The sequence below is a fragment of the Mastigoproctus giganteus genome, chromosome 6 (genome assembly GCF_048544385.1).
Source record: "Mastigoproctus giganteus isolate SK-2022 chromosome 6, ASM4854438v1, whole genome shotgun sequence".
In the NCBI taxonomy this organism is placed as follows: domain Eukaryota; kingdom Metazoa; phylum Arthropoda; class Arachnida; order Uropygi; family Thelyphonidae; genus Mastigoproctus; species Mastigoproctus giganteus.
In genome coordinates this window covers 20,316,066-20,377,013 of record NC_143580.1, presented here as the reverse complement: position 1 = coordinate 20,377,013, position 60,948 = coordinate 20,316,066, and the positions used below count along the sequence as shown (strand labels likewise).

General features: G+C 36.1%; 1 protein-coding gene and 1 non-coding gene across 2 annotated transcripts; both read left to right on the top strand.

The window, feature by feature from the left end:
- Positions 1 to 9,969: 9,969 nt before the first annotated feature.
- On the top strand, positions 9,970 to 10,088 carry LOC150084049 (5S ribosomal RNA). The gene has a single exon (XR_016547130.1). It is a non-coding gene; the product is annotated as a 5S ribosomal RNA (ribosomal RNA).
- Positions 10,089 to 10,457: 369 nt separating this feature from the next.
- Positions 10,458 to 37,512, top strand: LOC150084048 (L-xylulose reductase-like). Its single transcript, XM_090375005.1, has 7 exons — positions 10,458 to 10,564; positions 16,410 to 16,507; positions 22,958 to 23,112; positions 28,127 to 28,169; positions 31,062 to 31,223; positions 33,536 to 33,653; positions 37,373 to 37,512. Exons 1-7 carry the CDS (start codon positions 10,504 to 10,506, stop codon positions 37,474 to 37,476), a joined length of 741 nt encoding a protein of 246 aa, XP_090231131.1. The 5' UTR covers positions 10,458 to 10,503; the 3' UTR covers positions 37,477 to 37,512.
- Positions 37,513 to 60,948: the final 23,436 nt, after the last annotated feature.

The window sequence follows — 60,948 nt, the reverse complement described above, 5'->3', positions numbered from 1 at the left end:
TGGCAGAGTCGTTAATGATTGGTGCCAAGCAGCACTCCTTCAGGATGACTTGAACAGACTTCAAAGATGGTCAGAGAAGTGATAGCTAGGTTTTAATGCAAAAGCCTGTGATTACTATATCAGTAGCCAAAGAAATATACAGGGGGTAGTGTTATGTGCAGTGTCCTTGTAACCATTTAAAAAAAACTTTTTTCTTTTTTTCATGGTTACAGATTTGTCTTGGAAGTGCTGCAAACAGTTTCATATTTGTTTCCGTTTATTCTGCAGCAGGAGCATCCTGACCTGACCGACCCTCAGAAAAATATCTATTGCACATTAATTACTAGTTCACCACTTATGTTATTATTTTTACCTTTCACTTTAAATTTGCTACGTCAATTTTTATGTAACATAAATGTTTCTTGTTGGATGGTTGCTACTATTGAAAAAGAAGTTAGGTATTCTGGTTTTTTTTTTTTTTTTTTTTTTTTTTATGTTTAATTATTATTATTATTATTATAAAATGGTCTCAACTTATTGTTTATGTAAAATAGTTTCTTGTCCCAACTATTATTTATTTGTTTGTATACTTATTTGACAAATCATTTTACATGCATTGACAAGTTTTATAAACTTGCAAGTTTATAAAACTTGTCTGGCTCCATTTACATGACTTGTTTTCAGTCACTGCAAACCTTGTTTGTTTGACTTGTCTCTCCCCACTTATTACTGAATTATTATTGACCATACCGTTCGTAATCCAAGAGGGAAGCAGAATAAGTTCAAGATATAAGAGAAGGATTTGAAAAATTGACAAAACGTGTGCATGTGTGTTGAGCACCAAAGAAACTAAGGCTATGAGGCATCAGTAATTGTTTATAACTGCATGTATTCTTTGTTCTCAGTTTGCTGTACATAAAAAGTTTCCAGGAGGAGAAAAACCTGTAACCCTCACCTGAAACCAACTAATTTAGCATGTTGTGAAAAAGCCCATAAAAATTCCTTGCACCATTGATGGGATTCAAACTCAGATCTTTTCCATCCAGTGTGAGAAGACAGTGATTAAATCCACCATACTACCCACGAGAGCTGTAAATCATGAATTTATAAATATAGTATAGTGTTTAATATTCTTTCTAAAATGAAAGATTGATTTGGATGTGTATATCCAAACATGGTTTCTGTATACAGTATATCAGAATCAAAAGTGGATAATTAGCTGCTAAATCCATGCACTTCGTGTAATTTCTGTATTCTACTCCTTGGCAATTGTGGTACAACAAAATAAACTCAATTTATATTTCAAATCATGTTGTGAACTTTATTAGTTTAACATAGCACGTGCAAAAAAAAAAAAAAAAATCAAAAATCAAACTCTAATTGTAAGTTGTGATGACTGGATTGTCAAAATAATTATGCACTGAGAAGGTAAAATATTTTAGAATTACAATGTTATCCATATAATCCAATGTAAACAGCATTGTTACATTTGGATTGATATGGATAACATTGTAATAAAAAAGTCTACTCAGATCTGTTGTTTAAATACCCTTGTCATTAAGAATTGGAAATTGAAACTGTTTGATAACTTGAGTTTCGTAAGAGTTAAGTTTATCTGTTGCCATTCCATTCTTGTATTTCAAGTGATTTCCAGTTTTTCATTTAAAAGCTAATTATCAAATTAATTTACTGAAATACACAAAAAAGGATACTTTTATTAATGGTGTAAATGTTGATACCTTTCTATATTTGTATATATTATAAATGTGATTCATTTTCTGGCCACGTAGTGATTTTATTTATTTATTGCAATTTATTTAATCATTCTGTGACTGTTCTGTGGTTATAAGAGGAGGGAAAAAAATCAGTTCATCCGAAAATTTTTAAATTGCTAAACAGTGCAATGAAACTTTTAACATTGTACAGATATTCTCTGAAGTTATTTTTATGTGTGTGTACAAAATTTTGTTTATTCTTTTTGATATGTATTTTTATATGAACGTTTTTGAAATAAACTTCTTTTATTCCCATGCTTCTGTATTTTTTAGTATATTTGAGATCACAGTATGACGTGGATTTTATGGAACTAAAGTAGTAATATTTAGAAAAAAAAATTGAAAGCTCCGTATAGTACCCTGCCTACATCAAATAACCTGCTTTGCATCAATAAACAACACTGAACAGTTGCATTCTTGTGTCTTCAGTTATTGATTAAACTGTCCCAAACTGATCGAAATAAGTGGCATCCATTGTATTATCACAAGCTCAAATATTTGAGTATTATGCTTGGCATTGTGCCAACTGTTTTCTCAATAGGAACTGTGCTCCAGTGCCGGATTAAGGCACAAGCTAGCATTTCTTTAAGGCACGAGTGCTATTCTTTAAGGGGCACCAAATTTTACAAATCGTTAAAACTATATACAATAGAACCCGAATAAGAAATTCCTGCATAAGTTTTCCTGTACTAGGTTTGGTTTCTTAAATGCCAATTTCGCCTCTATATATTGTAATGTATTATTTTCCCAGGCAAAAAGTTTTCCCACATACTAAAGAGTTCGTTATAAAGAATACACAATATATTATTATAATGATGTTTTCCCACTTAATACTTTTTTAAATATAGAAATTCTTTATTTTTATATTAAACAATATAAACATTTTGGTAATCAAACAAGCATCGTTTGTTTCTAGTAAATCACCGAAGTAGGTGAAATGGCATCATTTTTGATATCTCATATTGTGAATGCCTTCACAACGAGTTACCCTGATATTGCACTCCTTCAAATAAGCAATGCTTCGCCAATGCTTGGTGAATACCACCAGGGGTGGTGGTATTCACCAAGAATCCACTGGCTAAATGTTGCCTATTTGAGAATCCAGTGTTGAAGCATTGCTTATTTTGGGTAGTTCAATACCAGGGCAACTTGTTGTAGGCATGCACAACATGGGTGCTGGCAGCATGGTGTAAGTTGGTGCAAGTGCACCATCTTTGAATTTCAAAGTAATACACAATTTCATTAATTTATTGAAACATTAAAACAATAAAAATTCTTTCTTTTAAAAGCATTTTCTCCCACTGATCACGAAACATTGGCTCAGCTGTACACATAAATCAGCCAAACTTGACTTAATTAAAATATTACATGTACGTGTATTCGAATATTTGGTGAACAAAAAATTGCAAAATATCCTGCCGGTGCCCATGATTCACAATACGAGATATCACAAAAATGATGCCCTGTTCGATTGCCAGTAACTTGTTTGATTAGTGAATTTTCCGTAGTCTTGAGGCTTTCATTCCTAAAACCTTTTTAGTAATAAACATTTTGATATGATGTAAGTGACATATTCAATTATTTTCATTGATATCCATAATTGGATAGCATCGACCACGTGAAGCACAGTGAAGTATTTGCCGTTAAGTTCTCATTTTTCTGAACAGTTCTGAATTACTTAGTGGATTGTTGCTCTGTCTTATTGTAACTGTAACTTTTTAAGGTATGTTGAAACTGCAAAGGAGCTTCCAACTTAGTAATTATTATTATCAGTTTACTTCCTTCTTTGTTGAGGGGCCTCCGTAGCCAGGTGGGCAGGAGCAGCAGTGTGTAGCACACGCTTCTTGATCAGACCGGGGTTCGAGCCCGTGACCACCAAATATGGAGGATGCAGAAAGGTCAGGAAATGACCACCGCATATCCCCGGAGCAATATGGCCTTAGTTGCTAATGCTCCTAAAAACCAAATAATAACAACAACAACTTCTTTGTTGAGGGGAGACACCCGGAACAGCCATTGGCTAGAAGGGTGTGAATTCTAAGGTGTGAGTATTTAGTAATGAGTTTAATGAACAGAATGTTAAGCAATTAGAAATCCTCATTTAAAAATGTTTCCCATAGGCAACAGAGCAAAATATTTATAAATTCTGAAATAGTACTTAAAAATGATCTTTTACTTATGTATGTGTATCTTTTCACTTTTATTTGTGTAGTTAATATTTCATACCCTTGGGTATGAAATATTAACTTTCGTAAGAAAGTTAATATTAACTTTTCTCATGTAAGAAGTTCTAAACTAGAGTCCCTCGGAAAACTTCTTATCCAGGTCCTACTGTATATACAGGGTGTTTCAAAAGTGGTCAATAATTTAAAGGTGAACTGTACAGACTACAATATACAATTTTAAAAAACCTAGTAAACACGGGTCCTTATGAGTAGATCATTTTCGAGATATTGCACTTTTCTAGTTGGGATCCACCACTGACGAGGTGAACTGTACAGAGTTGGGATCCACCACTGACTTGTTTGTTTAGGTTAGGTTATGCTCATTCTCTCCCTTTCCCCTCTCTCAATGCTCTGAGATGTAGCAGGCATACTAGTACTTGTCAAAGGATAGTCAACATGAAAGATTACAGCAATGAAGAGTATGCAGACATGTCCTTCATGTATGGTAAAGCCAACGGCATTGCACTCGAGGCTGCACGTTTGTACCAAGAAGCATTTCCCCGCTGAAGGCAGCCCAACAGGCACACATTCATCGTGACATCAACACCTTAGAGAACATGGGAGCTTCACACATGGAGTACGAGCAGGTAGGCCCAGAAGCACAACACCTGATGATGAGGAAAGGGTGTTAGAAAGAATAGAACAAAATCCAGAAATTTCGACAAGGAGGGTTGCTCTTCAAGAGTGTGTACTGAGTTATAGCAGTGCGTGGCAAATTTTACATCGCCAATTACTGTACCCTACCATATCCAGCATGTACAAGGTCTCAGCAATACAGACTGTCCTCCCAAAGTGAACTTCTGTTAGTGGATGCAACAACAGTGTGTCCTGAACTCCTAATTTTTAAACAACATTTTGTTCACTGGCGAAGCTGGGTTTACTCATGATGTTATTTTTAATTTTCATAACTGTCACCTTTGGTCCAGCCGACCGGGCTAGCCGAGTGGGTAAAGTACCTGCCCGGCAACCCAAAGGTCGCGGGTTCGATTCCCGCCTCGGGCTTGGATAAAAGTACTGCAAAAACCTTGGGAGGTGCAATATGGCCACAGAAGCTGATGCGCCAACAACTACCAAATCAAAAAAAAAAAAAAAAAAAAAAACCTTTGGTCCAACGAAAATTCTAATGAAATTCATGAGTCACGACATCAGCAAGGTTTCTTGTTGAATGTCTGGGCAGACAGACTAACAGGAGAGGTGTACCTTCACTTCCTGCAGAATGTTCTTCCAGACCTCCTTGATGATGATAATGTTCCACTTCAACAACGCCAGAACATGTGGCTTATGCATGGTGCACTGACACATTTTGCTCGAGCTGTGACTGTATCTAACTAGAAGGTATAGTCAACGGTGGCTAGGTAGAGTTGGGCCTGTAATGTGGCCTCCCAGATCACCAGACTTAAATCCTATGGATTTTTGTATCTGGGATCATGCTTGGTGTACACTTCTAACATTATATAATATTGGCGTTTAGATACACCATAGACACTCTTAAAAAACTACAAAGTAGTTGTTGTGGGCATCATTTGCTCTTTCTCATATTGTGCTCTGCCTTCACGACGAGTTGCCATGATACTGCACTACCTCAAATAAGTAACGCTTCACTAATAGAGAAGACTATTGTTACTTATTCTGAGAATAAGTAACTATTGTTACTTATTCTGAGAACAAGTAACGCTTCACTAATAAGTAACGCTTCACTAATAGAGAAGACTATTGTTACTTATTCTGAAAATTGTTACTTATTCTCAAAGTAACAATTCTAGAATAAGTAACAATTCTCAGAATAAGTAACAATAGTCTTCTCTATTAGTGAAGCGTTACTTATTAGTGAAGCGTTACTTGTTCTCAGAATAAGTAACAATAGTTACTTATTCTCAGAATAAGTAACAATAGTCTTCTCTATTAGTGAAGCGTTACTTATTTGAGGTAGTGCAGTATCATGGCAACTCGTCGTGAAGGCAGAGCAAATGATGCCCACAACAACTACTTTGTAGTTTTTTAAGAGTGTCTATGGTGTATCTAAATGCCGATATTATATAGATATTAAACTCTTAAAGTATTATGCCAAGTGCATTTAATTATTTTAAACTTCTAACATTAATACAGTTCAGGAATTGCAGCGTCGGGTTGAAAGAGCCTTTCAGCAAATCAGAAATGATCCAGGAATGCCTGAAAGATTTGCAACTCAATGCAGAGAAGACTATAAAGCTGCGTATGGATGCAAGGACAGCATTTTGAACACCTTTTGTAACATCTGTAAAATCCTGTGGTGTTGAAACCAAAAATTAAAAATGTATTATCTTATGTTTAATAAAACTACCCTTAGCAAAGGATTCACAGCTTTTTGCTAAACTAGTGCTCCCATAGCCAGTGGCAGATCTTAACAGAAAATGTGCATTATCTCAAACAGTTCATTTGTAGCCTGATGTTCACTGGGACTTTTTTGCTTATTTTAGTTTGTACTCTTCACCTTTAAATTATTGACCATCATTTTTGAAATGCCCTGCACATCCTTAGATACATCCTTAGTAAAAAGGGGTGCCGAAAAATCTTTCTGCCTGGGGTGTTGAAATATCTTGGTCTTTAGAAAACAGGCCTTGGGCTTCAGGTTGCATAACACTCTGTATTCTTTGTTACAGACCGAAAAACTGATTTAAAATAACTTTAGTAAAATAATGAAAATAAAATATAAGAATTAGAGTTAAAACTGGTATAGGATAAAAATGTTAAAATACAGGTAAAAATGAATGAATATAAATGATGATAAAAAATAAAGTTATTTTAAATCAGTTTTTTGGTCATTAACAGAAAGAATACAAAGTGATACCTTGGTCTGCCCTGCTGTGGTCCGACCTTTGTCATAGGATAAATGTGAGGTTAATGTAATGTCACGGTATGTAATATTTGAAGAGATCCTATTGGTGTGTGAAGAACTTGCTTATGGCATGCAGCCTTAGATAAATGCAATGGTTGCAACATAGATTGAAATTTTTTTGTTTTTTATTGTGAGAATTGTGCAAACAGCAATTTATAATTATTTCAAAGCATTAGAGGTTGTGTATTATTGTTTGTCTTTGGGTATTTAAAGCATATTTCTGCAGAAATATATAAACAAGCTGTAGCTTGTTTATGAAGTTTTCCCCTTTTCAACAAAAGTTCATATGATACCACTCCAAAGTCTAAGTGGTAGAGTGAAGAATCCCCCCCCCCCCAAAAAAAAAAACATAGTGTTGGTTGCAGCATTAAAGCTGCTTCAACTGGCAATGCCAGATGAAGAAATTTCAGAGAAAATATTAATATCACTGTATCATTTAACTAAAATTAATTGAAAAAATACTTTCATCATATGTGTAAGGTTGTATAAGATGCTATTGAAATATTATTATGCATCGAGATGGCAACATTTCATAAATGCCTTGTACAACCTCACACAAAAGCATTTTTCCAATTAACTTTTAACTTTCCAATTAAGTTTCAAATTGCACATCTGCTTATCCATCCCCACTATATCATTTAACCTTGTAGTAGATATATGATGTGGTTCGTGAAGGAATCCATAGGAAGAATCTATAGGAAATAAAGGATTTGCCACTGCTAATACTATTTGGAAATCCCCTCCCCCCCAGACAGCTTCATCAGGTCTGGTCAGGATTTTGCACAATAGAAATACATAAAAAGAAAAAATTCAAAAATAAAACAACTTGTGCACTAATTTTTCCTGTCATATATCAGCTCTATTCAAATATGTCTAAGTATCTATAAATTAGTTTAAACTTAACAGAATATGGTTCACTATACACTATTTCTATTTACTATTGTAAACGTTTCTCTTCTATTTCAGGGGATGTGTATTTCTTCTTCCCCTTACCTTCTATCCAACTTTTCCTTCCAATCCCCAGACTTCTCATTCTTATCTCCATTTCTTTTCCCTAAACACCTTGGGGCTCCCAGGCTTGCCTGATAGCCCCAGTAAGAGTCATTGGTATTAAGTTGTCCCTTGTATGCCTCCTTGTGGCCAAGGTTGGGAGTCAGGGGACAGAGGAGCAGGTGTCCTCTGCCTCCTGGTTGTGAAGTTGCCAGGTGCTGGCACTCAACATAACACCACACATACTTATACACCTACATACACACACTTGCCGGCCTTGGTTTTTTGCCTTTTCAGATACTACAGTGGTATATTGGGGAAATCCTGGAAAAAAACAATTAAAACAAACACACACACCTTGACCTTGTCATATACCAGATTATACACTAGCTTTTGGGTTTTTCTAATAATCAATCCATGACTGAAAGCATTTTGCACATCTATTCCAACCATCCTTTTTCAATTAAAATTTTTCCCTTTATGTGTGTCATCCAAAAAAGGGCAGGGATGCTATTAGCATTTAGTTTAACCAATCCATTTAAAGCCTTAAATGTTTCAACCAGTTCTCTTTGAAAGTGTCTACTTTCCAGGTGCTGAAAATTGCAGAACTGAAGTCCTTGTAAAAATTACCCTTTCCCGTCCCTGACTAAAGTTGTTGCTTTTCTCTTTGCCTCTTCCAACAAATCTACACCCTTCCTAAAATAAATAATCCACACATTTATGGAGTACTCAAGGTGCAGCCTAACCTTTCTTATATAATGGAATGATCATCTTGTTCCAGCTGATAAAATTCCTGTATATCAATGACAACTCCATGGGTTGTGCCAGCAGCTTGTTTGCACTGTTCAGAGAATTTCATTACAGTGAACCCCCGCTTTATAATATTAATCTGTTCCTGAGACACCATCATATTGTGAAAATATTGTAATATGAATCCAATAACATATTTTTTTTTGGTAATTCATTCCAAGACCTTGGAAGTTGAAATTTTTGCTATATAACTAAGCTGTTTATCTCTCTAAAAGGCAGTTTTTATAATGGGAATTGTACATATTGATTAACAAAATTGATTAAAACTAATATATTAATTTATTATTAGCCATAAGGTGTAAGGAAGCCTGAGGCTTATGCTGCACCTGCCAAAAAAAAAAAAAAAAAAAAAAATTCTGAATTACCCTGAGCCAGAGAGAGAGAGAGAGACAAAACAAGATTCAGAAGTAGAAAGGAATCACCAAGAAAAAGAAGAATGATGATATCCATCTTAACACGATCACTGGTTAGTGGAATCAGCCACTTTAATTAAAAAAACAAACAAAAAAACAATTCAAATCATTAAAATGCACTACACTTTCATCATTATCAATTTTGAACACCTTTGTGATATTTTTCTAAAGCATATTTCTGGAGGTCACTACCATAAAACAATCTGCAGTTTTCGGTTTATTGCGCTTTTATGTTAGCACAATCTATTATAAACGGTAGTAAACTCTATCCTACTGCTTTTGGAATAATACCGATAGCTTCTGTGGGTTTTTACGTTATTACGGTGAAATGCATTTCCCTTAATCATATAAAAAACATAACTTTTCAGAATCTTCTCTTCATTTTTACTTTTTTAAGCTTCGTAAACTTGTAACTCGTATCTCACTTGCGCTATCGAGTTAGTTGCAATTTGTCCGAGGAGTGTTCTTTGTTATTGATTGCTTATCATATTTTTTTAGTTTAAATTTTATAACCTCTCCCCCACAAAAGTCAGTGAACAGAAATATCAATTAGTTAGTATGTACATATTACAGTATTAATTATTATTAGCCTTACAGTGCAAGGAAGCCTGAGGTTTATGCCGCACCATCCAAAAAAAAAAAAATTCTGGTTACCCAGAGAGATAAAGAGAGAGTCAGAGAAGTTGGAAGGAATCACCAAGGAGCTATGTATGAAAGCGTAAATTTCTTCCAATTTTCATATTTTTCTTAATTTTGTTAATTGGTAATGTAATAAAATCTAAATTTGTAATCTTTACTTTTATAGTCTATAGATAATATTTATATTTTTGTTTATTAGAATTGCCATTTAATACAATTGGAAAAAGTATACATAAGTAAATGCATTACAGCGATTTCAAACGGCCAACTATCATACTAGGCTGAATGCACCGGTTCTCGTCCGATCACCGAAGTTAAGCAGCGTTAGGCCCGGTTAGTACTTGGGAGGGTGACCACCTGGGAATACCGGGTGTAGTTGGCTTTTTTGCCATTTGTCAGTATATTAACAATAACACAAAACTGTTTATGACAATTTTTTTAATTATACACTACTTTAAGAATCCTAAAAATAAATGAAAAGAAATCCTAAAAATCGTGGAAGGCTAAAAAAAAAAAAAATTGGGCCGCGTGTACATCGTTGACTGCATTCGGCCCATCATTTCTTAAAGGTTGCCCACCCCTGGTGGGCAACCTTTATAAATAATTCAAGAAAATAGTGACTGACAATCAAGTCACATTTATAGATTTTGATAAAAGCACTTAAATTAATTTTGACAATTCTATTTGGACGATAGACGGAGCCACTTTTAATCATGTGAGACGAAATACAGTTTTGTGAGCACACGTGTGTCTTTTGGAGGTTATATGTCCCTCTTCGCGTAAAGTGGTTTAGAAACATGAGTAACGCTGATAACTTTTTTAAAGGAAAAACAGCTTTAGTTACTGGAGCTGGTCGAGGTATGTTATTATAATTTTCACTGAAAGCAGAAATTCTCTCCATGATCAATTATGAACGCAGATGAAGCGTACAAATTTTGATTTTATTTCAACTACTGCATAGAAACACCCCTGCAATCCCATAAAAAAAGTTTTGAAAAAAATTATAGATATTTTTCTTATTTTATTATTATTATTTTTTTTCTTTGCAGTAATAACTGATATCCTCTACATGTTTATATGTATTATTTGATTCCATTTCATCATCTTGATCTCAATTACAGGAATTTCTTCAATTTTCGCTTGTGCAACATTTCGATACATGGTGGACCATGTTACCTTATGCTTATTGCGGTTACAAATTATGCATATTTGTTTATTACCGTTATCTTATTGACAGTAATAAACAAAATTGTATTTGTAAACACAGTTGATGAATGCCAGCAAATCTCTGTAGAGTATTAGTAATTTGGTGAATGCTGCATTGACAGATCCTTAAAAAAGTACGTGCATGATCCTTTGCCCTCTTCCATGAAAAAGATTGGACATGTTATCGGAAAAGGTTGGTAAATGAAATGGTTATTATTATTATTTTTTATGGCTGGTGTGCTGTGTAAGTTGTACTTTTTTGCATCATTTTGCCAGTACTAAAATGAATCCTGATGAGCATAAAAAAACTTTCGAAATCAGGTTATGGTAATCCACATAGTCACACAACCTCAGCTAAACATTATTTGAAGGCCAACTTATATTTGTGAGGTTGTATGACTATGTGGATCACATAACCTCACAAAAATCAGTTGTCCTTCAAATAATGTTTAGCTGATTGGTATGTTAGAGCTTTCACAGTACACAATGTACTGTCATACCATTACCAAAAGGAACATGAGAGCACCACTGGATGCAAGTGTTTTCAGAGTAAAGGGATTCTTAGTATGTGATTCGTGTAAAGCAGACTAACTGTTGCCTCTAGTAAATTTCAGTTATTTGAATTTGCTATTATTACAAAGCATTTTGGTATTGTTTATCATATTTATTTTTGTTAATTTGTTCTTTTAGTTATTTTGTTAAATTTTGTTAAAATGCATAGTAAATTTAACATATGTATTCACTCTTTTTCTACTTCAGGAATCTCTTTACTTTTAAAATAAACTGTCTAGTGTGGTGACCTTCAATTCATTCTCTGGTGGTGGTGGTGGTGGCAGCCATACAGCATACCTTTGTATGGAATCTATCACAATTGTTGGCTTTCTAAATTGAAAACCTGCAGCAGTTATTGGAGAACAATGCAGTATTTTTGTGCTTTGTTTTTACCCCTTTTTAGTATCGATACATTTTTGAAATTAGAGTTAATTCAACAGTATATTGAATATTTAATATAACTGACGAATATATTTTTTCACCTTACAGTATTGTAAGAGTTGTAGCCAGGGGATAATTTATATGTGGAGGAAATTAGTTTTAATTACTGAAAAACAAATTTCAACTTATGATGAATATTTGGCAGTATTGATTGCTTCCAGTTCATCTTCATAGAGCACCTGTTGTACATGTTTGATGGATTTAGGTTTGGCAGTGACTTCTGACTATTCAGTTCTTAGGATATTAGTATTAGCTACATAGTGTAAGGGAGCTACAAGTGTAAATGGCAAAAAAAAATAAAATAACAGTAAAAATTAATAATAATAACAAAAGAATAAAATAATAATAAATCAAAATAATAAACATTTAAAGGAAGATATTAAAAAAAAAAAAAAAAGATAATGAAAAGTAAGAAAATAGTCTATAATCTAATTAATGGCTTTCCTCCTTGCGTAGCATTGGCATTAGTTGAGGCATATGATGCAAGAAAGCAAGCTTATACAACATCAGCCAAAAAAAAAAAAAAAAAAAAAAAAAAACCTTCCCATTTTATTCATCCGGTCACTCCAAATGTTTGTCTAGTTCAGCCTTAAATTTATTTAAGCTATCAACTTCCACAACAACAGATAGAAGTTTGATCCAGCAATCAACCGCCTGCTGGCTAACGGCAAATTTCCACACATCTATTCTACAACTGTCTTTCCTCAGTTTGAACCTCTGCCCCCTCAGGTTTGTAATCTGAGCAAGAGTAAGAATCCTATCAGCATTGAGCCTTCTGAATCCATTCAAGGCCTTATACACCTCAGACACTGCAATTTGTAGAACTTAAGCCTTTCTTCATAAGAGCATATCTTTGTTCCCCTCACCAGTCTTGTTGCCCTTCTCTGTACTTGTTCCAGCAGCTTTACATTCTTCCTGAAATGAGGCTTCCAGATCTGTCTGCAGTACTCAAGATGTGGTCCTTTCACTACCCTGAATGTAGTACCACACAGTCGGTACGTACACTGGGGTTATCACTACTCATATGCAGTACTTTGCATTGTCAATGTTAAACTTTAGTTGCTATTTCTCAACCCATCTTGTTGACTATTTCTCAACCCATAGTTGACCAAAAGAGCAATGTATTTGTTTTCTCTCCAAACAGTATAGGGAATAGTGTTTTCTTTCATAAACAGGAAATTAGATCTCAGAGGTTGCTCATAAGTCCTAGACTCTCGTATCTGTATCTAGGTAGTCAAGGAGGCCCCTTAATTGATTAAGCTACCCCTAGACATCAGGGTTATGCAAAGGTACTTGGGGGGCCCAGATGCAAATGGGGTTAAGGGGCCTCATTTATTTATGTTGAGACCCTGGTGCAGTGCATACAATGCACCCCCCTCATTTTCATGGCCCTGCTAGCCATAGCACTATTACCATAACTATTGCTCCTCTCCAATATTGACAAGATAGTATTGAATTCCTCATTGTAAATTTGTTCATTGTCCTGAGCTTTAAATTTACATATTGGCAACACCAGTTGTGGCTGGCTCCCTAAATGACTGGTAATATGCATGACAAAGACCTCGGGACTCTTTGCATAATATTCACTTTCATAGTCTCACACACTGTTATTTCCTCAGAATTATTCTTTTTTTAGGCTGATATGTGCAGGAGATAGTTGGCATGATATGTTGTTTACCATTTTGCCCTTACTATAAACTAACTGTCTGGGATTGTGGCAACTCATGGATGGCAGAATTGTTTCTATTATATCAGTAGCATCTTTCTGCCTTGGTGAGCAACTGTTTTGCTTCACATATTTCTGCAGCTCTCATGTAGATAGAGTACTTGCTCATGCAATAGCAGATGATATCAGGATTGGGAGGGTAGTTAATGATTGGTACCAAGCAGCACTCCTTTGAGATAACTTGGAAAGGATTTTGGAATAGTCGAAAAGGTGTCAAAACAAAATGCAAATTTTACACTTGGGAAATAAAAAAAAAACCCCAAAATAATTTGTGTATTAGGAGGAGTTGAATTAAACACAGCAGAGGAGGAGAAAGATTTGGGGTTTTTGATTCATACAGCTATGAAAATTTTCATGCACTGTAGACAGGGGACAAAAAAGGTTTGATATCAGTGATTTGTTGACCACTATAGAGATAGGGAGGGCTTTTTATCACTATATAAGGCAATAGTGAGACCTTATTTGGAATACTGTGATAAAGTATGGAGGCTACAACTATAAATAAATATTGAGCTTCTTGAAAAAGGTCCAAAGATGCTTGACATGTCTTATGAGACAATATGTGGGCTGCAGAGCTAGTTAATTAAGTACTTTAGATAGGAGGGGGAGCTGATTGATATTGATAAGTCTATGAAGTGATAGTAAAATGGATGAAGATGAAATTTTCATAGTTAGGACCATAAATTCAAATTATGGAGAAGAGTTTTAGATTATTGTAAGAAGTTTTCTTTTATCCAGTGAGTTGTTAATTTCTGGAATAAGTTGCGTCCATTGAAATTGAGGCCGACAGCTTGGGGAAATTGAAAGATCAGTACTTGTATGAGGAAGCAAACAGTTTTTTTTTTTTTTTTTTTTTTATTTTAATTATGATATATTTTTTTTTGTCTGGAGCAGCAAAGCTTGTGCCTTCCTTGTGCCATATGGCTCATACTAATACATAATCTTTTGAATAATAGTTGGCTTCTGACTATTCAGAAGCCAACTATTGATGGCTTATTCTAGCAAGTAAAATCATGAGATTAGCACATTTGCAAATTGATAAATTTGAGTTGTCATGGGTTGATAGTTATTACCTTTTTATGACCTTTACTAATTTACATGTTTTAGCACATTTAGATAATTGCATGTTTACTTTCAACTGCATATTTAGGATTTGCAAGTAAAATTATATAATTAAAATTTTTTAAGAGAGAGAAACTCTTTATTGCAACTAAATCAATACAATGTACATAGATGTAAGTGAAGTTGCAATTGTCCTGTCACGGCCAACGGCCAGGGGCTCACATCAGAATAGATAATTAGTTATGTGCACACTGTAAAATTAAAAATGTAAACTTTATTACACTTCCTCACATTATGCATTATTAACTGTATTTACAAGCTACATCATACAGAGTTCCATCATATTTACGATAAAAATATATAATATACAGGAATGGCACTTCTCTGTTAAACGAATTTTGTTGTGGTACAGAAGAGCTTGGCAGGTGGTGTGGAGGGTGCACGAACTTGTTCTTATTGGATTCTGGGATTGGAGCGAGTTGCTACCACTTCTTTCCTATAGGTTTTATTGCTGCAAAACCTATGCAAGTCAGCGTCGAGGTGCTGTACTTCTGGTAACAATTGGTTTGGGAGGAAGCGGTCTGAGATATGAAGCTTCCGATTCCTCAAGTGGAGCATTGAGGTTGACCGAAGTTCTGGCTTGGGTATCCACTAGTAACACGAATCCCAAATGCATGGTATTGAGATTTGAGGTCTGACCACCTGCGATCATTTTAACTGTAGCTATCAGTCATTGTATTTCAATGATATCAGGCAGTCATTGCATCCCCAGTGAAGTAGCTAAGGCTGTAGTTCTGTCCTGTGGTGGGAGACGAGTTTTCCAGTTAGCCCATTTAAGTAGCCAGAATTCTGCAGCAAGGATTGGTCTCTTCATTGCAGTAACTGCTGATGCCCACACTTCAGCAGCATAGAAGAGTGGAGAATAGATTACTGTTCTGATGAATTTCTTAATTATATGAGGCTCCTTAACATAAAGTAGTTGTTGTTTAGCTGCCCATCGGAGAGAGGCTGCTCTGGACATGAGCGTGAAACCAAAGTTTTGGGTCAAATACTATTCCCAAATCTGCATGGGTAGGAGTGGAAACTAATTTACTACTGTAATTAAAATCCTGACAGAATTTACTGTTACTTTTCATTTTGATATGTGAATGAATAACATAACACAGGAACATGAAATTGTATAAATGATAAAAAGCACTTACTGATAGTTATTTAATGAATTTATTTGAAAAGGTAGATGTGAAGAAAGTGGTCTGGTAGTAGATCTTTGAAAGTCTTGTCATTGTGGATACTGTCTCACATTTTTGTTAAGATACAACAGTACCATTTACATGAATTTTAGCATTTTCCAAATGCTACAAAAGAGCCCAGAAGGCTGGCAGGTTGGAAAAATAACAGTTGAAAACCTAAATGGAGGTAGTAAGTGCTAAGATGACATACTAAGAATGAAGCAGAGCCCCAGTAGATACTATAAAATGTATAGACATTTTATAGTATCAAAGCATTGCTGTCAGGCCATCCTTTCAATGGTGTCTACAGTTCATATATTTATAAATCCAATCACCACATAAGTAGTGAGTGCCCTTTATCAGTTATACAATACCTTAATGTTGTGTACTAGTGAATGTAGTCTGCCCTACATAACTGATATAAATAAAAAATTTTTAGTTCTTGACAGCTTATTTTTTAATCTGGGCATTTTTCTTTAATCCACAGGAATAGGTAGAGTTTTGGCTAAGAAGCTGGCTGAATGTGGAGCAAATGTTATAGCCATTAGCAGAACTGCAGAGCACCTTGAAACATTAAAACAAGAAGTATGAAATAATGTTAACAGATTAGTTCACTGTTGATTTATTAATAATGACTTTTTGTTGTGCCCCATCCTGAAAGTTGTAAATGTTTGTATAGCATAATAATAAACATTACTCTGCTAGGTAATTTTTACAGAATTCAAACAAGTATCATGCGGGTGCTTGCATGATACTTGTCTGAATCCATGTGACTATGAGAATATTATCACACAAAATATTGTAATATTCATATTCTCTATCTTCTAAATGTTCTCTGGCTCATATAGGCCAGAGTAAAAACAAAATTTGACCAATAATGAATATTTGGTTAGTGTCCTTTATATTAATGCTAAAATTTTGTCTTATTTTCCCGATTGGGAAGCTTGAAATATCTTAACAAGTGGCTTTCATTCTACATTACTTACAGGACATTTATAATTTTCCTGATATGTCCCTCAAAGTACAGCAGAATCTTTGTGTTTAGTAGACTGCTTCAATGATTATACATTCCTGGCAGTTATCAAAATGAAGAAGTAAAAAAAAAAAAAAACCCTAGGTTAGGTTTAGAGAGTTATGAAGAGCACAACTGGTCAAAAGGCTTCTGTGGCAGCAACTTTATATACAGCCGAACCTCTGAAATCCAGATCCATTTAAAGGCTTTTAGGAAAAATGGGCAAATCCAGCAGACTGTCTGAGAATTGGAAAATTTAGTTCCCTGGTTGATCATCCAGAAGATCATTAGAGTCAGTAGTAGACCATTTACATGGGCACAACTAGGCAGTTGCTTAGAGCATTGTTTCTCAACCGATGCTCTGTGAACACTCATCATTTGGAATTTTGCCGAGGAATAAATTTTTATACAAATTATTTACAAGTATTGTCTGCATAATATTGACTGAGCTTTGTTATTATGCTATTGTAATATTTATATATAGTAAGGTATAAAAAAAATACATATACATTAGCATTAGAGGCATATGATGCAAGAAAGCAAGCTTATGCATCATCAGCCAAAAAAAAAAAAAAAAAAAACCACTCGCATTTCACCCCTACGTTCATTTGAAATACCTGTCCAGCTGAGCCTTAAATTTATTTAGGCTATCAACTTCCACAACGAGGAATGAAAGTCTGTTCCACCAACCACCTGCTGGCTAAAGGCAAATTTCCACACATCTATCTTACACCTGTCTTTCCTCAATTTGAATTTATACCCTCTCAGGTGATTATTCTGAGCAAGAGGAAGAATCCCATCAGCATTGAGCATGCTCAAACTATTCAAGGCTTTATACACCTCGATCAGATCACCTCGCCGGTGCCTAGTCTCCAGACTGTAATTTGCAAAACTAAAGCCTTTCTTCGTAAGAGCAACCCTTTGTTCCATTCACTAATCTTGTTGCCCTTCTCTGTACTCGTTCCAGCAGCTCTACATCGTTCTTGAAATGAGGCCTCCAGACCTGTATATGGTACTCAAGGTGTGGCCTGACCATTGCCTTATACAAGGGAATAATCACCTCCTTATCCCTGCTAGAAAAATTCCTGTATATCATTGACAAGACACCATGAGCTACTCTTGCAGCCCGTCTGCACTGCTCAGGGAACTACATATCTGCCTGCACAATTACCCCCAGGTCCTTTTCATTCTCTATCACTGTCAGTGTAGTACCACAGAGGTAATACGTTGCTCTGGGATTACTGTTTCCCATATGTAGTACTTTACATTTGTCAATGTTAAACTTCATTTGCCTCCTCTCAGCCCATTTGCTCAACCTTTCCAGATACTGTTGCAGCAGCAGCATAGTATCAGTAGTGTCCTTAACAACCCTGCCAACCTTTGTATTGTCTGCAAACTTTGACATTAAGCTTGATATACCATCAGCAGTATCATCACACTGAACCCTGAGGGACTCTACTAATAACATTAGTCCACTATGAGCAGTGTCCATTGATTACCACTCTCTTCTTCTCCCCCTCAACCATCCCTTTATCCATAGCAGCAATTTGCCTCCAATGCCACACTGCTCCAATTTGTGCAGCAGCCTTCCATGTGCAACAGTATCAAAAGCCTTTCTAAGATCCAAATATATAATATGAAAGTCATTCCGTGCATCCAGTTCTTTTGTGACTGCATCATAGTATCCAATCAAATTGGTCAGGCAAGACTTTTCCTTAACAAAACCATGCTGTGTCCGAGCTATAACTGAAGTCTTGTCTAGATGATCCTGCAGTGCTTCTTTAACCAGTGCCTCCATTAATTTTCCTGGAACAGAAGTTAAACTCATAGGTCTATAATTACTTGTGTTAGCCTTTGATCCTCCTTTGTGAATTGGGGTTACATTTGCACATCTCCAGTCTATGGGTACCTCTCCTGAGTCCAAAGAAGCTCTCATAATTATGGCTAAGGGTTTGCTAGGGTTTGCCTCCTTTAATATAACTGGATAGATCCCATCCACCCCGCGTGCCTTTTTTATGTTTATCCTCAACAACTTCTCCACTTTCCTCTCAGTTATTACAAAATCGTCTAGCTCACTGCCAGAGTTTACTTCACTTCTGGTATTCCCCTTCTTGAATAACTCCTCATGTGTGAATGTAGAAGCAAAATACTGGTTTAGTTTGTTAGCCACCTGAGCAGGATCCTCAACTGTTGAACCATCGATATCCAGTGGACCACCCACAAAAGCCTTGATAGTGCGTGGGTAACCAACCCACAAATTCCAGTCAATATCTGGGAAATTAAAATCCCCCATTACAAGACTCCGATTTACTGGCCCACTCTATTTCCCTGTACAGTTTCTTATTATACTCATCAGAGTCATTAGGCCTATAGTGCACTCCTACTCTCAATTTTTATCTCCCAATGCTTATGTCACACCAAACCGACTTGACGCTTCACTTCCTTGGATTTTATGTGTTTCTTAACTAATAGCATAACCCCTCTTCCCTTCCTATCCTTTCTGTACACATTGTACTCTCCAAATTCCAGTTCTGCATTCCTTATAACTGTATGACACCATGTCTCTGATATCCCAACAATATCTGCCTTTGATGTTTTGAGCAGTACCTCAAATTCATCAAATTTATTTACCAAACTCCTAGCATTGGTGTTCACGCAAGTATATATACCTGTTCCTATTCTTAGCTACCCTAACACAACCCATGTGTTTACTTGTACCGCAATGACTCCCAGCAGTCTGAAATATCCTGCATCTTGTTTTCCAGACTGCTTCTCATTCCAATAGACGCAGTGCAAGAATCACCTTCACCTCTGCCAGTGGCTACTGTTAATCTATTAGTCCTTGTATCCCTCAAACTAGCATTTTCTGACCCACTTAACACTGCCTCGATAGCATCAGCAAATATTCTTGCACTCTTTCTATTTAATTGTATCCCATCCCTGTAGAAGCAGTCTCTCCTGTTAACAAGTACAGACCAGGCTGAAAAAAATTCTACCCCTTGAGCCTTGCATGGTCTTTCCAGGGCCGAATTGATCGACTAGGCTCTCATCATATACTCCCTCCTATCGTGTCTGGGCAGAATTGCAGACACTTTCGAATTCAACCCTAATTCACAGCTTTTTTCAACAGTGACCTGTACTTGTTAAGTAATTCTTCCGGTCTCCTACTCTTAATATCATTAGTGACAACGTGTACAACTAAATCACCTTTTGTGCCCTTAAAAGATGATATCCGCTCTACAATGTCATCAACCTTTGCCCCTGGCAAACATACCCTGGTCCTGTTCCACCTATCCTTTTTACAAAGCATGTTTCCCGTTTCCCTGACAATAGAGTCACCAACAACTACTAGTTCCTCTGAGAAAATATACATATTTGTTCTAGTGCTTGGTCTAAATTAGGAAATACTTTGTAGTGCTCCATGGTGAGAAACACTGGACTAGGGTACTAGGAAACCTCAGCATACATCTGCCATGGAGTTTGAGGAAGCAGGCACCAGTTGTATTTTTTTGTCTAGGGTGCAAGTTACTGGCAACCAGGGCTGCTTCTGGTCATAGTTGATTGTGCAGGATGGAAATTTCACCTCAGAGCCATAAGCTAATTAGTTAGTTAGTTATTTGGTTTTTAGGAGCATTAGCAACTAAGGCCATATTGCTCTGGGATATGCGGTGGTCATTCCCTGACCTTTCCGCATCCTCCGTATTTGGTGGTGATGGGCTCGAACCCCGTTCTAATCAAGAAGTGGGTGCTACGCACTGCTGCTCCTTCCCACCCGGCTACGGAGGTACCTGAGCCATAAGCACATGCTCCATTGACATGAGGTAATGATGAAGGTCATGGTCATTTTCTATTGCTCTTAATGAACGAGATTAGCTACTCATTGAAAATTAGCAGTGGATTACTGTGTTGGGCCATGTAATTTGTACATGAGGCATTAGGCTAACATAAATTGTTCACTGCAGCCTAATTTGCTCTTAAATATGCCACCTGAAAGAAAAGTAAGTAGCCAGGGGATTGTGGTCAGACAACCATAGGTCTGATAACAATCCCTATGTGTGGAATAGGTTGCATTGTTAAGTGGAATTTGGCAGTGAGACTTCAGGGAGGCAATTTTGGTGTCAGTTTTTTAGTTGTCATTCAAGCCACACCTGAGGTTAACAGATATATTCACGGTATACCTAAGAGTGATTGCTGTTGAATTCAATGGATTTTGAATTTGACAGCAATTACACTTGAAGATTGCGACACATTGCTTGGGAATATCTGATGTAGAGTATATTTTTTGAAATAAAATGTTATTTTTACTGAACTGTATAATATACTTTTCCAGGTATTTTTCTTTTAGTATAGGTTGTACTTGCATGATACTATGTACAATAAGTTGCAGTATGAAAATGTAGCATTTTCACTCTTTTTTTTTTTTTTTTTTTGTATAATTATGATTACCAGAAATTCCAAGATCTGGTTTGGTCCCTAGGTTTGCAGATTTGAGTGATTTTTAACTGCTGTATAATATTAGTGAGAAAGATATGAAAATGTATGATCAATTTTAGACATACTTAAAAAGGCCCTTAATGCCATGTGAGCTGAGCTAAAATTGTTAGTTTATTAGATATTGAGTTGTTTACACACACTCTCTCTCTCTCTCTCTCTCTCTCCCTCCCCCCCCCTTCCCCCCTTGGTTAAAACTGCAGATTAAGGCAAAATTATCCTTGTATTCAACTACTTGATAATTTTACTCTATTGTGACATGTTTCGATCCCAGCTTTGGGGATTAACAGATCTTTGTTAAGCAAACCAACAAGGCCTGTGCTGAATAGCACAGATATTAGCTTGCAATATTAGTTTTAGCTTGCAACTCAGAGTTAAGTAGATTCTTTTAGTATTTATAGAATTAATAATATTTATTTATTTTTATTTTGTATTTCATATCATTGATATATTTTTAGTGTATTTTATTCATTGTTTTATTTTAACAAAGTTTTTAATCTGCTTATCCATTGCAGCAGTTTTTGGATTTGAATTTCTGACTATAGAGGGCTTTTTAATGTAGTAGAAATAATTAAGATTATGTATCGTGTAATATTCTGCAGTTATCTGAAGGCTTTTTTTGCTTCATTTATATCCTGTCTGTCTTTTATTAATAAATGCAGTAAAATACCATCTAATCTTTGTAGATTAGAAGGATTTTGCTAGTTGGATGACCAGATGACACTCATCTTGAGGATGATAAACAATTGCAGTTTACCAAGACAAAAACCATGAATTATAAGATTCTTTTCTTAATAAAGGCAACTTACAATTTAAATTTTTATATAATTTTTATGTAAAATATTATTATAATAACAACAAAGTGACTTCTGTTTTATGATTTAAGTCTTCTTCATAACTTTATTATATTGAGATTTTTGCTGTTGTAAATTGATAGCAAGTAGTGTACAATTTTATCAATATAGAATGAAAAGAAGAGTTTAATTTTTTTTCCCTTTTTTGAATGATTATGAATTGTATAAATTGGATTACATAAACATTTGCATCAAGACCACCATGACTGAAGTATTGATATATCATGTCAGTAAATTGCGCACATTCTGTGGTTGGCTTACTGTTTAACAGGATGAAAAAGCAAAACCTAGGGGGGGAATACAACACTTGCCTGAGACCAACTAACTCAGCAGTACTGTGGAAAAAAAGTCAAAAGCTTTCTTTCTTCTACCCCACCGGGAAATATTTCTCAACTTCAGGTGATGATAGGAATCAAGCCTAAATATTTTCTACCTCGTGTGAAAAAACAGTGGTGCTATTTACTGTGCTACTTGTAAGGGTAAAATTTATAGAATGAGAGGAATTTTAAAATATTTTATCTGATTTTTTTTTTTTTTTTTTCTCTGTTTTGTCTAATGGAATTAGACAAAACATGGAATTAATATCTTAACAGATTTCCTTCTTTCACTGTACAGTTAAATTAAATTTGATATTTTTGCTAATGAACCAAGTAGTGTACAGTTGCATATCTGTTGTAGGTTGGAAATATTCGGACAATTGCTCATGACTTGGCAGATTGGGACTCAACTAAACAGTGCATTGAAGAATTGGAAAATGTTGATCTTTTAGTTAACAATGCAGGCGTAGGCAACCTGCAGTCTGTTGGTGATATTACATCAGAAGCTTTTGACCAGTAAGTATACAGAAGTATTAATTTATGAAAATTATGCAGGCTAACCCATAAATCCCAAAAGGAAAACAATAATTAATAAGGTAAATAATGATATAATACAAGTAACAGAAAGAGTGTAAAGATGTTTGAAGATAGCTGCTATACAAATCATTCTAGTTACCAGGATTAGCCCACAATCCACCCATCATAAATTTAATGAAAAAAAATACAAGAAAAAAAGATTCAACATTTAAAATTCTACACAAATACAATTTTCAGGAATTTTTAATGTGGGAACAACAGCTCCACTTTTGACAGTATAATTAGCATAGAATAAATGCAGTGATCATGAACATTGAATCCAAACATGAAAGTATGTAAACCAGTTATGTCCTGTTGGTATCTTATAGATCATCCATTTTTTGGGTCTGTCTGTGTTTTTAGTGAATATCATTTCCCTGTCTATAGGTAAATAACAGATAGGTGGTAATTTTTAAAACTAAAAGAAATACATTTAGATATGGTAGCTATAATGGCCTCCTATGTTGTGCTATCTCTTTATGTGTACACAGATATTGATTGCGTTTTGAGACATTAGAATGGTTAAACCTGGATACTGCATTAAAAAAAAGGGCACCAAGCTTTTACCATTCTTGCTGTTGACAAAATGCCTTAAATACAGTTCAAAAACATACAGGAAGATTTTTAGGCTCCCCATGGACTTAAAAGATGTCGAGCCCACTCTAAGATATTTATCTAAAAGCTGTTGAACATAGCACAGTACTATCCAGTAACATGGCATTGGTTAAATTTTTTATCTATTTACAGATGATGTCCTTGCTATAAGTAATAAAACCGCCATAGATAGTCTTCTGACTCAGTTCATATTAATTCTAACCTAGGTTAAAATACACTCTTGAAATGGAGACCAATAGTATTATAAATTTCTTAAATTTGGCCATTTTAAGATAAGGAACAACTTTGAGCATATTTAATTTCAGGAAACCTATACACTCTAGTTGATTCTTGTGTTATAGTTATAGTTCATGCTATCCACACATCATAAAAAAAAAGTTGGCTATAAAAGCACAATGTAGTAAAATATCACTGTTAACTGAGAATGCAAGTTGCTATATATTAGTAATGCATTTTGTACTAGAGCCTGTTTTCCCACCCCTTCCTAATAAATTAAGCCATAGAAAATACTAGAAATTCAATGCTTTTACCCTGCAGAACAAGTCAATTACAAGGTTACAGCAAATAAAATGAAAAACATATTTTGAAACAAAAACTTAAAAGTTGGTTTTTCCCACTGCAATTAATTGTCAGATAGGTAATCAAGAAGCTAAACATTAGTTTAATATCAGTTAGATAGTGGTCATTTCGAATGTGTGCATCTTATCATAAGCATAGCCTCCAAAATGAGGTAGAGTAGAGAGAGCTCACAATGCATACAAGGAATTTTTCTCACAAACCAAAATTCAATGCAGTAATTTTAAGAAAATTAAATAATGACTATAAACTGCGTATTGTGGAGGCCCTGGCTATCACTAAGTTTTAATTAGAAGATAGTCATACATTACATGCTAGATCATCTGTGCAATTCTTGGGTATCTGGTGCATAGATAAAATTGTACCTTTGTCCAAACAAGTAGGATCATCCCCATTCATGTGACTCTTTCTAATGTATAAAAATTCTCCCGTGGTGGAAATTGAAAATGAATGGCAACCCGAAAAGTAGTTCTCTTTTTTGCCACCATATGACAGTCTTAATTTTTATTTTGTAGGATTTTTAGTTGGCTTTAAATGATAAACTTGATTAAAATGCATTTCAGTATGAGTAAGGTTTTTAAATTAGTTTTCCTATGAGAATTTAACCAGACAGCAGTGAGCCATTGGCATATTATAGCCTTGCGTCGTAAAGCCCATAAACAAACAATGAGCCATTTTAAAAGAAGCTTTGCTGTTTCATATTATTATTTTTTGACTAGTAGCTTTTATTGGACTATAATTTTAATTAGCATTAAATTTTTAATTATAATTGTGTGGGATTTATTGAAATCCTATTAAGGAATGTTAAGATTTTTATTTAGGTTGATCATTTGTATTGGATTTAACTATAAACTTTTAATGATAATCCATATATTACTGAGTTTTATCCATATACAGTAGTGTGTCAAAAATCCGAATGTCAATAATTCGAAACGTCAATAATCTGAATGAGCCAGCATTTATTTTTTTTTATGCTGGTGCTATAAAATAATTATAGTAAGTTGCAGCGCTGGTTATTGTGATCACATTCGAGAATTGAATTTTGATTCTATTAATCGGCAATTCTAATAAGTGAAAATCAGAGAAATATTATCCACAGGCTCTAAAAATGAAGATATAAAGCACAAATTTACACTTTTATTACCTTATCAATTAACAAAATTAAATGATGTGTGAAAATCGACAAAAAATAACCCCAGAGTCTCACATCTGCTGAGTATGGGCTTGGCACACCGAGAGTCCTGAGCTGGATATCATCATTCTTCTCCTTCTTGGTGATTCCCTTCTACTCTCTCTCTCTCTCTCTCTCTCTCTCTCTCTCTCTCTTCAAGGCTTCCTTGCGCCATGTAGCTAATAATAATAACAAACTGAATGCTGTCCAACTCAATTACTCTTGCTGAAAAGAGTGAGAGATCTGGCAACAAAGAAATGAAATTCGAAAATGGGGCAGCAAAAAATAAGTAATTATTTTCTTTAAATGCCTATACATATGTGTTATTGTGGCTGAACGTTCCATTTGTTTCGTTACCTATGAATAAAAATACTTAAGTAAAACCTAGTGTTTTTATTTCTAAACTTACTAAACCTTCTTTTTTTTTTTTTTAGTCTCCAGACTAAAAAAAAAAGTATTTTTGATAAGTTCAAAAATCCGAACAAATTGGAAGTCTAAACTACTTTCTCTCTCTCCCCCAGTCAGTGTTGCCATTTTAGCGGTTTTCCCGCTAGATTTAGCGGAATTGCTTCAGGTTTAGCGGATAAAAGTATGAAATAGCGGATAGCGGATTTTTTAGCAGGAAGAGTATAAATGTTTAGCATTTTATGTATTTTGGCAATGTAACATTTATATTAAGAAATATTAAATTAATTGTTCAATTAATTATTTAATTAACAATAAAAATAATTCATAATTGAAATAGTAGGGATATCATATTTCATAGTTTTTTTTTTTATAAAGCGAAGAATCGGTTTTATATTATTCTGGATTTCCCTGAGAAGAACCCCAACAATTTTACGTAGTTACGCTCGCGGTCAAACGACCTGATCATTGGGTCATAGCTTTAAATTGTTGAATCAAATCTAAAAATGTGGAAAAAATTCTAATGACGCCTTTTTTTGAAACAGCGAAGGAATGGCATTGGATAATTTTTCTTCGTCGTATTTGTTTGGCTTCCAAGAAATGCGATCCGAATTACCGACATCTCTTTCAACGTTTCTAATAACCACAGAGCAATAAGTAATAAGAGTAATAAGTAATAATTATTTCTAATAACTACATTTCTAATAATATCTTAGTATAGTCAGTCCTCGTATAGCACGATAGTTGTATTCCTAGAAACCCTCGTGCAATGCAAAATCGTGCGTTTAGTAAATACACTAGCCGACAAAATCAATTCAAATATTTATACAGTGTACAGTGCCATAAACGATGGTGCAGATCCGAAAAAGATAGTTCATTCGTGTCAAACAAGGTGGTTATCCATTGAAGTTGCTATAACAAGAATTTTAGAACAGTATATTGAATTAAAAGCCCATTTTGAAATAACTCGTTTGACTGACAAATGTTATACTGCAGAACTTCTTTATTCAATGTTCAAAGATGAAAGTAATTTAGCATATCTTTTATTTTAAAACCTATCTTATCTGAAGTACAAAGAGTAAACAAATCTTTTGAATCAAATACTGCCGATCCTACATTATTACTACATGATTTAAACATGCTATTGTCGATGATTGCCAATAAAATGTTTTTACCAAATACACATATTGAAAGGATAGAAGAGGACGTTAATAATTATTTAGACCCTAAGCCATATTTAGGTTACCAATTTGAAAGAAAAATAAATGAATTAATAATGAATAAACTTATCACAACAACAACAGGCAACAGTATATAAACATTACTCTCGTTAAATGGGAAAACATCAACAATACAATGAAGTTTTGGTCAGAAGTTTCGAAATATCGAGATGCAAGCAGTAAAAATCCATTTAAAGAAATTATCGAATTTGCATTGGGTATTTTAATTTTGCCATTATCCAATGCAGATGTGGAAAGAATATTCAGCAACTTAAATCTAGTAAAAAACAAAACACGCAACAGAATGAGTGTTGGCACGGTTAATGCAATCTTATCAGTACGATACGGGCTCAAAAGAGTTGAAAAGTGTTGTAAAAATTATGTTTTACCTGAAGAAGTGCTTCGCAAAATAGGTACACAAGAAGCATATGATGAGGAGGTATTGAATTTCGAAATTAATTTAGATTTTTAGATATTGATTTTATATTAAAAACAGAAAAATAAATAACTATTTATATATACTATTTATTTGTTTGTTTTTATTCACTACAAAGTACAAACAAATGAAAATTTTAAAATTTTGGCGGGTCAAGTGCTAAAAATAGCGGATTTTGAGTATGCGGCTAGCGGGAAATATTATTAAGAGTTGGCAACACTGCCCCCAGTCCCAATTAAATTGGATTATCGACGCTTTACTGTACTACTCAGTTTTTGACTTGTACTCAGCCAACAGCCTCTTATAAAACTGTCTATAACAATGGACAGTTTTATACCAACTTATAGAACTTTTAACAGATCTATATGCAACAATGCTTTAATGTCTGATAGGCTGCCCTGTGCTTGTAATTTGCTATAATAGTTTTGATCAAGGTCACAAAAGCAATATTTAATGTGTGTTATTTAGATAATAGTATATAAATAAAAAAATGCTAGAATATAATTCAGATATGTCATTTCTGTTTTATAGGGTATTTGCAATAAATGTAAAAGCTGTCATCAATGTGTCTCAGGTTTGTTTCTTTAGAATATCTTTAAAAATCCATAGCTCAGTCCTTAATGAATAAAATAAATTGATTAAATTAATGTATTTATTAAATAAACAAATGTTTAAATATAGACAAAAATTTATATTTTTGTCTATATTTTGTATTGAACAAAGAGCAATTTCATTCTTCAAAGGGTGGCACAAGTTAACAACCACTGGTTGTCACCTTTTGAAGTCATTTGTTACTAAAGAAAATGTAAAAGTGAAATTTCTCTGAGACTTCAAGCTCAGTAATGCAAAAAATTGTCTCTGAAGAAGTAGTGTCAGGTCAGTGTAGACTGTTTAAGGATGGTCCACTTGATATCGATAGTTCGACTGTTGATGATCCTGCTCAGATAGCAAACAAACTGAATGAGTATTTTGCATCTACATTCACAAATGAGGAGTTATTAAGGTTTGAAAATGGCAGAAGGTTATCAAATTGTAGCAGGGTACTTAATGATTTTGTAATAATTGAAAGCAAAGTGGAGAAGAAATTGTTGAAGTTAAACATAAGAAAAGCACCTGGGGTGGATGGGATCTATCCAGTTTTATTAAAGGAGGTGGCAAAGCAACTAAGCAAACCCTTAGCCATAATTATGAGAGCATCCTTGGACTGAGGGAAGGTTCCCATGAACCGGAGATGTGCAAATGTATCCCCAATTCACAAAGGGGGATCGAAGGGTGACACGAGTAATTACAGACCAGTTAGTGTAACTTCTGTTCCGGGTAAAATAATGGAGTCACTGGTTAAAGATGCATTGCAGGATCATCTAGACAAGACTGCAGCAATAATTCAGACACAGCATGGGTTTGTTAAGGGAAAGTCTTGTCTGACAAATTTGATAGGATATTTTGATGTAGTTACAAAGGAACAGGATGCAAAAAATAATTTTGATATTATATATTTGGATTTCAGGAAAGCTTTTGACACTGTTGCACATGGAAGACTATTGTACAAATTGGAGCAGAATGGTATTAAGGGTAAGTTGCTACAATGGATAAAAGGATGGTTAAGTGGGAGAAGACAGAGGGTGGTAATTAATGAGTGCTGCTCTTCGTGGACTAATGTTATTAGTGGAGTCCCACAGGGTTCGGTGTTGGGTCCTCTGTTGTTTTGTATATTTATCAATGATATTGATGAAGGTAAATCAGGCTTAATGTCGAAGTTTGCAGATGATACAAAGGTTTGCAGGGTTGTTAATGACAGTAATGGCAGTGTGCTACTGCAATAGGATCTAGATAATTTGGGCAGATGGGCTAAGAAGTGGCAACTGAAGTTTAACCTTGACAAATACAAAGTACTGCATATGGGTAGAAGTAACCCCCAGAGAAATGTACCACCTGTGTGGTACTACACTTAAGGTGGTAGAAAATGAAAAAGACCTGGGAGTAATTGTGCATTCAGATATGAAGTTTTCTGAGCAATGCAGACAGGCTGCCAAGGCAGGTCATGGGGTTTTGTCAATGATATATAGGAATTTTGCTAGCAGGGAAAAGGAGATGATTGTCCCACTGTATAAGGCAATGGTCAGGCCACGCCTTGAGTACTGCGTACAGGTCTAGAGGCCTCATTTTAGGAAGGATGTAGATTTGCTTGAGCGTGCACAGAGAAGGGCAACAAGATTGGTGAGGGGGAATGAAGGGATCCTCTTACCAAGAGATGCTTAAGTGCTGCAAATTGCAGTGGCTGGAGACTAGGCGCCTGCATGGTGATCTGATTGAGGTGTATAAGGCCTTGAATGGGTTGAGCACGCTGAATTCTGATAGAATCCTTCCACTTGTTCAGATTACGAACCTAAGGGGGCATAAATTCAAATTAAGAAAAGACAGATGTAGAATAGATGTGCAGAAATTTGCCTTTAGCCAGCGGGTGGTTAATTGCTGGAACAAACTTCCATCTGTTGTTGTGGAAGTTGATAGGTTAAATAAATTTAAGGAGGAACTGGACAGGCATTTGGAATGAATGGTGTGATTTTTTTTTTTTTTTTTTTTTTTGGCTGATGCTGCATAAGCTCTTACACTTGCTTTCTTGCATCACATGCCACTACTACTACATTGGACTGGATGTGCATGGGCCTCAGATATCTGTAAATCACCAAAACGAACAGGGTAATGATCTTATTTGAGAAGACAGGTGAATAAAAATTTGCAAAATGGCAAAATATTACAAATCAGTGTTAGAAGTTCAAGGAAATTGTTTAAAGTTCAGTGAAGTGAGCACAAAGTGGATTCCACAAAACGTGCAATGGTGCCACAAAACATCGGCACTACCAAAGAAAGTGAAAATGGCTTATTCCCCAGACAAATAATAGCCCCCACTGCTGACCAAAAAAATAAAGCTCCTAGATCTCTAAGCACAGAAGTCATGGGGCCACAGTTTTGTTTTCTGCAAGATAACTCCTTTCCAAATACCACCACCACTATAATAGACAGATTCAAAAATTGAAGGGGAACTTTCTGCTGTATCCTCCATACAGGCTCAACTTAATTAGATTTGGAACTCTTCAGACAATTGAAGTAGTTTTTAATAGGAAAATGATTTGAGTGATGAGTTTATTGTAAGTGTGCAAAGCCAAATTAAAATACAACCACTAATATTTTTGAGTGTAGTATTAAGATGCTTTCAAATTGTTGGAATAAATGTATTGATACCAAGAATGATTAATATACAGAAAAACAGCATAAGTTGCCTTTGTATACCTTGAGTATATAAAGTTTTTAAAAACAAATTCTTGTTTATATTTGAACACCCCTAATATTTATAATATATTTATTTTGAATGTATACATTTATATAATATTAATTTTTTTTGAATAGTGATTCTACTAAATAAATAACCATCTACCTATTAAATAATCATTTACACTTTTTATAGATTGTTGCCAGAAAGATGAAAGCAAGAGGTGGGGGAGCAATAGTGAATATCTCTAGCCAAGCAGGATTAATAGGACTTCAGAACCATACAGTTTATTGTGCCAGCAAAGCAGCTTTGGACCAAATTACCAGAGTTATGGCTCTTGAACTTGGACCTCACAAAGTAAATTTTTGTCCTCACTACATTTTAAAATATGTCCATCAAATAAGGCACTTTTTAAATATTACTTTCATATTTCTATAATTTTAATCAGAAGCTATTTATATACACTGGTGTTCAAAGAAAGTGCATCATCTAGAAATTTCACATTTTTAACCCTTTTTCTTGATGGTATGTTACGTTAATGACTAGCAGTGCAAATAGAAATATAAAGTTTTATTTTAGCCAGTGAGTTATAAATTACTGGAATAAGTTGCCTACATGGGTGGTAGAGGCTGACAATTTCAGGAAATTCAAAGGACATTTGGATAGTACCTTTGGTTGAGGGAAGTGCATAGGATGATAGGTTTAATTTCTTTTTCTTTTATTAATTATTATTATTTTTTTATCATTGTTTTATTCGTTTTTTTTTTTTTTTTTTGGCTGGTGCAGCATAAGCCATAGGCTTTCTTGCACCATGTGACCATTACTAATACTAATAAACAAAAGATATTTATTAATAGTTAAGGCAAAGCTAAGGAATATTTCAAAATCAGGATTTGCAACCTTTATACAACAGTTTTGATAAACACAACAATTATGGCTGAAATGTTATCAGAAGCCCTCAGTTTGCTTCAGCTTATCACTTTAAATGGAAAACAAAAGAAAAGTTCATCAGGTGAAAATAATATTTAGTTGAACCGCTTCTTGCCCTGATGACAGCAGCGCACCATCGAGGCATTGACAAGATGAATATCTGAAGATACTCAACTGATAGTTTGTGGGTCCAAACATGAATTATGGCTTCCTGAAGTTCACAAAGGTCTTTGCTTTCTTTCTGGAAACTGCAGAAGAAGCCACACTATGCCAACAGTTCTCTAGGATTCAGGTCCAGACTGTTTCCTGGCCAGCTAAGAGTTGTAATGGACCGTTCTTCCAACCATTTTTTCACCTGTAACAAATGTAAACAGATTACTGTCGAACCTCTAATGCAGAAATGAAGCTAAAGTAACTACAGAAGTGCCTATGTCCGATGACGAACGGAGTTGTCCTGAAAGATGCAGTTACTTGGCAGGTTGAAATGGTCTCTAATGGTTGGCAGCAATTTTCCTTCCAATATAGCCAGGTGTCCACTGGCATTTACGGAACCTTTTATAAACTGCAGGTGACCTACTCCACGATACGAAATGCACCCTATATCATTTGGCTGGTAGGGAATTTCACTGTAGACACCATACAGCCTGGATGGTATTCTTCACCACATCTATGGCAAATCATTCGTCTCCCATCAGAGCCATGCAGGTTGAATTTCTTCTCACGTGAGAAAATAACTGACTTCCACTGCTCGGGAGTCCATTTGACATGCTCCTTACACCAAATTAATTGGGTCTTTTTCATTTTTTGTGTGAGGAGAGGCTTCTTCTTAGGACGAGTGGCTACAAGTCCATTTTTGAAGAGGCATCTTCTGACTGTTACTGCACTTGCTACCACTCCTGTATGTGAGGCGCCTCTGTAGCCAGGTGGGAAGGAGCAGCAGTGCATAGCACACGCTTCTTGATTAGACCTGGGTTCGAGCCCGTCACCACCAAATACGGAGGATGTGGAAAGGTCAGGGAATGACCACTGCATATATCCCCAGAGCAATATGGCCTTAGTTGCTAATGCTCCTAAAAATCAAATGATGAGTAATAAGTTCAGTCTAAGCAAGCAGCCAAGTAGCATATAGGAAAAAAAAACTTCTGGTTAAACACGTGTAAATGTGTGAGTATAATCGCTGCTATAACCAAGGATTTTACTTCACCATTCAGCATGAAGTGATTAATTGAGGCCACCTGGTAGGTGATGAGATACCAGTAAGAATTGAAACAGTCTGTCATAACAGTTTTTGATGAAAAATGGGTTTGCCTCTTTTGGTGATGTTATATAAATGAAACTAGTAATTTTAGGCTGACTCATGAATAATGATGTTTCTAAAATGAGTATAAGGTCTGTTGCTTCTGGTGGGGGGCACAGCATTCCCCAGATAGTGAAACAGGAAACTTCCATTTAAAATTGTAATTGGTAAATGAAAAACACACACAGAAATGCTGCTGCATACATATTAGCTAGAAACTGTTACTTACATGGAGAACCTGGTTTTAAACTTGATGCACCATCTAGTGCTGAGGTTATAAACTAAGAGACTACTTTTTAGTCCACCTTTATATTAAAATTTCTGTACAGTTTTTAAATTGGTTGAATATATATATATAGTATTGTTTGTGTGTGTATGTACACAGAATATTTTTGTTTGAATACAACTATTTCAACTTCTGCAATATTTCTAAATAATATAGATACGTGTAAATTCAGTAAACCCAACAGTTGTGATTACAGAGATGTTTGAAAAGTTTTGGAGTGATCCTGAAAAGCAAGCAGCAATGAAAAATAGAATCCCTCTCGGACAATTTTGTGGTAAGCTTGCATCTTTTTTTTTTAAATAATTCAAATTTAAAAAAAATTGTGGCTAAATCTATGCTTAGTTTATCTCAAATATTTATTGCATTAATCTGTAAATTATTTAGCTGTAAATTTTGTACAACAGGTTGTTGTTGTAGTAGGGTTTTAGGAGCATCAGTGACTAAGCCTATATTGCACTGTGTATATTGTCTGTAAATTTTGTGTTCTGAGATGGGTTTTTCGTCCAGCAAACAGAAAATCAAAGTTTCTGGGAGTAAAATCCATGCCATCCTAGCCTGAGACAGACTAACTCAGCTACGTTGTGTGTACACAACAGGTAGCCTCTTGTTATGATGTTTCTACCTCTGTAATTTCACTACATTTACGTTAATAATTTCTGATGTAGTTGCAAATTCTCTGTTATTTTGTCATTTTTGAGATGGTAACAGTATATACAGATTTATCCAAATCACTCTAAACCTACAGGTATGGCTACATGCATGACAGTGAAAGTGTCACAGAAAGGATCTCTTTAGAGATTAAAATAATTTGATGCGGGCAGACATCAAATTGTTTTAATGCTGATACAATTAAAGAATATCCTCATAGTGCGAGACCGTCAAGTGCTGCCAGAATTAAAAAGCAAGAAGAGAGTACAGTAGAGCGTCAGCTATCCGGAATAATTAATGTCAGACCTCTTCCGGATAGCCAAATTTTCCAGATAATTTTTCTGTTAAGATTAAATAAATTTAATCTTACCTTACGATTAAATTAAATAAGTTAATTAAATTAAAAAAAAAAATTATAAACCAATCGCAGAAAACAGAAACATCCACCCAGGCATTTTTATGATTTTTATACAAAACAGGAAAATTAGAAAGCATTTTTAAATGCTCTCGGTTTTTGACTTGCCGATAATGAGCACGGACAATCTGTGCTCCCAGTGTCATTTGCACACATAGTAATTGTAACTCGCTTTTTTCTCATCTTAAAACTTGGTGCAGGTATTTCTCTTTTAGTGGTTAGGCTTTTTCTCAGTAATGCTTTCCACAATAAGCCTGTCTCATCAACATTATAAATGTTTTCGTTCTCGTAATTTGCTATAACTGAAGCAAACTTACTTTTCAATGGACACCACTGCCGATTCGTCTGCAGAAAGTTTCTCACCTTGAATATCCAGTTGTTCATGTATACTGTGTCTCAATTTAAAGTTTTTCGGCCAACCTGTGCTTGCCTTAAAATCTTCATTACCTCTTAATTTTCAATTAAAATCCAATGCTTTTTCACACAACATTGGGCCAGACGCTTGTTAACCTAAACTTCGCTTTTGAAGAAAACAAAAAAAAAATAAAGTTCACTCTCTAAAGCTGCATTTTCTGGTTTCGACATCATCTTTTTCCTGCTAGATCCTCCTTCACTATCCATAATTGACACAAATTCTGTTATAGCCTTGGAATTTTTCTTGATGTCGTTAATTGTTGAAGTCTCCACATTAAACTCCTTGGAGAGATTTCTTAAATTTCCACCTTTTCTAACTATTAATAATTTTTGTTTTTTGTTGCAATGTTAAAAAGTATGCATTTTCTTTTTGTTCATGTTTACCGTAAAAAATTTGAGAAAAATAATAAATCGCAGTTTTCGGCCAATATTATTCTTACTGAATTGAGCTAAACTAATCTGAAATTCACTCATGGCTTTAGAGAAAACGCAGTAGTCTCTGTGATATTTTTCTAAAGCACATTTCTGAATTCCAGAGGTCACAACCATAAAACAATAAAGACAATTTGCAGTTTTCAGTTTATTGCACTTTGTTTGTACAATCTGTTATAAACAGGTAATAAATTCCATCTTTCGCTTATTATAATCAAAATTCAGTTTGCAAACGTGATCACTATAACCGGAGCTTACTGTACTACCATTAATAAAAAAGAAAAGAGACAGAAAATATCAGCCTTTCAAATTATTCCGGATAACCAACGTTCTATTGTATTGATAAAATACAGAGACAATTTAGCACGTGGATTCAGGATAAAAACCAAAGATAATAATTATATTATTCCTGGATTGGATAGCTTTCTCCATGTTTTACTGATTTATGTGCAAAGAGAAACTCAGACAGCAAAATTTATCTCATCCTAGAATGACAGATGATTGTGAGTGTTATGATAAAATTCTCTTTAGAAAACTTGAATTTGCAAGTGCCTCATTATGAATAAATTTAACGTATCTCTTATAGACTGGAAATTGTTGTCTGGTAGCAAACCAAGTGATTGAGATCAGTTTTTGAATCAATTGGATGACTTATTTATTCCAACATGTCAGAGAAAGTACAGGGCAGCAGATGCCATGCAAGCTTATTAGTGATCACAGCAACTTATGTCACACTAAACAGACTTAGTGTCACACTGACGGTTATGCATTAGATATAGTGTTTTTGAATGTGTACTTTATCAAAAGTATTATTCAACCCCCCCCCCCCCCCCCCCGCCCCAAACACACAATCTGTCATGTTTGTTCTGTACACGGTATATTCAACTTTCTGTATTCCCATCCTATCACAACACCATGTTTCTGATATTCCTATTACGTTAGCATTTGATTACTCAAACGATACTTCAAATTCATTAAATTTATTTATTGTGCTTGTATCATTAGTACAAAGCAAATGCTCTTAAACTGTAATAATCCATATAATTTCCAAAGGGATTTTTCCATTTTGACTTCCAGTTGGAACCAAAATTATTTTTAACTCTCTGGAAAACTTTATTATTTTCCCCATTATCAGTATCCCTAGCTAAATATTTCCCTATTGAAATGAGGGATTGGTATGTTTATTATTGGCAAAAAGGCTACTGCGGCCATATTTGTGCCTGCCAGATCATATATTTTTCTTTTCTATACTGGTGGGGTTAGGTTATACTGCCTTTAAAAGTAAGAAGAGTTTGCACCATCTCTCTCCAGTGATATGAATAAGCCTAATAGGTTCTTGTATTTGAGACGCAGAGCTGATGGTATGCATCTGGTAGGATTTGTTTCATTGTCAAATCACTATTGTATGTAGTGCATTGCGATGCATTTTCACATGTAAGTTTGTCTTGTGTAAGATATGTGTCCTATATGTAGTCTGGCTAATATAACTTCTTCATGTCTACTTCACTGAGAGCTGGAATGCCACAAAGACAGGTGTTTTTTTTTTTTTTTTTTTTTGCTCTGAGTTAATTTATTTAATCGTTCATTCCATATATTTTGCAATTTTAATCAGCACATGTGATTTTACAGTCTTGATGGGGTACTTTCATGATTATCACTTGATTTCATAGGATGTTTTTCAGCATGATATGCTTTTTCATTGCAGTGAAATGATAAAATCTTTACCCAAAGAATGCTCCACTTAAGAGAACTATGTGAAAATTCTAGACTGTTGATTTTTGTGTTTGGTTCTAATACAGACTAACAAAATCAGAGAGGAATATTCATGACTGCTTACATTGTAAGCTGCAATAGATGACTGCTAATTAGTTAAACCTTTGGATAACCACTAAAGGAAATATGTCAGGTTTGAGAATTTGTTCTATACAAATATTATTTTTATTATTAAACTCCAAAGTAACTTTTTTTTTTTTTTAATTGTGCTTAACAGTAATTATCCATGTATCCAAAAAGTAATTGTAAATTTAAATACTTAGATTTTGTTCTTATTTACTCTAATTTTATTTTTAATCTTAAATGCTTAGAGCCAAGACATGTGGTTGATGCAGTCCTTTTCTTACTGAGTGACAAAGCAGAAATGGTGAATGGAATTCTTCTACCAGTAGACGGTGGCTTCTTAGCCAGTTGAGTGAAAATTTCTGTTCAGAAAATTGAAGGAAGAAGTTCATGCCTCACATTTTATCAGATGTGGATCTGATGCATTTATAGAAATGAATTTAACTAGTATTTCTCATTTTATTTTTTAAATATAATTCTATTTTATATTTGTTATTTTTGATACTGATTTATACAGAATTGTATATATCACAATATTAAGTATTTTAAAAAAAGGTATCGATAACATTCTATGTATTTGAAATGCATATGCATGATGTACAATGAATATAATTCACTATTGAATTGAATCGCTATGAAAGTAAATGGTTCAAATCTATGTAGGTAGGTACCAGTTTGTTTAAAATAACTGATTGTTATATTAATATAAATATGCAAATTATGATAAATTCTGCCTTAGCATGAAACAAAGTTAGAGAAGCAGCAAAATTGTTAATATCTCCCTAGCACTTGTTTGAAAATACAGTCTAACTTCCCTATAACGAATTCGATAAATCCAGCAAAAAAATTTGTTATAGAGACATTTCGTTATACAGAGAATATCTCTTTTATTAGAAATTATCCAATTAGAAAATGAAAACGAATCTACATTTGAATGTATTTTATTTCAAAAACATACTTATTTAAATTACGTTTACACAATTTTCGCCGGTAAGTATCACAGATTTAAAAAAATCTGCAATTTTCGTTTGCACAGTACAATTAAAAAATGTCTGATTCTCAAAGAAAACCTCATTTGTTCAGAGCATTAAAAACATTATCAGGAACATTTTCACAAAACTAGACCCATACGAACCATTTTAAAAGCGTTAATTTCTTCGCGAGTTGGCTTTCCTACGGGTTGTTCTGATGCATCTTCAGCATTGTTGTTAATTTATTCGTGATCATGGTTGCATTTAACGCTGTTCAGCAGTATTTCATCTTCGTTTGGATGTTCTGCTGTAGTCAGATCTTGATCTACATAAACATAACTATCCCGTGTTATTTCATTTTCAATGTTTCCAGACGATTCTAATAATGTACAAAAGTTTTTCAGTTGTGAAAGGGGCAGTTCATCTTGTTCGTCCAGTTGTTGTTTGGCTTCTGTATTCGGTGACATATTTTGTCCAAACTTTTGCCAGTTCAGAGATGTAATCTCTAAGGTTAATTGTAACCTCCAAGTTTCTGTTTTCTGATAATGCATTGCCAATCTTCATTATTATTCTCTTTCGATAATGAAATTTAAAATTTTTAATAATGCCTTGGTCCATTGGCTAGAGTTTTGATGTTAGGCCTCCGTAGCCGAGTGGTCAGGAGCAGGAGTGCAGTAGCACACGCTCTTTGAGTAGACCGGAGTTCAAGCCCCTGACTGCTGAATACGGTCGATCTGCCAACCTGCAATGGACCAGCGTGGCAGATTATGATCCATTTCTATCAGCATGAATTGTTGAAGAGACTTCCATTCTGCAGTGGGTTGATAATGGCTGCAGTTTACCTTGTTGTTTTTACCACAAAAAAAAAAAAAAAAAAACTGCCAAAAAGTATTTCTGCCAAACTTAAGTTTGGCAGAAATACTGGCAGGATGTGCCGGACAGTTGTCAGTTACCAACATGATTTTCCTTTTTTCTTTTGTTATACGCTTGTCTAGTTGGAATATCCATTCTTTAAAAATATCACTTGTCATCCATGCTTTTTTTTTATTAAAGGTGTAGTCAACTTCCAAAGGTTTTGTGCCTCTAAAACATCTTGGGTTTTTTTGATATTCCGATGACTAAAAGTCTTAATTTTTCACTTCCTGTCATATTTGCTCCAACTAGCACAGTGATTCTTTCTTTGCTTTGTTTTCCGCCAAAACATTTATCCTTAAAAGCAAGTGTTCTATTCGGTGAACACTTAAAGAATAAACCCATTTCGTCAGCATTAGAAACATCCTTGCACTCATATTCTTCCAAAATCTTCTTTAAGGTATTGTTCCTCCAACTGTTGCAATCTTCTTCGCTTACATTAACGCTTTCTCCACAAATAACCTTTTCCAGAATTCTGTGGCGCTTCTTAAATTTATCTAGCTACCCAGTGCTCGCATTAAATTCTGTATGTCCAAGGGACTGTTCAAATTTCAGAGCTTGTTGTTTAATTATTAGGCCTGACATTGGGATATTCTTTTCATGTATCATTTGCACCCATTTTAGAAGAGCTTTATCAACATCTTCATATATACACAACTCGCTTCTTGTCTGCTCCTCCTTCAATTGCATTTAAAATTGATTCTCGATTTTTTTAAAATCGTAGATAAACTGCTTGCAGGTATGCCATATTTCTCCACAACATCTTTTTTCTTAAAACCCTGGTCAATATCATAACAATCTTTGCTTTATCATTAATACTTAAACACTTCTCTTCGACATTGTTTCCGCAATTGTAAAAATTACTGGACTGCGGCTCTTGCCGATGCGTACACTGCAAACTTTGCTGTGCTGGCCATATAGTGAATTGTTAGTACTGCCTACTCAATGACGTTTGTGTGCCAATTCAACAGTATCACGTGCCTTTCCTATCAATCACTTTAAAGAAATATATGACTTTGTGAATTTCTTTTATTCTGCTTTCATTCATATATATACGAAAGAAAATTTGATTAATGTATGCTGTATGTTACTTTTCAGAAAAAAAATAAAATAAAATACAAGAGCATATAGCCTATGTGATTGATGACGAATGAAATTTAAAAAAAAAAATTCATGAAAACCATCTATTGGGAGTTCAGTTAGATGAGAATGGACATATCTTATAGTTGAGGTGAGAAGCGAATGTCACTCAGTAGGCATTACTAAAAACCGACTATCGTAGCATTCTATGTATTGCCGCCACAGCAGTTTACGGCAGTGAATTTCGTTTTCCCCTGAGCCAACATCAATTTACAAATCTACCCTATTGTAAAGTTTACGACCACTTTTAAGAAAATCCATTTGGTTTAATAACTGTAACAAAAATGAAACAAAGACCCTCCTATGGGCGTCAGTGGCCACATGTGTTCACTAAAAGGATGATTATTTAATTCCAGATGTTAATGCGAAATTTCGGAAGGATGGAGGCAGTATATTTGAGCGGCTGTTTAGCAGTAAATGCTTGAAAATCTTCAAAAATGCTTTTACTAACTTTTTTAAAAATCCGTTATAGAGAGACTAACACTTCGCTATATGGGGTTAATTTTACACGTAATTTTGTTTCAAGGTGCGATGTTTTGCGAAAAAAATTCGTAATATAGAGAAATTCGTTAAATAGAAGTTCGTAATAAAGAAGTCCACTGTATATAGAAAATACGATAAAGTACCTCAGATTACATAAAATAGATCTAACTTATAAGAAATGCTGTTAGTGTCCACTACATGACCAGACACATCAAGCCACAATATTCAGGAAAACCTGCAGCACAATCACTTAGTTACTGCAATATTCTGCAAAATCTTATCTTAATAACTTGTGGTATCAGTGTATTTTCTATATTTCTATGCATTTGTTACAGAGATATTAAAAGTAAACATTTCCTCCAGCAAATGCGTGGCATAAGAAATACACCATGTATCTGCTTGTGTAACTTTTTAGTCAGTCACTCAATTTGCATTTATTGCATCAAGTTAATACTGAGTGCTTAAGCCAACAGACTAGACCAGAATGAAAGTTAGAGAAACGGGTTGGGCAGAAGAAATCTTACCTAAGTGCATAACTATAAATCTCCCACTTATAGTACAAAAACTATAAAAGACTGTGCTCACTCCTGTTATAGCCATGAAGAGGGACAAGAGGGGCAACACAATGTGTTAAACTAAAATATTTTAAATAACTACTAAGTAAAGAATACATGCTGAAGTTAACTACGAACATGTGAAGTAACATGATCATATGTAAAGAATGGACAAAAGTTTTGTTAGTCTATTTGACAGCAATTTATGCCTTTGAAAAAAAAAAAAAAAATAATAATAAATAAATAAAATAAAATTAAATGAAATTGTCACCAAACTTAGCCAGGATTTTTTTATTAGTGATTGGACTGGTTTAAATCAATGTTCAGGTATACATCTTGATAGTTTTGAAAGGAAAGCAGTCCCTCAAAGTCTGTTATTGAGGGAGATTAGGGATGGTTTAATTCTAATTTAGCGGCAGAGAATTTTCCATCCTATAAGGATCCACAACTCGGGGTAACTGTGTCCATGTTATAGTTTAGCATGGACAAAATTTTTCATTATAATGGAAACGCGAACTTCTCTATAATCAAGGCATATGATTGCAAATATTCTGAATCTTGCTAATTCAAAATCAACATTCAAGAGAAGAAATCTTTTTGAAGTTGGATAGAACGACACGACACCAGACCACCTAGGGAAGGCATATACAAATGTTCTTGTTTTTTTTCTCAAGCATAACCACTAAGTCAGAGGAGTTTACAATAATTTTTACGGTGAATACAATCGTCGATTGTATTTAGAAGTAATGAAAACTTGAACCACAGTCCACTGAAATGTGTGTGTGTATTACTGCATTCTCATACTTTTTTTTTTTTTTTATGGAAACCTCAAACACAGGATTAGAACCAATAGTACTTGGTAGCTTGTATTGGTTGAAGGTTGAGAAGATGATAAAAGAAGGAAGAAGATGATGAAAGAAGATACTTGCCCACTCATATTGGGTTTAAACAGTCTGCTGAAGTATTTAATGATTAAATTAAGGAATGAACTTGTTGCTGCTCTTATTTTAGAGACTAAGTTACTTTGTCGAATTTATTGGTCAAATAGTTTCAGCGATGAAAAAAAAGAAAATTTAAAATAATAAAACACTTTTGAAAATTTATAATAATGAATTAGGTTAATTATTTGGTAATTCACAGAGACCAAAATTGAAAATGGAACAGATTTATAGGTGATTTGGAAATTAGATTTAGAAGGGTGTTCATTGAAAAACTGAAAGATTTGAGATAGGAGAACTCTTCAAGTGTATCAAAAATAAAATTGAGATTGTTCAGCTGTAAGAGGAGAATCAGTTGTGATAATCTTAATGTCATCTCACAGGAGAGGACACTTGTATGAGACTGAAGAAAAGGTTATAGTAAGGCCGAAAATCCAAAGTATATGCTAAAACAAAAAGTGCACAATCTGCTATTAGCTATTGCACTGTTTTGGCAGCCAAAATAAAATTACAATGAAGTTTAAACTCTTCTGGCCTCAGCCATCCAGCGTTAAATATTCTTAATGATTAGAGGGTTTGAAGACCCGATAATCGCACTATATGGTGCAGTTGGGTACAGATAGCTTGTAATGTGTAGAATTAGTAGCTGGGTTTTTTAAATTCCTGTAGCTCCTCATTTAATTGGCCACCAGGCTTTGTACATAATTCTTTTAAGTTGTTTGATATGCTTCTCGAATGTGAGCTTACTATCTTATATAGGAGTTGAAAGGCAATCTTTCACCCACAGGCAACATGGTGTACTAAGGATGAAAGAAAGAACACTACTCTGTACATCAAAATGCAGAAACTGCTAGCCAGTAAATTATTTCTTATTCACATAAGAGTAGTGTGTGCTTGCTTTCATTGCATCAGGCAAAAAGAAAAATAAACTGGGTCTCAATGTTGATCCCTTCTGCTACAGCTAGAATGTGGAAGTATTAACAATCCACAATTTTCCTTTTATACAACACAATTTTCATGTTATTTTAGGACCCAAAATGTTAGACGAAATAATTTAGCTACACACATGCACTATTGGTAATGTTTCATTTGTCATACCATAGGTATTTGATTTTATTTTAGATGGTTAATATGTAGACATGTATAGTATCTTATGTAGGACGGCACCTGAATGAAAGCTCAACTCCGCCTTTGTACACTGATGGTTACAGAGCACTGTAACAGGCCAGAAATGTGTGTAATATTAGCATTAGCATTAGTAGAGGCATTTGATGCAAGAAAGCAAGCTTATGCAGCATCAGCCAAAAAAAAAAAAAAAAAACCTGCTTCCACTTCACCCCTCTGTTCGTTCAAAATACCTGTCCAGCTGAGCCTTAAACTTATTTAGGCTATCAACCTCCACCACAAGGGATGGGAGTCTGTTCCACCAACCAACAACCCGCTGGCTAAAGGCAAATTTCCGCACGTCTATCCTACATCTGTCTTTCCTCAATTTGAATTTATGCCCTCTCAGGTGATTTTTCTGAGCTAGAGGAAGAATCCCATCAGCATTGAGCATGCTTAAACCATTCAAGGCTTTATACACCTCTATCAGATCACCTCGCTGGTGCCTAGTCTCCAGACACTGTAATTTGCAAAACTTAAGCCTTTCTTCGTAAGAGCACCCCTTTGTTCCATTCACTAATCTTGTTGCCCTTCTCTGTACTCGTTCCAGCAGCTCTACATCCTTCTTGAAATGAGGCCTCCAGACCTGTATACAGTACTCTAGGTGTGGCCTGACCATTGCCTTATACAATGGAATAATCACCTCCTTATCCCTGCTGGAAAAATTCCTGTATATCATTGACAATACTCCATGAGCTACTCTTGCAGCCCATCTGCACTGCTCAGAGAACTTCATATCTGCCTGCACAACCACCCCCAAGTCCCTTTCATTCTCTACCACTGTCAGTGTAGTACCACAGAGTTGATACGTTGCTCTGGGGTTGCTGTTTCCCATGTGTAGTACTTTACATTTGTCAATGTTAAACTTCATTTGCCACCTCTCAGCCCATCTGCTCAACCTTTCCAGATCCTGTTGCAGCAGCATAGTGTCAGTAGTGTCCTTGACAACCCTGCCAACCTTTGAATCATCTGCAAACTTAGACATTAAGCTTGATATACCATCATCAATATCATTTATAAATACAGAAAACAATAATGGACCCAACACTGAGCCCTGAGGGACTCCACTAATAACATTAGTCCACGATGAGCAGTGTCCATTGATTACCACTCTCTGTCTTCTCCCCCTCAACCACCCCTTTATCCATAGCAGCAATTTGCCTCCAATGTCACACTGCTCCAATTTGTGTAGTAGTCTTCCATGTGCAACAGTATCAAAAGCCTTTCTAAGATCCAAGTATATAATATCAAAGTTATTCCCTGCATCCAGTTCTTTTGTGACTGCATCATAGTATCCAATCAAATTGGTCAGGCAAGACTTCCCCTTAACAAAACCATGCTGTGTCTGAGCTATAACTGAAGTCTTGTCTAAATGATCCTGCAGTGCTTCTTTAACCAGTGCCTCCATTAATTTTCCTGGAACAGAAGTTAAGCTCACAGGTCTATAATTACTTGTGTCAGCCTTTGATCCCCCTTTGTGAATTGGGGTCACATTTGCACATTTCCAATCTGTGGGTACCTCCCCTGAGTCCAAGGAAGCTCTCATAATTATGGCTAAGGGTTTGCTTACTTCCTTTGCTGCCTCCTTTAATATAACTGGATAGATCCCATCCACCCCGGGTGCCTTTCTTGTGTTTATCTTCAACAGTTTCTCCTCCACTTTACTCCCTGTTATTTCAAGATTCTGTAGCTTACTGCTAGAGTTGAATACACCTCTGGCATTCCCCTTGCTGAATAACTCCTCATGTGTCAATGTCGATGCAAAATATTCATTTAGTTTGTTAGCTACCTGAGCAGGATCATCAACAGTTGACTCATCAATATCAAGTGGACCAATCTGATTCATCCCCTTCCTTCTAGAGTTTACATAAGTAAAGAACTCTTTGCTGTTTTTCTTTGCATCCCTTGCCAAAGATTTCTCGTAATCTGCCTTCGCCTGCCTAACCTCCTTTGTAACTTGGTTGCATATCAACTTGTATCTATCATAGGCTTCTGTGTCATGTGTTAATTTGTAAGTAACCCATGCATTTTTCTTCTCTGCCATATGCCTCATTAGTTCATCTGACATCCATTTTGGCCTAAACCTTGAACAATATTTCTTAGTTGGTATGTAAAGCCTAGTAGCTTCCAAGATAACTTCTTTGAATGCTTCCCATTTTGAATTTGCTGTTGGTAACATCATCAGTTGGTCCCACTGTATAGAATTTAAATACTGTCTCAGTCCATCGTAGTCGCCTTTACAGAAGCAATAACCCTTCCCTTTACCCCTAATGGTAGTTACCTCTTTGAGTAAATCCCACTTCAGCACACTGTGATCACTGCCACCTAGTGGTTCATTTATCTGCAGATTCTTAATGCATGAAGAATCACTGCTGATAATCAAATCAAGAGTATTACTCCCTCTAGTTGCCTCCCGAACATGCTGATGTAGAAAACAATCATCCAATAAATCCACAAAAGCCCTGCTAGTGTGTGAGTAACCAGCCCCCAAAATCCAGTCAATATCTGGGAAATTAAAATCTCCCATTATAAGACTCTCTGATTTACTGGCCCACTCTATTTCCCTGTACAGTTCCTTATTATACTCATCAGAGTCATTAGGCCTATAGCACACTCCTACTCTCAATTTTGATCTCCCAATGCTTATGTCACACCAAACTGACTCAACACTGCACTGTCCAGAGATGTCGACTGGCTTCACTTCCTTGGTTTTTATGTGTTTCTTAACTAATAGCATAACCACTCCCCCCTTCCTATCCTGTCTATCCTTTCTGTAGACGTTGTACTCCCCAAATTGCAGTTCTGCATCCCTTATATAAATAAATAAATTTTCTGTTTATACTCTGGGACGACCAAACGGTCAGAGGAGTTCACAAGATAGACAGAATACAAGAAACAGCACCGTATTCAGCAGTCACGGGCTTGAACCCCGGTCACTCAAGGCACGTGTACTTATGCACCCACGCGCCTGACCACTAGGCTATGGCGGCCTCTGTGTGACACCACGTCTCTGATATCCCAACAATATCTGCCTTTGATGTTTTGAGCAATACCTCAAATTCATCAAATTTATTTACTAAACTCCTAGCATTGGTGTACACGCAAGTATACCTGCACCTGTTTCTATTCTTAGCTACCCTAACACAACCCATGTGTTTACTTGTACCACAATGGCTCCCAGCAGTCTCTGAAATACCATGCATCTTGTTTTTCAGGCTTCTGCTCATTCTAATAGAAGCAGTGCAAGAATCTCTTTCACCTCTGCCAGTGGCTACTGTCAATCTATTGGTCTTTGTCTCCCCCCAAGCTAGCAGTTTTCCGACCCACCTAACACTGCCTCGATAGCATCAGCAAATATTCTTGCACCCTTTCTATTTAAGTGTATCCCATCCCTGTAGAAGCAATCTCTCCTGTTAACAAGTACAGTCCAGGCTAAAAAAAATTCTACCCCTTGAGCCTTGCACAATCTTTCCAGGGCCGAATTGATCGACAAGGCTCTCATCATATACTCCCTCCTATCGTGTCTGGGCAGAATTGCAGACACTTTCAAATTCAACCCTAATTCTCGGCTTTTGTTCAACAGTGACCTGTACTTGTTAAGTAATTCTGCCGGTCTCCTACTCTTAATATTATTAGTGCCAACGTGTACAACTATATCACCTTTTGTGCCCTTAAAAGATGATATTCGCTCCACAACGTCATCAACCTTTGCCCCTGGCAGACATACCCTGGTCCTGTTCCACCTATCTTTTTTACAAAGCATGTTCCCCGTTTCCCTGACAATAGAGTCACCAACAACTACTAGTTCCTTCGGGACCAGCGCATTCTGCCTTGGGGGTTGTCTCTGTGTCACGCGATGCCCAAGTGCAAGCTCTGTCGTTGATGTGGGCAGCTGAGAGCTTGATGGGCCCCTCAATTTAGTTTCTTCGAGGGCATCCACCCTGTCCTTCAAGCTCTCATATAGGCCCACAAGAACGCCGAGTTGTTGCCTGATATCGATACACTCCTTGCATCGCGCACACACAAAGACATCCCCCTTGGCAGTATCATGTCCTGTACCCGATTGCTCTGCAAACATCAAGCAAACAGTGCATTTTATAAGGCTGTGAGTCAGAGGACAACTGCCCCCCCTCAGTTCTGCTCTGAGCCACAGCACTTACATTAGCTTGAGCCTTTTGCTTTGCTGCTCTGGTCTGAGTCATGATTCTATTAATTTATTAATTAATTATAATTAATTATGTTACGTTATTAATTATGTTAAATATAATTAATTATATTACGTTTGTAATCTAAGTCGTTATATGTATTTATTTCAACATCTAGTATGGTATATAACTATCGTATCACAAAGGCGGGAAAATTACGAACGGTTAGCGGAGTTGAAACACGTGGAAACCTTTACCGATACTTTTATGCAATTACAAGGCCGAGTAACGAATAAATACACCAAATTAATCAGAAAATCACAAAATAATGTTATACTACTAAATTAAAATCAAAAGTTTTAGAAAAACAATAATTTCAAATCAATAAATAAGAAAAATCCACTTAGCGGCTTTGAACACGACCGTCTCTAGTAGCCTTCCAGGTTATTCCCTATATTGTTTGTGGTGTGTTTCGAAACAACATACACAGCAAAATAAAATACACTTTTAGATAGTAATGTAAACATTTTAAAATAATAATGGTATTTTCTTTTATAATGCACATTTCAGTTGAGTAAAAATTAATATAATGATATGAGGTTAATGAATTACAACTAACAGCATAGAAAAGATAGAAAAATTATATAGAGAATAAATAAATAATCCTAAACCACGGTACATATATCTTAAAGTTTGACATTGACATATGCAAGGTACTGCATATGGGTAGCAGAAATCCCAGAATAATATACCAATTGCAGCCGCTTTGGCTCATAATACATCACACTACACATGAGTGCCAGCAGCATGGTGCAAGGTGGTGCAAGTGCATCATCTTTGGATTTCAAAATAATACACATTTTTTAATATTTTCATTAATTAATTGAAACATTAAGATATTTCACGTATTTGAAAATTTGGTGAACAAAAAATGTATTCCCAAATGCACCACCTTGCAAAATATCCTGCTGGGCCCATGACACCACACATCAACTTAAGCAGACAGGCAAAAAAGAGCTCACCATGTCTTGGTGGTTTATGGAAGGATTTCTTGTAGCAATGGTGAAGTTATTTTGCTATATAAGGCTACTGCACCAGGAATATATGCTCCACCTAAAAAAAAAAAAAAAACACTTGCTTGAAATTCCAATGATGGCTGTTCCTAGCAAGATAAAAAGTGGGTGCTCATATGAGGGACTCTGAATATGTGAGGTTCAGAGCTTGGTAACCAAGCACCTTAGGGATCTAATTGAGGTTGTATGGTTCTTAAAGGGGGAAAAGTTTCAAAGTATTAAATGAAGCTAGAACCAGGAGCATGAATTCAAACTAAAGAGGAAGAACTGTAGACTAGACTCCGCTAAGTTGTTAATCGTCAAAAGTAGTTTCCTTCATAGATAGTGGAGGCTGACAATTGGGGAAATTGTAAGGCTGCGGATTACTATTGTTCATACCAGCCAAGCACTCTATGGCCAGTACTAAAATTGCCTACTAATTAAGTTAATTTTACAAGTAAGGTTTTAATAAATGAAACTTTATTACTGAATTATTCAAGGTCAACCAAATGACAATCCTATGAATCAGCAGCGAGTTAAAGCTGTTGGTTCATTTCATCCACCTGGCTGTATGCTGACAGACTCTGCCGACCCTATTAAGTGCAGTTATGCATGCTTTCAGATTAAAAATCGACCATAGTTAACAATTCATGAAGAAAATTTAAAATAGCTCTTTTTTTTTTTTTTAACTTAATTTTTATACACCAATGCAGCCAATTTGTTAGCAAAAGGCTCAAAGAGCACGCTTCGCTGGCATAATCCAGCTGCACTCAATCATGCAATTACAGTGATCCATCCATTGCCATCCTCCCCACAGCAAGTGAAAAAGACCTAGATTTGAGTCCCATTGATGATTAAAGGAATTTTTCACAAATGGCTGAGTTAGTTGGTCTTAGGCAAGGGTAACCCAGTTTTTTGTCCAGCAAACAAAATCGCCCACAGAACAGATGGAATTTACAGATAGTATACATGGAGCAACATGGCCTTAGTTACTAATGCTAAAACCCCATGTTAATAATTCATTGACGTTTAGACAAAGCTTTGAATATGTTAGGTCCATCTAACATTTCTATTGATGCAATGCAAAATCCCATCTTATTTAGCAACACTGACTCTTGGTTGTCTTTTAGAGAATTTCTTTGCTGCACAGTCTTACAGATTTAAATCAGCCCAATCATCTACTTTCAATGTTGTTATTGACAAATCTAATATTGACTTCACCCTTGCCACCAATAATATATCTCAAAAAAATTCACATGGTTTTTCATAACAGATTGGATTAACAGCGACCGTCGAGCAGTTGTATTCAACATAAATACATAGCTTCCATCTAACGTCTCATCACCAATAAACTTAAACAGATACTCAGTCACTAACATAAAATGGATTAAATTTGAAAAGTCTATAAAACAAGATTTTACTATTGAGGTAGTATCACATCTTGAATCTATCTGCTTTGGAACTGGCTACATTTATACAAGATGCTCTTCTCAAGTCACGTTAAAGCCAACAAGAAAAGAGTATCCACAAAAATACACCTGGTGGTCAAGGAGCACACAGTCCATCAACAAGTGCACCAAGCTCTAATTACCAAATGTAGGCACTGGTCAGAACATGAAATCAATAAATTTTGGCTAATCTACAAAAATTTGAGTTTGTCAAGGCCATTTCCATACAAAAGACAAACTTGGAAAAGGTTTAGTTCAAACAGGGAATGCAAACCCCTGGCCAGAGGGTGGGCTGGTGCCAACGTTCAAGAGGTACCTGAAACTTACATACACAAGAAGAAAATTTTAAAGGGGATACCAGATTGCGATTGGCACCTGCGTGCCAAATACCCTAGGAATGGCGCTGTAAAAAATTATACGGAATAAAATTCAGCCCACACAGATTTAAAATACTGTTCTAAACAATAGCAATGAAACTAAAAACGCGTGAAACTAAATGCAACTCTAGATCATCTTGCCTCTGATGAATTTTCTGCCGCTTCTTGTGAACATACTACCTACCACTCGTCTTGCCAAAGCTACACACCAGGTGGTTATAAAATAAGTTTCCCTATTCAGGAGACCGTGTTAAAACGGTTAGAGATAGTGCAGTGAAAATTGGTGGGTATGGGGAAGTGATTTGTAGAAGAAAAAATAGTTCACATTTCTGCCACCAGGGGAGAAACTCACTGTAATCATGAGATGGAATACTTAACTTAGGATTAGATTTTAATATCAGAACTTAGATCAAGAGATATTGTTCTATAAGGTTTCCTTCACTTGAGGGATGTTGGCTACGTGCTGCTGTTTAATGCTTGTTTTCAAACCGCCAAGCGCCATGGTAAACTGTCGTGGTATCTCCCATAGCCAGAAATTACAGGGATTGCGATCTGCTGGCCAGAACTGGCAAGTCTAGAAATGATGTGGTCATTTCCGAATATTGAATTTCTGAACCCTTCAGTCTCCAAGCATTGCCTTTCTTGCAGAGTGGGAATAATGTGATCTCACAGAAAAAGAGCAGTACCGTGCACTAGTTACTGTACACCTTACATGCCATGAGGTGTAGACTCTTCAAAGAAAAATGGTCTTATTATAAACTGCTGTGAATCCACACCATACTGTAATGTGTGGACTTTGTAGTGGCCTCTCATGCACAACAGATGGATGAGAAGTTCCTCATATTGGACAGTTTTGTGCATTTACAGCCCCACGAAGAGTGAAATGTGCCCCATCAGACCACAAGATCATTTAAGCCCATGTATCGTCGAGTTACATAAGAGCCAGAAATCGTAGCGCAAAGTCTATTCGTTGCTGATCACAAGACTAGTTCTTGCACTGAATCTTGTACAGGAACAAGCGTAAAATTATTTGAAGCACTTTACATACAGTAGACCAAGGAAGGTTCAAGTCTCTTGACATGCCTCTGGCAGGCACTGCTGACTGGTAGGGTTTCGCATTGTAACTGTTGCAACCACCACTTCATCCACTACCTCCGTTCTGATGTGGTTGTACCGTGCCTGGAATTGCACCTAACTCCCTGTCACTTCAAATTTCTTTATTAGTTTTCAAAGCCCCACTGACGTCAAAGGTCCTTTACGCAAACCTTTTAAGTTTCCGATATTCGCGTATGCTGCATTACCATTATTCCGCTAGAACAGTTTTACTAAAAGAGCACGATTCTTTTTGTAAGAGCCATAATGGTTATTGGCGTTGGCCTTTCTGCTTTTATCTAACAGGATGTCATTTGCGTAAGCAGCGTGTCCTGAAGTAAATGACAAATTTTACATTTGTGCAGCGCCGTTTTTCCCCTGGTGGCGGAAATCTCAACTATTTTTTCTTCTCTAAATCTTCCCCATCCCCATCGATTTTCACAGCGGTAACTCTAACCGTTTTGACACTAGGGTCTCCTGAATAGGGAAACTAAACTAGAGGTAATTGACTCATGCACATTGAATGAGTGAAAAGTTGGTGTTAATTTTAGCTGTCACTAAAAATGTCGACTTTTAATAATAAAGTTTCACGCATTAATACCACAGATTATTCAATAAATGGTCAAGTGAAAAACAAACTTTTCCTAATATCTGGAAAATAGCCCTATTAAAACTTATCCATTAACTGAACAAGCCTTCCTCTGACAATCTTACTGACCAACCTAGAAAAGTTATTGGAGCGTCTCATTGCAATAAGAACAACAAACCCGTCTGAAATAAATAATTTGTCTTCACCAAGACAGCATGGATTTAAGCCTGGAAATTCCTGTGAGAATGCACTCGTCATTTGGTCACACATATCGAGACATCAGACTTCAATTACGAGCTAACTGTCTTTGTGGGTCTAGAGAGTGCATTCGATTCTCTCAGGTGGGAGAGCTCCTTCAACCGACTTAGGAACGCAAGCTGTTCTCTCCAACTTTATCATGTGCAGTAGTCCAAAATTATATTCATAACAGAAAGGTTCTTGTAATGTCAAAGCATTAGGCTGTGTCCAGATTGGTTACTCGAGGGTGCCCCAAAGATCTATCTTGGGACTCCTTGCGTGGAAAATTATATTAGACAGTTGGCTCCTGTGTCACTTTGAAAATACGCATACCAGAGCTGCCGACAACCTCACAATCATCAACTCGGGTGGATCCGAATCTATACTGGAACATCAGGCATAAATAGTTCACTACCATCTGTATGAATGGACATAAACTAAAAGTGTCAACTACCAAAATGCAAGACCATCAAGTTAAAATCAACGGCTCACAGTGGTGAGCTATTACTTAACAGATTCAGTGGAATGTTAATAAAAATTTCAAGACAGGAATGGGGTTTGAAGTGTAAAACTACATATTGACTAAAATACTGTGTTTGTCCTTATGGCAAAGTACAGTGCAGGGGCATGGTTCCATAGATCCAAAAACGTGAAATTACAGTCCAAACTTTATGTGATGCAGCAGTTCATGTCACTTGCCTGTGCTCGAGCTTGTTGCACGGTCTTGATAATAGCGCTTCAGGTCCTGACCGCGGTTTTGTCTCTAGACCTGCATCTAGCTTTTAAAGGTTTCAGTTAAAAATAAGAAAAGGTGTTCCTTCGGAGTTTATGGGTACAATGACAAACAAATACTGGCACCAGGAAAGAAAGAAAAGAATCCAGCCGGAATGAAGTGATATAAGTTATGGCAACTTCGATGGGATACTTCTACAAAACGAATTATTACAAACACTTCATTCTGAATGCTGCCTTTGAGGGTGATAAGAATAAAAAATTTTCTTTCCTGAGATATTTAATATTTATACTTCATATTTCATATTTAATCACTAAGTATGGTTCTATTAAGACTAAGTTGTATGGATTCGGATTGGAAAGTTCAGATCTTTGTTCTTGCATCTCAGAACATCTGTTATACCATGTCCTGTCCTATCTATTGTAATCTAAGAGATTCTTTGGGACTAGGTCAGTCTGAACTCTATTATCCCTGGTAAATAAAATTATTTTGTTGATTATCAGTGCTCATTCCAAATCCTTCAATCGTTTGCTATCAGCTTTTCTGCAGATGATCTTTAACCCTTGCTACTGCTAATACTGCATATTCTAATAATGCAATAGCTCAACACCTTAACGACTCCAATGACTCGTGTGGACACAAATCTCCTGCCCCTCCTGGACTTGACTCCTGAACAGTTACTCTTTAAAAGAATTTGACACCTGAGCTGACTCCAATTCTTACCATTTCAACTTTTTTACTCTTTAATTTTTTCCATTATTATTTTTTACTCTTTAATTTTTTCCATTATTATTTTTTACTCTTTAATTTTTTCCATTATTATTTTTTACTCTTAATTATTATTTTATTTTTGTTTTCATCATTATTATTTTTTACTCTTTTTCTAGCCCTTTGGGGCAGGATTTCTGGTACCCATGATGTGGGCTACCGGGATTGTGGACATTCATAGGTTTTACCTCTTCTTCTCCTATGACTACAACATCATCTTCATCCTATTGTAGAACAGTATGTGCACACAGTTGTGGTCTGCCTCTTCATGGCACGGACGGATACTGGAAAAGCAGCCTTCCTGGTGATCGTGGGTATAATCACCGTTCTTCCCACGCTGGGTGGAAAAGACCCAAGTTTGAATCCCATCAACGACGCGATGAATTCTAATGGGCCTTTCTCACAACATGGCTGAATTAGTCAATCTCAGACGAGGGCAGCATGATTTGTTCTCCATGAAACGCGGTTTTTCGTCCAGCAGATCAGACATATCAACGGTGCCATATGGTCTAAACTGCTAATGCATCTAAAAAAAATCGCGCGTGTTCCTGTACGCACGAAAGATGTTTTATCAGCTTTCGGTTCATGATTTCGGTTCTAGCTGAAGAACCGAAATCATGAGCGATGTAATTTATGCTCAAGCCCGCTACTTACTCTAAGGAATCAACGTTTGGAAGAGGTTTAGGCCAATAGTCTAATTATCCATCTGATTGTAGCCATATGTTGAATAGTATGATTGCAATAATACAAGTATTTATAACGTTGCAAACTAACTGGTATGCCCGAATTATAAACATTTTTCCACTACCAGCTGGTTTATGCCAGTTCTGAGCACATCCAAGATCACCTCCCATGATCTTTTGCGCGATCTCCTCTCCTGACTCGGTTTTGCTTTGCTATGAAACGGAAATGACGTCATTCCAGCGTCCAAAATCGCGACATATTGATTTTACTAACGTACGTAATTTAGTAGGTCCCACCAAAGATGTTTACATATCAAAAATCCTACAATAACAACAGTTGCTTACCAGTAGCAAAGTGGCCAGAAACAACACAACACACTGCACAAACACAATATGGCATTAGGGGGAAATTGTTACAAGGGATAAAGGGATGGTTGAGTGGGAGAAGACAGAGAGTGGTAATCAATGGACACTGCTCTTTATGGACTAAAGTTATTAGTAGAGTCCCCCAGGGTTCGGTGTTGGGCCCATTCTTGATTTCTGTATTTATCAATGATATTGATGAGGGTATATCAGGCTAATGTCCATGTTTGCAGACAATACAAAGGTTGGTACAATTGTTAATGACAGTATGCTATTGCAACAGGACCTAATCAACTTGAGCAGATGGGCTGACAGGTGGCAATCGAAGTTTAACATTGATAAATGTAAAGTACTGTATATGGGAACAGCAACCCCAATGTAATGTACCAACTGTACGGTACTACACTCAGGGTAGTGGAGAATGAAAAAGAACTGGAGGTAATTATGCAGTCAGTTATGAAGTTTTCTGAGCAATGCATACGGGGTACAAGAGTAGCTCATGGATCTTGCCAATGATGTATAGAAGCCTATCACAACAGATGCAAAGGTTTTTAGTGTGGTTTTTGTTGCCGATGCCCAAATTTCAGATCCGTAGGTGATGACTGGTTGCAGAAACCGGTATATGTAATGGAGCGTGTACTCGGGCTCTGTGACATGAAGGAGGCGTTGTATTCAAATAAATCCGCACAAATTGTGTTTTCACGTAAATCAAACCCAACGCAACTAAACCCGGAAATCCAAGGCATCCTCCATCACCTCAGTAACCAAGCACAGAGATCTCAGTGTTATCTTCGACACTACACTCAGCTTCAGACACCATGTTGCAGATATTCTCAACAAGGCCTGCAGTTCCAGAGGGCTTGCCAAACAACGCCTCCTTCATGTCACAGAGCCCAAGTACATGCTCCAATACATATACCGGTTTCTGCAGTCAGTCATCACCTACGGATCTTAAATCTGGGCGTCGGCAACAAAAACCATTGCATCTGATGAATACTGGCTTCTTCGCTGGGCCAGCATAAACTTCAACCCCACACACACTTCGAATATTACCAAACTATTTAATTACAGAAAAGTCTCGGAACGGATCTTCACCCTCTGCTTACTGGTCTCAATTAAAATGATAGCGGATGAAATCAATACACCAAGTTTTTGATAGATGTGTAACTGAATGATCCTCCCAAGAAACCCTTAAGGGCCCTCCTCTCTCTGCAGTCTGTGGCGTGGAGGCTCAGGATAGGCAACAGATTCTTGCCAATGGAGTTGCTCCACAACGTCCAGGAGATGGAAATCGATTACAAAAAAGTTCATAGAGAACAAATCCTACGAAAGACGCTTTATGAGGGAGCAGCTTTCGTCTTCAGCTGAGTGACTGCCATCGTTTTTCATCGCGGCATGTATGGTATGAAAAAAGAAAAAAGAAAAAAATTTTTTCTTTATTTCTTGCGTTAATAATTTGTTTTATGTAATTTTTCCTGTATTGGTTTATTTTTATGTTAAACCCCTAACATTGTCGCTGTTATGGTCATTGCATCAGACATCCATGTACCTAGTCACTAATTGCAATAAAGATATCCAAAAAACCTCCCTCACATTTGACGGAATTCGTCAATCAGTTGAGCCCAGTGTGGAAGAGCATTATTGTTAATGAAAATAAATTTAGAATCAACGGCACACCAAAAAGCTTCACATAGGACTCAAGGATCTCATCCCTACACATTTCGGCAGTCAAGGTGTTTCCTCAAACAATTAGACTGCTGCCATGGTATGGTTCCCATTCTCTATGTTAGAGACCTCGAAGTTAGTTTCATATTCCTGCTGATGAAAACATGAGGAGAGTTTCAAGGCCGAACTTTTTTTGTAACTCGTAACGAAATGGTCGTTCTTGTAGCCATGTAATTCAGTAGCTACCATCTTATGGTGTCTCACTGTTTAAGCTGGCCCTCCTGGGTAGCAAGTGGATATAATCACTGCCTCCACGCCAGTGAAAAGGCCTGAACTCGAATCCCGTCAATGACAAGAAGGATTTTTATGGGATTTTTTCCACAATATGAATAAGTTAGTTTCAGGTGAGGGTTGCATGGTTCTTCCCCCCCCTTTAAACTCGAGTTTCTCGTCCACCAACAGGCAAATCGACCGAGAAAGTACAGCCATGTAAAAGAAGCTAGAGTCCACCCGGACCTCGCGTGAGTATTGAAGGGTAAATTTATAAAGTAAATTTTAGGGTATACAAGCATTATGCACACATCAACAAAAGTTAAGTAACATGTTCTAAAATTTTCTTCATATGTGTATGTAAGTTTCGGGTTTTCAGGAGCCCCTTAAAAGTTGATGCCCGGGCGGACTTAACCCCTTCACCCTCTGGACGGCCCGCTCGTGGTAACCCAAAATTGAAAAGTTTTAAATATAATTCCAAGATAATCTTAATAGATTATCTTGGAATTACCCTTTGTTGAAAGTCTAAAGCAAACAACTTCAGCTTGTTCTACCATCATCTTATCAATGGCTATTCACTATTTCGAATCTTTCAAACATCACTGCAAAAAGAAACACTTAATCAGATGCATTTTATACTGCGAAATTAAATTGCACCAGGATATAAATTTTTTATGTAAAATTTGCGCTGTAATAGGGTTTTAGGAGCATCAGCGACTTGAGCCATATTGCTCCGTGAATATTGTCTGTAAATTGCGTGTGTTCTGTGGTAGATTTTTTGTTTGGTGGACGAAAAACCCGAGTTTCCGGGAGGAGAAACCATACTGCCCTCTTCTGAGACCGACTAACTCAGCCACGTTGTGATAAAGGCCCATATTCCTAACGTCATCGACAGGACTCGAATTCAAGTCTTTTCCATCCAGTGTGGGAAAGACGGTGATTCTACAAACTGTGATACCCAAAAGGGCAAAGGAAGAGAGAGGGAGATGAGTATAAAATTACATCTAAATGCAGCCTTCGTGGATGCAAGCTAAATTTAAGTTAAATACAAGATGTTAATTCGACGGTCTGACGCACATTATTTGTGACATAGTCATATGTTTTTTTTTACTATTTTTAATAAGTTTCTGTTCATTATATTTTATTTTTAGTGTGTTTTTAATAAAGTTTTATTTTATACTTTAACGTTTCGTCGGTAGTGACAAGATTCGTTTCAGTATGCCAATTACCCACGCACAAGCATTTGTTATTGGTATTTGTGGTTTGAAAGTTGTTCATTCTGCCAGTAGATGGCAGTAAACAACATTTTCTTGAAGTGAAGATTGAAGGAACAGTCTGAGGTCGATATCCATAACCTTTTATATAATCGTTTTTAAAGTTTAAAATATATAAATAATAAAGATATTCTTGGACATGTTGGCCATAATATCCGAAACTGTATTTTAAATAAAATTTTAAGCTTTTATTATTACTTAATTAATTTATTTATTTTTAAAATAAATAATAATAATAATAATAATAATAATAATAATAATAATAATTATTATTATTATATCTTTCTTCTCATATATTTAAGTAATCTTTCTTCTCACATATAATTCATCTTTTATAATAACATTCATAAATACACTAATCCCATTTACACTGAAAGGACAAAATTCATGGGATACCTAGTTCCTGGGCAACGCGACGCTGTCACCCCCTGTCGCTAGTGGATGAACCCACCGCTTGGCAAGTATATAGGTACATTCCATCACTGCGTTCACGTAGACGGTAATTCGACGTCAGTATGGATAAACGTCGGAAGTTAACCGACTTTGAAAGAGGGATAATAGTGGGTGCTAGACGCATGGGGTCACTCTATCGTGGAGGTGGTAGACATGTAGACATGTATAGTATCTTATGTAGGACGGCACCTGAACGAAAGTTCAACTCCGTCTTTGTACACTGTGATGGTTACAGAGCGCTGTAACAGGCCAGAAATGTGTGTAACGCTATGTTCGTGCAGTGTGTGTGTGTGTTGTTGTGTTGTTTAGTTGTTTCTGGCCGTTTTGTCACCAGGCAGGCGACCACCTGGAAAGCCTGCCCAGTGTCCGTCTACACCACGGGGAGGTAGGCCACAACTGCGCAGCAAAGCCCTCTAAACACAACATGCAAGTCGAGTGGTATGGTGCCTGCAAGAGTCTGTAATGCTGGAGTTGATACTGTTCGGCAAACGTGAAGTAGGCTAAGGAGAAAACAACGTTGAATAGTGGATAACTTGGTTTGTACTGTTTTGAGTGCAGTACGTCTAAACCAAAGGCTGGCAGCATAGGTTGTAATTGGGATTATGGCAGCATTATAAAATAGATGTAGGGTTTTAGTGTTCAGTCCTCAGTCTTGTCTCGTAATTTGGAGCAGCATTGCGGTAAAACTCTTAACTTTGACTGACAGATGTTGAATATGCTCAGTAAAGGAAAAGCGGTCGTCGATGATGACTCCTAAAAATTTGGTGCTTCGGACAAGCGGAAGTGATTTCTTGTCAAATTTTACAACTGGTGGTCTGCGATAGTCTAATTTGTGTTTAAAAATCATGATCTTCGATTTTGTTGGGGATAATTTTAATTTGTTCTTAGAGGACCAGGACGATAGTTCAAAGAGTACTTTATTGGCATAGAGTTCTAATTCAGATCTTGAGTTTCCATTCACTAAAATGATAATGTCATCTGCATACGCAAGTTGTTGCACATTTTGAAATTCAGTCGTCCTAAGCAGCCAATCATCGAGAACTAGGTTCCAAATCAAGGGACCCAAAATTGATCCTGGGGCAACCACGGGAGACAGATCTGTTAATCTTCGTGCTTTTAGTGATGACGGTGACGGTGCGATCAGCAAAGTAGTTTCTAACAAGTTTATAAAGCTGAAGAGAGCAGTGATTGGAACGGAGTTTACTGAGGGCACTCTCCCACCATAAAGTATCAAAAGCGCCCTCAAAATCGATAAAGATTGCCATAACGTACTTGGAAGTGGAGCAGTCAATGAGGTGGTGGAGTTTTAATAAGGCGTCTTCGCATCCAAGCCCTTGTCTAAATCCGTATTGAAGAGAGGATGTGGAGCTTGTGGCTCCCTGCAGTGTGGTTATTTTATTGGCGATTAATCTCTCTAACACTTTTCCCAGGTGAGAGAGCAAGGCTATGGGGCGGTAGGATCTGGCATTATCTAGTGGCTTACCAGGTTTATGTAAAATCCTAAGAATGGCGTGTTTCCTGGTTTGGGAAACGTTCCAGTATTTAAGCAGTTGTTGAATAATTTAAGCAGAACTTTGGGCCTTAGGTCATAAAAGTGTTTGATAAATATATTGTCAATCAGGTCATCGCCAGGACATTTGTTTGACTGAATTTTATTCAAGATTGAAGTAAGTTCTTCTGCAGTGAATGGACTTGTTTCTTCTAAAGGAAGGTATTTTTGGTTTAAATCTCGAATAGATAGATGGTGTGAAATGTCAATAGTGAGATCATCATTAGGCGGCAGTTGGTCCAAGATGGCATTTATGGAGTCTTTAGTCTAATAGTTTCCATACTGTTGGAGGTAATTGAGTTAAAAATGTCACCCAAGATCATTTTATTTTTAGCAATTTTATAGATGATGCCCCAAGGATTATTATTCCCAGACGTATGGACAAAATTGTGCCAGGATTGCAATTTGCTTTCATAAATCAATTTTACATATTTTCTTTTGAGAGTTTTGTATTCTTCATGTAATCTGTTGACTTCTTCTTGAGGCCAAGTACGCCGTTTACGCTGAAAATTTCTTCTGGCTTTATGTACAAGTTTCCGAGTAGAGGAAAGTTCGTTATTCCACCAAGGTGTGCAGTTAGTTTTTAGTTTCTTTTTATGCGTAGATTTCTGAATTGCAGTGATGATAATGTTTTGAATCTGCAGTGCTAGTTGTTCGGTGGTAAGAGAATTAAAATTTTCTAGGTTGTCTTCAGGCAAGTGAGAGAGAACGGAACGACTAAAACGTTCCCATTTTATGTTTCTAAGAGAGTAACGTATGAGATTACGAAGAGGTTGTTGAAGAGGAAGAGTTGATCCCAGCAGGAAGACGATAGAGCGATGGTCACTTGTTGTTAGGTCAGTTTCGACGTGCCAGTCAGTAATATATCGTGGAGGTGGTACAGAAATTGCACTATCCCCGCTCGACAGTATCAAGAGTGTATCGGGAATACGCCATTTCCGGAATAACATCTGATCGCGAACAG

Coding starts and splice junctions, on each gene's coding strand:
- LOC150084048 (XM_090375005.1), top strand. CDS start 10,504: ATGAGTAACGCTGATAACTTTTTTAAAGGAAAAACAGCTTTAGTTACT. Junction 23,113..28,126: donor ACATCAGAAGCTTTTGACCA/GTAAGTATACAG, acceptor TCTGTTTTATAG/GGTATTTGCAATAAATGTAA. Junction 31,224..33,535: donor TTGAACTTGGACCTCACAAA/GTAAATTTTTGT, acceptor TAAATAATATAG/ATACGTGTAAATTCAGTAAA.